Below are 72,089 nucleotides of genomic sequence, written 5' to 3'. Positions count from 1 at the left end.
AGAAACCACTATACTGTTTTCCACAGCAGCTACACCCATTTATGTTCCCACTATGTACAAGTGTTCCCTTTTCTCCACATCCTCACCTGTTATTTGTGTTCTCCTTGAGCCTGGTGGTTCTGACAGGTGTGAGGTGATAGCTCATTGTGCTTTTGATTGCATTTCCCTGTTAGCAATGTTGAGCATCTTTTAGTGTATCTGTTGGCCACCTGAGGAGGTGCATTTGGTAATTAGGAGGCCATTGGTGACGTTGGTGAGTTCAGCTACAGGGAAATGATCAGGGCAGGTCATGTTTCAGAGGCTTATGAAGCATGTGGGAAGTGAGAACTTGACAAAGGTGAGTTTAGAATAATGTTTCCAGAAGCTTCGTGTAATAGTGAGGGGGAAAAAGGGGTAATTGATTGGGAAGTAGGGTTGGGGAAGATTGCATTTTTTAAGATGTGAAAGACTTGCCCATATTTATATGAAGAATGGAAAGATAACATTTAAAGATCCTTCAACTCGATGTTGTAAACTAATCTGTTAAAAAGGTAAGATGTTGAGTGGAAAGAGCAAAGTCCTGGGATCACGAGCCTGGGGCCCTTATTCCAGTGTTTCTAGTCTTGAGGGCCAGTTTGGCCACTTCATAACAAATCTTTCTTTGTAAACAGTGGTTCTCATCTTGATTGCACAGTAGGATGACCTGTGGGAGCTTTGAAAATGCTCCACGCCCAAATCTCACACAGACAGTTACATCAGAATCTATGGGAGGTACCCAGGCTTCAGTATGTTTTAAAGTTCCTAGGTTATTCCATGTATGTTCGAGATTGAGAACCACCACTGCTTTAGAATGTTAGTTATTTATCTCCTATTCCCTCAGCTTTGGTGTTTTAGTCAACAAAGTCCCGCTCAACATTTATCACCCTCAGTACCAGCGGTTCCCATGACAATAGAGGCCATTGCAGACCTTCCCTCAGCACAGTGATTCTCAGTCCAAGCTGCATGGTAGAATCTCCTAGGCTACTCACAATATAGTGGCGCCTGGGCCTCACTCCAGAGACTTTGATGTAATTGATCTGGGTTGGTTTATGGGTTGAGTTTTGTCTCCCCAAACAGATATGTTCAAGTCCTAATCCATAGTACCTCTGAAGGTGACCTTATTTGGAAATGGCATCTTTAAAGAGATAATCAAGTTAAACTAAGGTCTTCAGGGTGGGCCCTAATTTAATATGATTAGTGTCTTTATAAAAAGGAGAAATTTGAATACAGAGGAGACATGCAGGAGGGAAGATTACGTAAAGAGACATAAAGAGATCACCATGGTAAGATTTGATTGGAGTTATGCAGCCACGAGGAACATCTGGGGCTACCAGAAGCTGGGAGAGGTAAGGAGGGATCCTTTCCCTACAGGTTTCAGAGAGGGAACCTAGATTTCAGACTTCTAGTCTCTGGAACTGTAAGACAATAAATTTCTGTTATTCTCAGCCAACCAGTTTGTGATATTTTTATAGCAGCCCTAGGAAATTAATACAAACAGGCTTGGATATCGATAGTTTTTAAAGTGGCCCAGGTGATTCTCATGTGCCAGGATGGATTTATTGATTTTTGTAACTATTAAACAACTTAAATGTATAGCAGGTATAACCCAAGTAGAAAACAAAGTCAAAATGAGTTTAGGAGCCATGCAAACCTAATTATCACAAGTCTAATATTTAAAACTTAGTCACATGCTGAGTAATTTTAATACCTAGTAATATATTTCTTCTTAACTTAGGGCTCTGTATTGTAAGAGAGGCATTTGCCGTCTTGCTCCTCTGCAATTCCTTGCCTGGATACTTATTTTTAGTGTAATTTTTCGCCTTGAGTGATGAGATTCTGGATTTCCACTTCACATGTGCCTTACAGGTCGCCTCCTGGTGTATTCTTTATTTTTCATGCCTAAGGGCACCGTCTAGCACCTTTCCCTGTTGGACTTTATCCTGTTCATTTATAATGTAACGTTTCTCCAATTTGTCAAAGTTACTTAGAATTCTGATCCTGCACTCCAACATTCTAATTCCTAGTACTAAAGGAGAGTCCCCAGGACAATTGAATTAAGAATTATACGAACTCCAGGAAGAATCAATTTGGAGAAGATCAGATAATGGAAGGGTTATTATGGGCTGCATTAAAGTGAAAAGATGTATGAAAGATAAATGGTCAGTGCATGAATTATACAAAGAGTTCCTTAAGCGAGATGGTAGGATCCTTGTCCTTGTCCAGACATCATGTGAGATTTGGAATCTTGCCACTGTCCCTCAAAGTGTGCTCCACAGACCAGCAGCATTGACATCACCTGGGAGCTGGTTAGAAATGGAGCATCTCTGACTCCATCCCAGATCTAGTGAATCTGAATCTACATTTTCGCAGGGTCTGTAGGTGAAGCGCATGCATCTTAAGTTTTGAGACACATGATGTAGACACGGCCACTACCTTGAAGAGCTCACCGAGTAATCTGGTTGGACTTGGTAGATCAGTGTTTCTCCAAGTGTGGTCTGGAGGCCCAGCTGTATTTGAGTGGCCTTCAACACTTGGGAAAAGACAGGATACATTTGGCCCCTTCACAGACCTCCTTAATTGGAATCTTTGGGGGTGGGACTCAGGAATTTACATTTTTTGATAAATCACCCAGGGGACACTGATGCACATTAATGCTGGAGAATCTCTTCCCTAGAACAATAAACATTTATTTTGCTTGAACACACCTGAGGAATGTGACACCTGCCCCCCCCCCCCACCTTCCCTTAGTAACAGTGGTTCGTAAGAGCAGTGTTATGGGGGTGGCAGCTGCAATCTCCTAGACCAGGATCATTCAAAGGACGGTCCATTGGTCAATCAATAGCACGGCCGTCTCCTGGGAGCTTGTTAGAAATGCAGAACTTCAGACTTCACCCGTATCTCCTGTTATGGGATGAATTGACTTCCCCCATAATTCATATGTTGAAGTTCTAATCTCCAGAACTTCAGCGTATAATCATATTTGAAGGTAAGGAATTTAAAGAAGTAATTAAGTCTGGTTGTCTGAGATCTGCAGACATCTTCAGACCAACATTTAGTAGCAGCTAGTAGATTCGACAGGACATTATTCCCTTAATGAGTTGTAGATCAGGGAAAAAAGTATTTATTTATTCAGGAGCCTCTGTTTGGCTTATATCAGTAATCTTTAGTAAATGAAGCTCATTTAGCACTTCATAAGTATGTTTGAACTTGACTCTGTCTTTCTGGCTCACAGCAGGCCTCTAAGTTTAGTCAACACCTTCCTGTAGACGCTCCTTTGATCTGTTCATAAACTGTTCTCGCCTGCTGGGTCCTGACACACGTGTCCATATAAGCACACATATGCACATGTAACCATCAGCAAGGAAAAAAATTAAACAAAGGTGAGTCACAGAAAGACTCCAAAATGGCACGTGTATCTTAAAATACCTTTACAGATGTGCTCATTGTTGAGAAACTGCTTTGCGCAAACCTAAATCCAGCCTGATTTTTTTTTTTTTTTGGTTACAATATAATTAGGCTCTGAGTCAGCTTTGAATCTTATGTTAATGAGACCCCCTACAGTCTTGCCTCATACCTTCAAATTAGAGATTGATCCATAATTAATATGGCTTATAATGCCAGTGTCTGAGACAAAAGAGATCATTGGGCGGCTGGGGAGGGAGAGGAGAGAGGTGTACCACATACCAAGCTGGCTCCTGGTGACAGAAGCAGGTGTCTCTGGGTAGTATTTCTGCTAGCTCAAGCTCTTCTGATGAGGAAAGCAGCTAAACTGCCCCTCTGAGGTCTTAGGAAGGGACATGGGTGCTGCAACTAGCTTCCACCCTTAGCAAAACATTCCTGCTCAGAGAGACCCTGGTCGGCCCCTGCATGAGTTTTCCAATCTCACACTGAACTGCCTTTGAATTCTGAAAAAAACCACCAGGACGAGGAGTCATTGTTTTTGGTTTTTTCCAGCTATTTTGGGAGCCAATGTGACCTCCCTACACTGTAGTTTTACAGCCTTGAAATTCCCAGTGATTGGAAGAGAAGAGCACTTGCTGATTAATTAAAATCCAATTTTCTCTTCTATCCTAATTGCAGCAGTAGAGGGAGAAAAAAGGAAGAGTTACTATTCCAAAAATGAAAATGATCCCTAGACTGTTTGGGCTTATTATGAGCTCCATGTTACAATTTGTTTTAAATTGAATCAATAGAATAAACATGGAAATAAGCTCTGTGAAATCATTTATTTTTAAAAGGTTTAAATGAGAGCCTGCATCATTTTGTTTAAAATTTTTTAGACTCTGCCTGGGTAGACTTCTTGATAAAGACAAAGGAAAAAAGAGAGCCTCAGGTTTGGGGGTAGGGCTGGGACCATCCTGTAGGTCTGCCCGTGTGTAGCTTTATGACCATGATTTTGAACCCTGTTTAGGACCCTGCAGTGGATCAATCCCTGTTAGCACAAGAGATGATCTGGAATCCTACCCCCCAACACACAGATCTCAAAACATAATTACTTTCAGTTCACTTTGAATTTTTAGACTCTGTGTGATACTGAAGAGTTGGGGTGGCTGAACTGAAACACAGGGAATCATCAGAGGGGCTGGGATGGCTCTGTCCCCTGATTTGGTGCTGAGCATGTGGGCTGCGGTGGGAAGGGCATCAGTGTGGGAGGTGGTGACCCAGCACCTTGGGATGGCGGCTGGCTGTCCCAGGAATTACCTGGTTCACTGGTTCTCATGGGAAGGGAGAGGTGATTTTTACCTCTTCTCTTTCCATGAAGTCTTCATGTAATCTGTAAAGTTTTATAGCCTCTAGTTGGAGGCTGGGGGTTTGGGGGAAGGGAGGAGTGGTCAGTGGTGGATACCTGGGTAATTTAAAATTTGTACTTTGTAACTGTCCTGTTTAAATGAGTGAAGTACAATATATTGCTAAGTGTAAAAAAGTAGGTTACAAAGTTGTGTATGTATATTTACATTTACAGAAAAATTATATTATCTATAGTATGTATTTATATGCCTAATATTTATATATTTATGTATATATTTATACATATGCATATTTCACGTAAAATACGTTATATATAACATATACACATATTAATGTTATATATGTACATATTTGTATATCTATAGTTTTTAAAGTTTTTAAATATATGTATATATATTACATGTGTGAGTGTCATATATAGTATCTGTATATATGCATATATAATACATACCATAAATATGTAGGCATATTTACATTTCTATATATAAAATATGTATAAATATGTATATAAATGTGTATTTACATTTTAAAAATGTTTCTTACATATACAGCAGTATGTATGTGTATATAGCTGGATAGGATATAGAATATACATCAAAATATCAAATGGATAAAGTGGCTCTATCTGGAGAGCAGGATTGTTGATCACTTTTATTTTCTTTGTATCTTTCTATATTTTCTCAATATTCTATGATGATAAAGTATTGCTTTTGCAATCATAGAAAAGTCATTAAAAGGGAAAATAGAGAGGCCTTTCTGCATGTCTTGGGCATCTCCAGGACAATTCTTTTCCTTCTGTGATGAGTGAGGGCTCCTGGTTCCCCAATCATGAGTTCCTTTCTTCATCTCAGATTGTCATCGGTATCCTCTGGGCCCAGGGAGCACAGTCTGCAGGCTACAAGGGTTTGAAAGGCTCTAGGATGGGTCCCTGTCTTCCTCCCCTTCCCCCTGGCATGCAAAAACTCACGCATCTGATATGATCACAGAGAATCCCCAGGGTCCCTTAAATGGTCCTGTTCTTTGTGTTCACTGATGCTGATCTGATTTATCATATAGTATCTTCCATCCCTCAATCTTTCATAACAGACAAGGGGGAAACAAAGCTGTATCTAATATACACACATGAAGCTCAAGTTCTGGACCAGTATTCTCATGCGCTTAGGGACTGGGAGGGCCTTCAAACAAGATCACAGGCTCCCACCCCACAGAGATTCTGATTCAGTGAGTCCGACGGAAGCCTGAGGTACTGCATTTCCAACAAGTCCCCAGGTGATGCCCAGGCTGCTGGACCACCCTTCTCCAAGTGTGGACCCCACTCCAGCAGCACCAGCAACTAAAAGTCTGGGATTTCCACCAGTGGACCCTGGTTCTCAGGCCTTCAGACTTGGACTGAATTGTACCACCAGCTTTCTTTGTCCTCCAGCTTGCAGACGTCAGATTGTGGGACTTGGCCTTCAGAACTCTGTGAGCCAATTCCTATAATAAATCTCCTCTTATATATATCTCTATATTTGTTCTGTTTCTCTGGAGAACTCTGACTAATACACTATTTCCAGAACACTTTCATCACCTCAGGTAGAAACTCTGTAACCATTAAGGTGTAACTCTTCAGCCTCAGCTTCCCCAACACTTGGTCACCTCTAATCTACTTTCTGTCTCTGAATTTGCCTGATTTAGGTAACACATATAAGTGCAATCATGCAATATTTTTCCTTTTGTGTCTGGCTTATTTAACTTAGCAAAATGTTTTCAAGGTTCATCCATGTTGAAGCTTGTATCTGAATGTCATTCGTTATAAAGGCTGAATATCATTCCATTGTATGTTTAGACCTCATTTTGTTTATCCATTCATTTGTAGATGGACACTTGGGTTGCTTCTACCTTTTGACTATTGTGAATAGCCTGCTATGGACATTGGTGTATATGTACCTGTTCAAGTCCCTGTTTTCCATTCTCTTGGGTATATATCTAGGAATGGAATTGCTGGATCACATGGAAATTCTATCAGTATATTTTACTGCTTAAGGAACTGCCAAACTATAAACCATTTTACTTTCTGGGGGCCCTTTTAAAGTCAAGAATTTTTAAAAAGCCTTACGTTTACACATACAAAAAAATATTCTGCTACCTTCAGGATGAGGTGATGTCTTCCCTCTTAGACATAAGTGGGTGACGCTGTCATCCTGCGAGCGTATTGCCAAAGCTTCTTTCAGAACTAGTGCAAGGGAGGGGCTTGGAGCTTCAGTTTCATTAGCTTTGTGATAAGTCCATCTCTGTATATTTCCATCCAAGGACAACTACTTTTCATCTGCTGAAAATCACTGAAGTTCTGATCTGCAAATAAAATAAACTGAAAAATTGAAGAGTTATTTTTGGTGTTCCTGGGGACTAGCATCTTGATTGGGCCTTGGCATTCCAGCCCATCTCTTTGTCACATTTGGGTTAACATCATCCCTTAACTGGCCAATCCTCAGCCCACTTTAGACCCAGCCAGGAGGGGCCCCTGCTCTAAGCCATGCGCTTTGGAGGGCCCGATGCTGGCTGTGTTCCAGAGACCAAGGCTTTTTGTCTAGATTATTCTTCAGGTACCCAGGGCCCTAATATTTCTTGCCAAAGTGCCATTATTTGTTTTCAGTAAGTTTGTTTTGCAGTGAGCTGGTATAAGAGGTGCCCTGAGCAGCGAGAGGGGCACCACCAAGCTCTTTCCCCAGGACCTACACTCAGCGTCTCAGCGTCAGGCTGCCATAGCTTTGAACTGTGTCTGTGAGCATCTGTGCTTTATCTTGATTTACCTTTTGCATCCATTAACAAGATGTATCCTAAGGTCATTGCTTCTTCACTTTATGCCATTTTGGCTTAAGAAGGGTGTCATAGGAACACTCTACTCTCAGGTAGCAGGGAAAAACTGGTACAGTGGTCCCTAAGTATATGCAGAGGATTGGTTCCAGGACTCCCCTCAGATACCAAAATCCACAGACACTCAAGTCCTTTATATAAAGTGGGGTAATACTTGCATATAACCTAGGCATATCCTCCTGTATACTTTAAATCATCTCTAGATTACTTATAGTACCTAGTACAATATAAATGCTGTGTAAATATTTGCTGGCAGGTGGAAAATTCAAGGTTTGCTTTTTGGAATATTCTGGAATTTTTTTTCTAATAATTTTCATTCGAGGTTGGTTGAATCCATGGATGCGGAACCCATGGATATGTAGGGCTGACTATATCTATTTCTAGACAAATGACAGCAAAACAGAATGGTTTCTTTGATTGGCTTAGACCAATTAGGATTTGTCCTCTGGGGGCTGGGCACAGCTGCCTGAAAAAATAAATCAGGTTACTCTCAGCAAAAAGGAAGAGAGAACTTGGTTTAGGCTGGGAAGCCATAGCAACAGATAGAACAGTTACTTTCCTTAGAATTGTAAAGGACGATTAGTAATTAGGAAGGAAAGAAGGAAAGAGGATTTGTCACAGAGTAGAAAAGGCAGCCACAGCTGAGCTTGTAACAAGCAGATTGTGAGAGGAGATTGTTCAAATGAAGTTCTATGGGCCTTCATTATAAATAGTGAATGATTAATGACAGAGCATTTCCTTAAATTTACGAGTCCTATTTGTTACATAACACATCACTAATAAATAACGTCTGATGAATTAATATTGCTGTTCTCCCTCAATATTTTCATGATGTCATTTCACCAGAATTAACTGTGGCCAGAAATCAACCCTAAATCCTTCATTGCTCATGAAGTAAAATGACTTAATCAGCTCATCCTAGAATAGCTGAAAAGGAATCTGGAGTCACCATTTAAAATCCTGATGAAGCATTCAACTTCTGACATTCCAAGGAGAGGCAAGTGGGCTTGACTTCTTGTTGTCTTATCCCAGGGACGAGCATAGATGTATTGTAGGAAAAGGCACAGATGCCAACAAGGTACCATACATCTGAAGGCTGCTCAGATGCTTGTCTGACCCCAAGGTATTTCTTACACTGATCTGTCACCTGCCTGCCACTCAGCATTTACATCCCAGTGGTGGCAGCTTTATGGCATCCTTTTCTATGCAAAGAATAATGCATTTATATGGACCATAAATATTTTGACCTATAGGTACCACATATATAACAAGTGGCCTGGAGGTCAGAATGACATCTCAGTAGCTACATTTCTACATTGTCCTGCTAAGTGGCACTTTGGGTTAGGAAGGGGCTATATAGATCAATAGAGGTGATCTCCACTTTTGGAAGTGAAGTGGTAGGAGGTCACAATGTAGATCTACATCTCCAAGGTAGAACATTCACTTCTTCCAAGAGCAAGCATTCCCTCCAGAGACAGGAAGTGGAAGCTGTCAGTTTCTTAAGACCTTGGCCCTGGAATTGGCATGGCGTCACTTCTGCTTTTCTCTCTTTGTCAGTAGTCAGAGAGCCTGATTCAAGGGACAAGGGGCAGGGACATAGAATCCACCTCTTGGTGGGAGGAATATCCAAGAATTTGGGTGCCCCATTACAAGACTGCCACATCATCTTGAATGTCATCTCTTCAGAGAGGTCTTGCCTGGTCATCTCCTCTTAAGCAGCCCTGGCCACTGCCCAAATCACTATCACGATACTTCTTTGATTTTCTTCATATCACCATTACCTGTGAATGCAGGTAATGAATGCATTCACAGGTAATGAATGGACTTTTTTTTTTTTCTGTGAATGCATTTATTTAACTGCATAATTTTAATCTCACTCCCTGCCCAGTATGTGATTTCCAGGAGAGCAGGAACTTTAGGGATCACGTTAACAGCTCTACACCCCCCCACCCACGTAGCTTAGCAGGAGTTCCGTACAGAGTTGGTGCACCATAAACAAGGGTTGAGTGAATGAAATTTTTATCACCTAACTTGTTCAATAGCTCAAAACACAGAGATGCCTAATACTCACCGTCTTGGTCCCTCAGCTTTCTTCTATAATCTGGGGTTCTCATTAATATGACTACTTTTGGACCTGAGAAATCCAGCTAATTATCACAGACTTACCCTGTGGAGCTCTTAGTCGAAGCTGCCTAGAATCATTGTGGATGTGGCTGATTCTTGCCTTATGGAAATGTACCAAATACCCTGTCACACAAATTCCTAGCTCTGACATGAAAAAATTGGATTAGGAAATAGCTAAGGAAGAGATATGCATGAAGAGACAGCTTTCTGAGGTGCAGAGAAGAAAATGTCTCTGTGTATTTGTTACTGTCCGTGGTTATGCAGTTATTGGGAAAGCGAACAGTAACATTGCAGCGGTATCCTAAGAAAATGCGCTGAGTGACTCATTCCCTGTTGGTTCAGAGCCTGCAAATCTGTCTTCCAAAGTGCAGCTGGAATAAAGCTGCAGAATAATGTATGGCTTTTTACCTGCTCCCGAGTCCTTTATTGGGTCCCAGGAGGGGGAAGTTGAGAGGGAAGAGGAATAGAGAAGCTTGTGTACCAGATTCTGTGTATGCTGCAGGCTGGTGAGCTGCTAGATGGATATTTACCAGCCTTCAACTTGCATCTTAAATTAGTGATGCATCTCCATTAATGAGGGCAGATCTCACCATGATGGTGCATCTCTGTTTCCTCTTGGAAGAAAATAAGTCAATTAAAATCATTGCATTTTGGAGGAGAAGCAATTCATACAGTTTTTTATTAGTAGCACAATGGTGGTGTTTCCCTTTGTTACCCAGACAGCAATTAACAGGTTTGTAATGGCTCAAAGGTGGGTGACAAGTAAAACAGGCTATTAGGAAGGTGGCTGCTGTCAGGCCTCTAAACAGAGTAGGAGGTTTGAAGGATTTTAAAATGAAATAAAATCCATACTCTGTGCCATTGGTATCTTCAGATGAATCTTTACACCTGCTGCCAGTCACAGGCCTTACACTGTCTGGTTGAAACCTACAAAGAATGGTATTTTCCTGGTGCATCTCAAGTAGTAAAAGAATATAAAGCAAACTTTTAAGTCATTTTTGAAAAGTAAAGAGTGATTGTATCAGATTTGATTGCTGTAAGGTTCCAGATGGGAGTTTTGGTGGTTATTTTTACATGTTGTATATTTTAATATTTATTATTTTTATTTTTGATTCTATTTATGTATTATAATATATTTATTTTTTTCTATTTTGTTCACAAGTTTGGCTTCAAGAGAGAATTAAAAGAAATGCTTTGTTGGAAGTTGTTGACATTTTCCTCAAGAAGTCCCTGTGAGGCTGAAGAAAGTCGAAATCAAGGAGATAACGTGTGACCAAGATCAGTGAGAAAAATAGGAAAGGACCCCAGGTCTATGGATATATTTAAAACTGAACAGGGAAAATACTCAGTACAGAAACCTAATACGATCAAAACAGAACTCTTCATCTTTCCTTTCATCCTAAAATTGCTTTTTCCTCAACTTCTCTAACCCTCTCCAAAAATGTCACCATTCTTCCGATTTACCAGGCTGGAATATTCTACTTATGATTCTTTCTATCTCCTTGTCTTTTATCTTCTTGTCTTCCTCTAAGATTTGACCTTTAGATGTGCCATTTCTTTCTTTTTTCTTATATCTATCCTTTTTTGTTGTTTTTAATTGTTGCATTTCCAGTTTGGAATGAATTTTTGGTTTAGTTATGGACATACTGAGCTTGTACATAACATTCAGGGTGGAATTTTCACCAGACTGGTATGAATACAGGGTTGGAATTCAGAGGAAGTCTCAGGGTTTCCAGGAAAATCTAAATTTGAAACCCATTCAGAAAAAGTCACAGTGCTGGTTTTGACATTGAACTGGTTGGAGATGGTCAGAGAGAGATTAGGTTCAAGCCTATTCTTCAGGTTAATGGGAGCAGGAAGTGAGTCAGAGGAGGCAGGTTCAGAAAGGGAGGAAAGAACACAGTATATGCAGCCCTTGGAAAGCAAAGGAGACCTGAGCTTCAAGGAGTTAACAAGTCATCACTGTCCAATATTCAGGAAGGATGGAAAATGAGAGTAGCTGGTTGAGTTCAATGTCCAGGAGGGGACATTCCAGATTTAGCAGAGTCTTAGGACATTAACTGGAATAGAAACAGAAAATGACTTGTGGTAAAGGAGTCTAAATGGGAATAAAAGTCTTCAAAATGGATCTGAAAGCTTCTCAAGTCCTACTCACCTCTGCTGTTGTCTTGGTCGGGGTTTCCCCACTCCCCTCCCTAAACAGAGCTCAAGGAAAGGGTGTGAGTGCAGGTGGATCACTGTGGAAAGTGATTCCCAAACAGAAGTGGGGTCTGGGGTGCAGTGAAACGGGGAAGATGAAAAGGCACACGAGGATGTGTGCCCATCAGCTGAAGCTGTTTGCACCTCAAGGCCAAAAGGTGGTGTAAATTTTAGGCTAGTCCCCCATTTCTTCTCCCAATTTCTTCCAAAATGCAACTTTTTTGAAGCTCTTGCTTCGATGCTTTTGAAGAAACATCTGGCTAGAATACCCTTTACTCACCTTGATAACCTCCTAGGCCCCTCCCCAAATCTAATGAAGGTTTCAGCCCCCCAAGCCTCCTGTACCCACTCACCTCTCTCTGCCCCCCTCCAGAGCACAGGGACTATCTTCTATTGCCTCACCTGGAAAGGAACCTTCTCTGCTTCTTCAGATCACTCCAGGTGTTTCTTTTATTCCCATCCCTGTCATTGGATCTAAGTCTTTGGAGACAAAAGCCAGGATGTTGTTCAGACAACATATGTGGATTTGTCATCTAAGATAGCCAGCCCCTCCACCAACACACACACACACACACACACACACACACACACACACACACACACACACACACACACACACACAGAGCCAATGAAGCTGATGGGTAAAAGCTCCCCTCTCTCCTCCCTACCAGGAACAGGTCCCTGACAGGATGGAACCTGTCCACTTGATAACATGCCCTTGGAACTGGTCTTCCCTCCTTCTTCTGAACCTGAATGAGAGAAACTAAAGTGGAGAAAACCGTAAATGAGTATCTCCAAGTGAAACTGCTAGGTCGTGTGCTGGGGGCCTACAAGGAGCTCTGGTCCTTTCTGTCTCAATGCAGAAAGAATTCAGTAAGAGTCAAAGTGATAGGTAAGGAGTGATTTATTAGAATAGGATGCTTGTGAGGCTTACTAGCAGGCAGGCAAAAGGGTGCCACACCCTGAGAACTTAGTGGGCTACATTTTTATAATCAAAGGAAAAGAGGGGAGGTGGAAAAGACCACCTTCTTTCTCATTCTTGAGTAGACGTCACGCTTCCATTATCAGCACCTCCTCCATGTCCGGTGGGGGAGTTTTTTTTGTCCCTGCGTGGTCAAGCCGGGACTGTCATGGGGAAATGAAAATGGGCAAAAAGGTGGTAACACAAGTATTATATTCAACTATTAATATCTTCAAATGAATACCTGAATGGGAGAAAGTTAGGGCAATAAAGTGAGAGAAAGCCATAAGTTAATAGTTTCAAATATCACCCAGTCACAGAAGTTTTATTGTTTTTCTCCTTAGCTTGACTGTAATAGGCTATAAATTCATTGAGATTAGGCATACACTACCTATATTTTATCCTCTTCTATTACCTAATATGGTGCTGCACATATGGTCACCACTGCAGTATTTGTACCTTGGTTATATCCTTGACTCTGACAGGTTTTTAAATAGGAGGGCTATAGAGGACTTCTTTTTTTCAAATAGCCACTAAAACAGGTGAGTACCTCTATTCTAGTTGGAGAGCAATGCTGCCTGTGGGTGGGTTCATTAGGTAATCAACAGCCTCAAGAAAGACAAGGAGCAGCTAATGGCCTGTGTGGGCGAAATTGCCTGCCCTCCCTCTGGGCTTAAACGCCGTTCTCTTCAGCACCTCGGAGAGGGAAGAAGTAAGCATCACACATCAGTGTTTTTGCTGGGAGGTTCCTTTTTGTTTCCCAGCTCCCTAAATGGGTCTTCCAACTTTCATGGCCCAGAATTCTCATCTCAGCCTAATCTCCCTGCTTCTTTACTAGAGTAAAACCCTTGACCTCATCTTCCTTCACAGCCTTACCTTGGTAAATACTCCTAGTATGATCAGTTCTAGCTGTTTATGCTGTAAATCAATTCTTTCCTCTTGTCTTCTTCAGAAAGCTCCTGGTTCATTTAGTGTGTAAGAAATGCCAGGACACACACACACACACACACACACACACACACACTCGATTCTCAATGCCTTCTTTTTCTTCTCCCCCAATTAAGATCACTTGTTGATATTCTCAGAGAGATTACTTTACCCAACCAGGCTTGTTTTGCCTGACATGCAGCAATCCGAATGCTGAGATGCTGAGGTTGGCAACAGAGAAAAGGTTTATTCAAGGCAGCCAAGCGAGGAGATGGGAGAACAGGTCTCAAATCCCCCTCCCCAAAGGCGAGGGGCTTGGGGTATTTATGGGTAAAGAGTACAAGAAGGTCAGAGATGCAGGTAAGGAGGCAGGGAAAGGCAAGGTGATGGCTGCTCTGCACGGGAGCTACTGAGCTTCATTCTTCTCCCTAGGATGTCTGTCAAAAACCCGATGGTATTGGAATGATCCAAGGGTGGAGTTTTCAGCCCGTTGATGTCAAAAGTTCGCCCATGAGACACTCACTCACACTCAGCTGAAGAGTTGGTGATCCTGACTGTTTCGAAGTAGATGGAGAGCTGATTCCGAGTTCCTTAAAAACAACTTGGGCAAATGTTTTAAGGTTAATATGTCAGAGAAGCTATCTATAGGGGCAGTGCAGGGCATCTTGTGACTTACTGTCTAGGCTACGTGATTCTGGGAAGGCAGTTTTGCAAGAACAAAGGCAGATTACAATTTACTACTTACTAGGCAAGCAGGTTATAGTTGAATGGATCTAACTAATGGCAACCCTGGATTTGACCTATCTATTTTAAACTGCGTCATTGTTCACCATTGCATAGATTGTGTGAAGTGAACAATTCTCTGCTACATTATAACTGGGTCAGACTGAGCACCCTCGGTTGTTTCCACTTTGTCTTTATTTCCAGAGACTAATATCACTGGGGTGGACATTGAGGGATGATTTATTCCAACACTGTTTCCATTCGGACAGCAAGTAAAGTACCCACACTTACTTACGCAGAATCCGTTTCTAATAGCAAGGAAATAGTTTAGTGATTTTGTTAGTATGTAGCACACTTTAAAAAGATGTTCCCAACTAACCTAAACTCTGCATAGACCTTGAAAGAAGATTCTATATGAAGGGGATCTTTCGTATCATATTTTTGACAGAACCGAACGAATAGCCCTGGATAAAGATTCTACGGGCTGTTCTTGGGACCAGGAAGGGGAGGAACAGAAGGGAGCCTATTTTCTTCTGTGTCTGCCAAAGATGAAGGAGAGAATTAGGACCAACTGGACATTTTTATTCCTAAGAAAGGTCACTGGCACTTCCCGATGCATTATGTAGGAGCTTATATCAAGGTGTGATATTAATGAAAAGTTGTTAAACTCCTGTTCTCTTGGTTCTGTTGCTAACAAATTCCCAGGCTCAAGGTATTAGACCTTTTGTCTACCTTTTGCCCAGTTTTCCCCAAGGGCAAGGGGATCTTCTTTCCAGCCAGACTCCTGGGTATCTTACTGGGAACCAGTTTCTAGTAAGATGATACTCATCCTTGTTAAGGTGATAGGAATGGTTTTGGCAAAAATACCTTTCTCCTGAAAATCTCTAATGTTCCCAAAGAGTATTCTCACATAATACATATAAGAAATAACATCTTCTGATATAACCTTGGCAGTGGTCTCCCCATCTTCATAAGCAAACATTAAAAATACATCTTTGGGAGATGGTTATGTATTTCCTTCTCAGACTTCCAAGAGTAGGCTAGATCATGCTGTGAAAGTTAGGTGAAGGGAAGGACAAGCAGGTGCTGGGATTCTCCAGTGTGGCCACTGAGAGAGACTTTCTCCTGGATAATATTATCAACAGATTCTAGAATTGGAGGAAAATAAGACCTTTAAAAAAGTGTGTTCCTTAATAGTTCCTGGAATGGTATTTTCCGCGGAGATACCCAACATTATCCCTGGGAAAGACAGAGTGAATGCAGAGAAAGAATAAAGTACACAGGGGACACTCTAATTAGAAACTTCTTAATGTAAAAAGTTAATAAACAGAAACCTCAACTAAATGGAGTCAGGAGACCAGAGGGGGGAGCTCTTGCACCCTGTGACAATAGCAGAGCCCAACAGAAAGAAGAGTCTGCTTCTTTGCTGGCAAGGACTCAGCCAGTGAAAAAGCATGGACCCTTTGTGTCCTATGTCTTTGTAACTTCCTTTTCCCCACTACAAAAGAGTGCCCCTTCACTTCCCGTGGGGGACTTGTACATGGCTGGCCATGGTTGCAGATCCCAAATTGCAATTCTCTGTTGAACCCAAATAGACCCATCTTTGCCAGAGAAATATCTGGCAGTCTGTTTGTTTCAGGTCAACATTAGTCAAGACTTTCTCGGCTGTAAGTGATAGAAACTGAACTGATTTTAGTGTTAAATAATCACAAGAAGATAGAATTCCAGGCAGTGTTTGGAGTTTCCACATCTGCATCTTATGTTTTTAAAAATGTGATGCCTTTCTTATTCTGAAAATTAGCTAAAAGTTTGTTTGTCTGGCCTTCCCTTTTTTATCCTTGAAGTAATGAAGGCTGTGCCCCTGGTAACTGCAAGGTTGACTGAAGTGCAGCAGCTAAGCTCAAAGATTCATCTTCCTCAGCCTTCACTTCACTTCATTAGTTTTTCTCTCCTGTTACTCTCTGTGATTGGACTAAACAGGTCCCAGAGTGAAATCTCAGCCTTTTTGACCCTTAATTCCAATTTCTGAGCTACCGAGGAAGTGCTTGTTCCTAGTACATTGCAATTTTGTGGCGACACTTTAAACACACCCAGGAGCTGCCTTTGTGTGGGAAACGGAGCCTTAGTCTCAGAGCATTTTCCTGGGATTGGAGTTGAGGCACATCTCCTGCAACACACGCTAGGCTAGCAGTTGCTTGATTCATTGAAAAAAAAAATCATTGAAAGCAGGAGGTCATAAAAAATGATTCACACACACCTTAAACATTTTTATTCTAACATAAAACATATAAATTGACATTCATTTGCCAATCTTTGATGTAAAGCTGAAGTCTTTTCTCTTAATTGGCGCTATATGTGGTCTCTCTTAATAAATCACATCCTTAATGCATCCCCTAAGATTTTCAACTTCAGTTCTTTACATTGGAGCAAGAACTAAAGTGACTTGCAAAGCAATCAGATTGAATAATATCCCTTGATTGTTACAATTTTTCCCCAAGCCCCTCACAGTTTTCTAAGCCACACGAATTCAACGGTTTGTATGAACTCTTACTGGCTCGCTTTGATGAAGCCATTCTGAAGAATTTGACTTATTTTTCACTGACATATCTCTCTTTGTGCACTCATATTTCATCGATTTCACACATTTAATTTACATAAGATTCATTTGCTTACATAATAACAATAACAATTATAACTTTAACACATTTGGGAATAAACACAGCTGATTCTTGGTGAACAGTACTAAGTTATCAAGTCAGAGTTGAAGTGCCCTTGTTTACTAGAGAGAAGCCTTTTTTTTTTTTTACATCTTTATTGGAGTATAATTGCTTTACAATGGTGTGTTAGTTTCTGCTGAATAACAAAGTGAATCAGTTATACATATACATATGTTCCCATATCTCTTCCTTCTTGCGTCTCCCTCCCTCCCACCCTCCCTATCCACCCCTCTAGGTGGTCACAAAGCACTGAGCTGATCTCCCTGTGCTATGCGGCTGCTTCCCACTAGCTATCTACCTTACGTTTGGTAGTGTATATATGTCCATGCGACTCTCTCACTTTGTCACAGCTTACCCTTCCGCCTCCCAATATCCTCAAGTCCTTCTCGAGTAGCTGTGTCTTTATTCCTGACTTGCCCCTAGGTTCTTCATGACTTTTTTTTTTTTAATTCTTAGATTCCATATATATGTGTTAGCATACGGTATTTGTCTTTCTCTTTCTGACTTACTTCACTCTGTATGACAGACTCTAGGTCCATCCACCTCACTACAAATAACTCAATTTCGTTTCTTTTTATGGCTGAGTAATATTCCATTGTATATATGTGCCACATCTTCTTTATCCATTCATCTGATGATGGACACTTAGGTTGTTTCCATCTCCTGGCTATTGTAAATAGAGCTGCAATGAACATTTTGGTCCATGATTCTTTTTGAATTATGGTTTTCTCAGGTTATATGCCCAGTAGTGGGATTGCTGGGTCATATGGTAGTTCTATTTGTAGTTTTTTAAGGAACCTCCATACTGTTCTCCATAGTGGCTGTACCAATTCACGTTCCCACCAGCAGTGCAAGAGTGTTCCCTTTTCTCCACACCCTATCCAGCGTTTATTGTTTCTAGATTTTTTGATGATGGCCATTCTGACTGGTGTGAGATGATCTCATTGTAGTTTTGATTTGCATTTCTCTAATGATTAATGATGTTGAACATTCTTTCATGTGTTTGTTGGCAGTCTATATATCTTCCTTGGAGAAATGTCTATTTAGGTCTTCTGACCATTTTTGGATTGGGTTGTTTGTTTTTTTTTAAATTGAGCTGCTTGTAAATTTTGGAGATTAATCCTTTGTCAGTTGCTTCCTTTGCAAATATTTTCTCCCATTCTGAGGGTTGTCTTTTGGTCTTATTTATGGTTTCCTTTGCTGCACAAAAGCTTTTAAGTTTCATTAGGTCCCATTTGTTTATTTTTGTTTTTATTTCCATTTCTCTAGGAGGTGGGTCAAAAAGGACCTTGCTGTGATTTATGTCATAGAGTGTTCTGCCTATGTTTTCCTCTAAGAGTTTGATAGTGTCTGGACTTACATTTAGGTCTTTAATCCATTTTGAGCTTATTTTTGTGTATGGTGTTAGGGATTGTTCTAATCTCATACTTTTACATGTACCTGTCCAGTTTTCCCAGCACCACTTACTGAAGAGGCTGTCCTTTCTCCACTGTACATTCCTGCCTCCTTTATCAAAGATAAGGTGACCATATGTATGTGGGTTTATCTCTGGGCTTTCTATCCTTTTCCATTGATCTATATTTCTGTTTTTGTGCCAGTACCATACTGTCTTGATTACTGTAGCTTTGTAGTATAGTCTGAAGTCAGGGAGCCTGATTCCTCCAGCTCCATTTTTCATTCTCGAGATTGCTTTGGCTATTCGGGGTCTTTTGTGTTTCCATGCAAATTGTGAATTTTTTTGTTCCATTTCTGTGAAAAATGCCAGTGGTAGTTTGATAGGGATTGCATTGAATCTGTAGATTGCTTTGGGTAGTAGAGTCATTTTCACAATGTTGATTCTTCTGATCCAAGAACATGGTATATCTCTCCATCTATTTGTATCCTCTTTAATTTCTTTCATCGGTGTCTTATAATTTTCTGCATACAGGTCTTTTTTCTCCTTAGGTAGGTTTATTCCTAGATATTTTAGTCTTTTTGCTGCAATGGTAAATGGGAGTGTTTTCTTGATTTCACTTTCATATTTTTCATCCTTAGTGTATAGGAATGCCAGAGATTTCTGTGCATTAATTTTGTATCCTGCTACTTTACCAAATTCATTGATTAGCTCTAGTAGTTTTCTGGTAGCATCTTTAGGATTCTCTATGTATAGTATCATGTCATCTGCAAACAGTGACAGCTTTACTTCTTCTTTTCTGATTTGGATTCCTTTTCTTCTCTGATTGCTGTGGCTAAAACTTCCAAAACTATGTTGAATAATAGTGGTGAGAGTGGGCAACCTTGTCTTGTTCCTGATCTTAGTGGAAATGCTTTCAGTTTTTCACCATTGAGGATGATGTTGGCTGTGGGTTTGTCATATATGGGCTTTATTATGTTGAGGAAAGTTCCCTCTATGCTCTATGCCTACTTTCTGCAGGGTTTTTATCATAAATGGGTGTTGAATTTTGTCAAAAGCTTTCTCTGCATCTATTGAGAGGCCCATATGGTTTTTCTCCTTCAATTTGTTAATATTGTGTATCACATTGATTGATTTGCATATATTGAAGAATCCTTGCATTCCTGGAATAAACCCCACTTGATCATGGTGTATGATCCTTTTAATGTGCTTTTGGATTCTGTTTTCTAGTATTTTGATGAGGATTTTTGCATCTATGTTCATCAGTGACATTGGCCTGTAGTATTCTTTCTTTGTGATATCCTTATCTGGTTTTGGTATCAGGGTGATGGTGGCCCCATAGAATGAGTTTGGGAGTGTTCCTCCCTCTGCTATATTTTGGAAGAGTTTGAGAAGGATAGGTGTTAGCTCTTCTCTAAATGTTTGATAGAATTCACCTTTGAAGCCATCTGTTCCTGGGCTTTTGTTTGTTGGAAGATTTTTAATCACAGTTTCAATCTCACTGTTTGTGATTGGTCTGTTCATATTTTCTATTTCTTCCTGATTCAGTCTTGGCAGGTTGTGCATTTCTAAGAATTTGTCCTTTTCTTCCAGATTGTCCACTTTATTGGCATAGAGTTGCTTGTAGTAATCCCTCATGCTCCTTTGTATTTCTGCAGTGTGAATTGTTACTTCTCCTTTTTCATTTCTAATTCTATTGATTGGAGTCTTCTCCCTCTTTTTCTTGATGAGTCTGGCTAATGGTTTATCTATTTTATTTATCTTCTCAAAAACCAGCTTTTAGTTTTATTTATCTTTGTTATCATTTCCTTCATTTCTTTTTCATTTATTTCTGATCTGATCTTTATGATTTCTTTTCTTCTGCTAACTTTGGTTTTTTTTTTGTTCTTCTTTCTCTAATTGCTTTAGGTTCAATGTTAGGTTGTTTATTTGAGATGTTTCTTGTTTCTTAAGGTAGGATTTCATTGCTATAACCTTCCGTCTTAAAACTGCTTTTGCTGCATCCCATAGGTTTTGGGTCATCGTGTCTCCATGTCATTTTTTTCTAGGTATTTTTTGATTTCCTCTTTGATTTCTTCGGTGATCTCTTGGATATTAAGTAGAGTATTGTTTAGCCTCTATGTGTTTGTATTTTTTACAGATCTTTTCCTGCAATTGATATCTACTCTCATAGCATTGTGGTCAGAAAAGATACTTGATACAATTTCAATTTTCTTAAATTTACCAAGGCTTGATTTGTGACCCAAGATATGATTTAACCTGGAGAATGTTCCATGAGCACTTGAGAAAAATGTGTATTCTGTTGTTTTTGGATGGAGTGTCCTATAAATATCAATTAAGTCCACCTTGTTTAATGTGTCATTTAAAACTTGTGTTTCCTTATTTATTTTCATTTTGGGTGATCTGTCCATTTATGAAAGTGGGGTGTTAAAGTTCCCTACTATGAATGTATTACTGTTGATTTCCTCTTTTATGACGTTAGTATTTGCCTTATGTATTGAAGTGCTCCTATGTTGGGTGCATAAATATTCACAAATGTTATATCTTCTTCTTGGATCGATCCCTTGATCATTATGTAGTGTCCTTCTTTGTCTCTTGTAACAGTCTTTATTTTAAAGTCTATTTTGTCTGATATGAGAATTGCTACTCCATCTCTTTTGGTTTCCATTTGCATGGAATATCTTTTTCCATCCCCTCACTTTCAGTCTGTATGTGTCCCTAGGTCTGAAGTGGGTCTCTTGTAGACAGCATATATATGGGTCTTGTTTTTGTATCCATTCAGCCAGTCTGTGCCTTTTGGTGGGAGCATTTAATCCATTTACATTTAAGGTAATTATTGATATGTATGTTCCTATTACCATTTTCTTAATTGGTTTGGGTTTGTTATTGTAGGTCTTTTCCTTCTCTTGTGTTTCTTGCCTAGAGAAGTTCCTTTAGCATTTGTTGTAAAGCTGGTTTGGTGATGCTGAACTCTCTCAGCTTTTGTTTGTCTGTAAAGGTTTTAATTCCTCCATCAAATCTGAATCAGATCCTTGCTGGGTAGAGTAATCTTGGTTGTAGGTTTTTCTCCTTCATCACTTTAAATATGTCCTGCCACTCCCTTCTGGCTTGCAGAGTTTCTGCTGAAAGATCAGCTGTTAACCTTATGGGGATTCCCTTGTATGTTATTTGTTGCTTTTCCTTTGCTGCTTTTAATATGTTTTCTTTATATTTAATTTTTGACAGTTTGATGAATATGTGTCTTGGCGTGTTTCTCCTTGGATTTATCCTGTATGGGACTCTCTGTGCTTCCTGGACTTGATTAACTATTTCCTTTCCCATATTAGGGAGGTTTTCAACAATAATCTCTTCAAATATTTTCTCCGTCTCTTTCTTTTTCTCTTTTTCTTCTGGGACGCTTAAAATTCGAATGTTGGTGTGTTTAATGTTGTGCCAGAGGTCTCTGAGACTGTCCTCAGTTCTTTTCATTCTTTTTTCTTTATTCTGCTCTGCAGTAGTTATTTCCACTATTTTATCTTCCAGGTCACTTATCCGTTCTTCTGCCTCAGTTATTCTGCTATTGATCCCTTCTAGGGTATTTTAAATTTCATTTATTGTGTTGTTCATCATTGCTTGTTTCTTCTCTCATTCTTCTAGGTCCTTGTTAAATGTTTCTTGCATTTTGTCTATTCTATTTCCAAGATTTCGGATCATCTTTATCATTATTCTGAATTCTTTTTCAGGTACACTGCGTATTTCTTCTTCATTTGTTTGGTCTGGTGGGTTTTTATCTTGCTCCTTCATGTGCTGTGTGTTTTTCTGTCTTCTCATTTTGCTTATCTTACTGCGTTTGGGGTCTCCTTTTCGCAGGCTGCAGGTTTGTTGTTCCCGTTGTTTTTGGTGTCTGTCCCCAGTGGCTAAGTTTGGTTCAGTGGGTTGTGTAGGCTTCCTGGTGGAGGGTACTAGTGCCTGTGTTCTGGTGGATGAGGCTGGATCTTGTCTTTCTGGTGGGCAGGTCTTTGTCTGGTGGTGTGTTTTGGGGTGTCTGTGGCCTTATTATGATTTTAGGGAGCCTCTCTGCTAATGGGTGGGGTTGTGTTCCTGTCTTGCTATTTGTTTGGCATAGGGTGTCCAGCACTGTAGCTTGCTGGTCGTTGAGTGAAGCTGGGTGTTGGTGTTGAGATGGAGATCTCTGGGAGATTTTCGCTGTTTGATATTATGTGCAGCTGGGAGGTCTCTTGTGGACCAGTGTCCTGAAGTTGGCTCTCCCACCTCAGAGGCACAGCACTGACTCCTGGCTGCAGCACCAAGAGCCTTTCAGCCACATGGCTCAGAATAAAAGGGAGAGAAAGAAGAAAGAAAGAAAGAAAGAACAAAAGAAAGAACGAAAGAAAGAAAGAAAGAAAGAAAGAGAAAGAAAGAAAGAAAGAAAGGGAGAAAGAAAGAGGATAAAATAAAATAATGTAAGATAAAATAAAGTTATTAAAATAAAAAATAATTATTAAGAAAAAATAATTTTTTTTAATTAAAAAAAAATGGATGGACAGCACCCTAGGAAAAATGGTGAAAGCAAAGCTATACAGACAATATCTCACACAGAAGAATACACATACACACTCAAAAAAGTGGAAAAGGGGAAAAAATAATAAATGTTGTTCTCAAAGTCCACCTCCTCAATTTGGGATGATTTGTTTTCTATTCATGTATTCCACCGATGCAGGGTACATCAAGTTGATTGTGGAGATTTAATCCGCTGCTCCTGAGGCTGCTGTGAGAGATTTCCCTTTCTCTTCTTTGCTCGCACAGCTCCTGGGGCTCAGCTTTGGATTTGGCCCCGCTTCTGCGTGTAGGTCGCCGGAGGGTGTCTTTTCTTCTCTCAGACAGGACGGGGTTAAAGGAGCAGCTGATTCGGGGGCTCTGGCTCACTCAGGCCGGGGGAGGGAGGGGTGTGGATGCGGGGCTAGCCTGCGGCGGCAGAGGCTGGTGTGATGTTGCACCAGCCTGAGGCATGCCGTGCGTTCTCCCGGGGAAGTTGTCCCTGGATCCCGGGACCCTGGCAGTGGCGGGCTGCACAGGTTCCCCAGAAGGGAGGTGTGGAGAGTGACCTGTGCTCACACACAGGCTTCTTGGTGGTGGCAGCAGTGGCCTTAGCGTCTCATGCCTGTCTCTGGGGTCCGCGCTTTTAGCCGCGGCTCACGCCCGTCTCTGGAGCTCCTTTAAGCAGCATTCTTAATCCCCTCTCCTCACGCACCGGGAAACAAAGAGGGAAGAAAATGTCTCTTGCCTCTTCGGCAGCTCCAGACTTTTTCCCAGACTCCCTCCTGGCTAGCCGTGGTGCACTAACCCCCTTCAGGCTCTGTTCACGCCGCCAGTCCTCTCCCTGCCATCCCACCGAAGCCGGAGCCTCAGCTCCCAGCCCCGCCCGCCCCAGCGGGTGAGCAGACAAGCCTCTCGGGCTGGTGAGTGCCGGTCTGCACCGATCCTCTGTGCGGGAATCTCTCCGCTTTGCCCTCCGCACCCCTGTTGCTGTGCTCTCTTCCACGGCTCCGAAGCTTACCCCCTCCGCCACCCACAGTCTGTCTGCGAAGGGGCTTCTAGTGTGTGGAAACCTTTCCTCCTTCACAGCTCTCTCCCACTGGTGCAGGTCCCATCCCTATCCTTTTGTCTCTGTTTATTCTTTTTTCTTTTGCCCTACCCAGGTACGTGGGGGAGTCTCTTGCCTTTTGGGAGGTGTCAGGTCTTCTGCCAGTGTTCAGTAGGTGTTCTGTAGGAGTTGTTCCACGTGTAGATGTATTTCTGATGTATCTGCGGGGAGGAAGGTGATCGCGTCTTACTCTTCCGCCATCTTCCCCCTCTCTCGAGAGAAGACTTTGAATGAGGGTTTGCAGATGTTTGGGGCTTTGTGGCAGGTGCTGGCTGTGCCCTGCCCTTGGCTCCTTGGTTCACTGGGATGTCACCTGCAGCTTTGGCGTCTTCCTCCTTCTAGTGACATGTTTCTTTAACTAAGGAGAGTCTGGACATGCCAGGGAGCCACTCGTAATGCATGAGATTCATTAGGGTGGGAGTTGATGGAGAAACAGTCCAGCTTTTTGTGCTTCAGTGGGATTTTACTCAGTCTGTAGGAGCCCATGGAGATCACTGGCTCACTAATAGCCTCTTTATTAGGTCCTTCTCCTTCCAGCTTCCTTCCCCATTCCTCATGGGTCCTCCTAGTGTCACCTCCCCAGTCAACAAATTGCACCCACATTCTTGACTCTAGGTCTATCCTTGGAGGGAACTGAACCTGAAACAAGTCCCGCTCAGGATGCTGTGTAGAGAGGATGGAGAGTCACCATCAGGTGAGTGTATTCAATGCAAGCCATGTGAGAAATGTCCATCCTTCTGGGAAATCTAATTTGGTTTTTCCCTCCTCAGACCATGAAGCAATTTCTGCCCTTGTTTTCTACGCACATGGTGCTTCCTTGCAACCAGCTTTGCCTTCCTTGTTGTAAGCCCGAGGAGGACACGTCTCAGGGAATCTGTTACAAGCTTCTGGCTGGAACAAGAGTTTGATGGAATTTATCTCAGTCCTCCAAACCCTAGTCTATCTCTTTAACTCTTCATTTGCCTTGAACTTCACAAACTGGCCATCCTGGGCCTTTGGCATCATGTGTGTCCCGGTTTCTGTTTTCCATCCTGATTCTTAGGTCTGCTTCACCTAGACCTCAATTTACCTATGGTTCTGAGCTTCTAACTATAGGAATTTACCACTTAGCCAAGACCCTGTCTTGGACTTCTGCCCTGAAACTTCGAGGCCCACTTCCAACTCTCTTTTCCTCCCCACCCTTCCTCTTACTTCTACTGTGGTCCTGGACTTGGACCCCTCCCTCACCTGTGGAATCTAGGCAGTATTTCTAATGCACATCTTGATGAGTATTTTCCTATAAAACTTACCTTCCTACCACTTAACGCCATTTAAATGTTTTTCTTCAAAGATACACAATATTGAATTAATGCTCTTTCAGCAACAACAAAACTATTGTACTCTCTCTCCCCCATTCTTAAGTACAAGTGTTTGGATTGTAAAGTGATTAAACCACACTCCATTCTCTCTTATTAATGGAAAATTGGTGATAAATTGCTGAGGCGTGACTAGCTCATTTCCCAACACAGCTGCAGATGCTTTATGCTGGGCTCACATTCGATTCCTCAGAATGAACGGAGAAAACTCTGTAGAGCTGACACCTTTCCAAAGGGTACCCAGCATCACTCCCTAGAGATGATGGATTGAAGGTAGTGCCACCTTTAGCCAAGGCTGTTTTCTTGTTTGTCTTTATCATGTTATGGTTTGGTGGATTCAGCTGCAAACCTTGACAAGGCAGGTATTAAACATTTTCTTTTTTAAACAAAATCATTCTAAAAACCAATGTAGTAGAGGACCTTCAAGATGGCAGAAGAATAAGACATGGAGATAAACTTCCTCCCCACAAATACCTCAAAAATACATATACATGTGGAATAACTCCTACAGAACACCTACTGAATGCTGGCAGAAGACCTCAGACCTCCCCAAAGGCAAGAAACCCCCCACATACCTGACCATGTGGCTGACATGGTCTTGGTGCTCTGGCCGGGTGTCAGGCCTGAGCATCTGAGGTGGGAGAGCTGAGTTCAGGACATTGGTCCACCAGAGACCTCCTGGCCCCTCATAATATCAATCGGTGAGAACTCTCCCAGAGATCTTGGTCTCAAAGCTAAGACCCAGCTCCACTCAATAACCAGCAAGCTACAGTGCTGGACACACCATGCCAAACAACTAGCAAGACAGGAACACAACCCCACCCATTAGCAGAGAGGCTGCCTAAAATCATAATAAATTCACAGACACCCCAAAACACACCACCGGATGCAGTCCTGCCCACCAGAAAGACAAGATCCAGCCTCATCCACCAGAACACAGGCACCAGTCCCCTCCAACAGAAAGCCTACAGAACCCACTGAACCAACCTTACTCATTGGGGGAAGACACCAAAAACAACGAGAATTACGAACCTGCAGCCTGTGAAAAGGAGACCCCCAAACACAGTAAGTTAAGCAAAATGAGAAGACAGAGATATACAGAGCAGATGAAAGAGCAAGGTAAAAACCCACCAGACCAAACAAATGAAGAGGAAATAGGCAGTCTACCTGAAAAAGAATTCAGAGTAATGATAGTAAAGATAATCTAAAATCTTGGAAATAGAATGGACAAAATACAAGAAACATTTAACAAGGACCTTGAAGAACTAAAGAGCAAAGAAACAATGATGAACAATGCAATAAAGGAAATTAAAAATTCTCTGCAAGGAATCAATAGCTGAATAACTGACACAGAAGAACAGTTAAGTGACCTGGAAGATAAAATAGTGGAAATAATTACTGCAGAGCAGAATAAAGAAAAAAGTATGAAAAGAATTGAGGACAGTCTCAGAGACCACTGAGACAACATTAAACACACCAACATTCTAATCATAGGGGTCCCAGAAGAAGAAAAGAAAAGGAAAGGGACTGAGAAAATATTTGAAGAGATTATAGTTGAAAACTTCCATAATATGGGAAAAGAAATAGTTAATCAAGTCCAGGAAGTGCAGAGAGTCTCATACAGGATAAATCCATGGAGAAACACTCCAAGACACATAATAATCAAACCATAAAAAATTAAATACAAAGAAAAAGTATTAAAAGCGGCAAGGGAAAAATAACAAATGATATACAAGGGAATCCCCATAAGGTTAACAGCTGATCTTTCAGCAGAAACTCTGCAAGCCAGAAGGGAGTGGCAGGACATATTTAAAGTGATGAAAGGGAAAAACCCACAATGAAGATTACTCTACCCATCAAGGATCTCATTCAGATTTTACAGAGAAATTAAAACCTTTACAGACAAGCAAATCTAAGAGAATTCAGCACCACCAAACCAGCCTTACAACACATGGTAAAGGAATTTCTCTAGTCAGGAAACACAAGGGAAGGAAAAGACCTACAATAACAAACCCAAAACAATTAAGAAAATGGTAATAGGAACATACATATTGATAACTACCTTAAATGTAAATGGATTAAATGCTCCACCAAAGGACATAGACTGGCTGAATGGATACAAAAACAAGACCCATATATATGTTGTCTACAAGAGACCCACTTCAGACCTAGGGACAGATACAGACTGAAAGTGAGGGGATGGAAAAAGATATTCCATGCAAATGGAAATCAAAAGAAAGGTGGAGTAGCAATTCTCATATCAGACAAAATAGACTTTAAAATAAAGACTTACAAGAGACAAAGAAGGACAGGACATACTGATCAAGGGATCAGTCCAAGAAGAAGATATAACAATTGTGAATATTTATGCACCCAACATAGGAGCACCTCAGTACATAAGGCTAATGCTAACAGCCATGAAAGGGGAAATCGACAGTAACACAATCATAGTAGGGGACTTTAACACCCCACTTTCACCAATGGACAGATCATCCAAAATGAAAACAAATAAGGAAACACAAGCTTTAAATGATACATTAAACAAGGTGGACTTAATTGATATTTCTAGGACATTCCATCCAAAAACAACAGAATACACTTTCTTCTCAAGTGCTCATGGAACATTCTCCAGGATAGATTGTATCTTGTGTCACAAATCAAGCCTTGGTAAATTTAAGAGTATTGAAATCATATCAAGTATCTTTTCCGATCCCAACACTATTAGACTAGATATCAATTACAGGAAAAAATCTGTAAAAAATACAAACACATGGACCCTAAACAATACACTACTTAATAACCAAGAGATCATTGAAGAAATCAAACAGGAAATCAAAATATACCTACAAACAAATGACAATGAAAACATGACAACCCAAAACCTATGGGATGCAGCAAAAGCAGTTCTGTATGCAGGAAACTCTAAGACACTGATGAAAAATTAAATATAATACAAACAGATGGAGAGATATACCATGTTCTTGGATTGGAAGAATCAACATTGTGAAAATGACTATAATACCCAAAACAATCTACAGATTCAATGCAATCCCTATCAAACTACCAATGGCATTTTTCACAGAACTAGAACAAAAAATTTCACAATTTGTATGGAAACACAAAAGACCCCGCATAGTCAAAGCAATATTGAGAACGAAAAACGGAGCTGGCGGAATCAGGCTCCCTGACTTCAGACTATACTGCAAAGCTACAGTAATCAAGACAGTATGGTACTGGCACAAAAACAAATATAGATCAATGGAAAAGGATAGAAAGCTCAGAGAGAAACCCATGCACATATGGTCACCTTATCTTTGATAAAGGAGGCAAGAATATACAATGGAGAAAAGACAGCCTCTTCAATAAGGGGTGCTGGGAAAACTGAACAGCTACATGTAAAAGAATGAAATTAGAACACTTCTTAACACCTTACACAAAAATAAACTCAAAATGGGTTAAAGACTTAAATGTAAGGCCAGACATTATAAAACTCTTAGAGGAAAACATAGGCAGAACTCTCTATGACATAAATCACAGCAAGATCCTTTTTGACCCACCTCCTAGAGAAATGGAAATAAAAACAAAAATAAACAAATGGGACCTAATGAAACTTAAAAGGTTTTGCACAACAAAGGAAACCATAAACAAGACAAAAAGACAACCCTCAGAATGGGAGAAAATATTTGCAAACAAAGCTACTGACAAAGGGTTAATCTCCAAATTATACAAGCAGCTCATGCAGCTCAATATCAAAAAACAAACAACTGAATCCAAAAATGGGCAGAAGACCTAAATAGACATTTCTCCAAAGAAGATAGACAGATTGCCATCAAACACATGAAAGGATGCTTAACATCACTAATCATTAGAGAATGCAAATCAAAACTACAATGAGGTATCACCACACACAGGTCAGAATGGCCATCATCAAAAAATCTACAAACAATAAATGGTGGAGAGGGTGTGGAGAAAATGGAACCCTTTTGCACTGTTGGTGGGAATGTAAATTGATAGAGCCACTATGGAGAGCAGTATGGAGGTTCCTTAAAGAACTAAAAATAGAACTACCATAAGACCCAAGAATCCCACTCCTGGCATATACCCTGAGAGAACCATAATTCAAAAAGAGTCATGTACCACAATGTTCATTGCAGCTCTATTTACCAAAACCAGGACATGGAAGCAACCTAAGTGTCCATTATCAGATGAATAGATAAAGAATATGTGGCACATATATACAATGGAATATTACTCAGCCATAAAAAGAAACGAAACTGAGTTATTTGTGTTGAGGTGGATGGACCTAGAGTCTGTCATACAGAGTGAAGTAAGTCAGAAAGAGAAAAACAAATATTGTATGCTGACACATATATATGGAATCTAAAAAAAAATAATGGTTCTGAAGAACCTAAGGACAGGAGAGGAATAAAGACACAGATGTAGAGATGGACTTGAGGACATGGGAAGGGAGAAGGGTAACCTGTGATGAAGGGAGAGAGTGGCATGGACATATATACACTACCAAATGTAAAATAGATAGCTAGCGGGAAGCAGCTGCATAGCACAGGGAGATCAGCTGGGTGCTTTGTGACCACCTAGAGGGGTGGGATAGGGAGGGTGGGAGGGAGATGCAAGAGGGAGGGGATATGGGGATATACGTATGCGTATAGCTGACTCACTTTCTTATACAGCAGGAACTAACACACCAATATAAAGCAATGATAGTCCAATAAAGCTGTTAAAAAAATAACTACTGGCACTGATTTTCAAAATATATTTCTGGTATAATATTTTTCAGGCTAGGGATCAAACTTTAGAGTTTTTCCAGCTCCATGATAACCTTATGTGTTGGTAAGAGTATTTATAATGGGGCAAGGTACCATAAAAAAAATAAAAATAGAAAAAACTGATCTAAAACTCATCCATGCCTTGGAAGTGCTCTGTATTTAGTGCACAATAATTCATAATAATACCTTATTCTCATTTTTGAAAGCACATTACATCTTACAAAACATCTTCACCCATAAATTCTCTATTTTAATCCTCAACCATCCTGGTGAAATATTTCTCAATGTTGCCATTTGGTACATGAAGAAGATATTCTGATAGATTTATCGATGTCCCCAAGGACACAATATATTACAAACGACACTTGAGCTCCCAACTTCTGACACCACACCTGGCATCTCAGTGGATATCCGTCTTTGATCCTTCCCAAGGCTTCCAGTTCACTCCATCTCCAATAAACTGCTATTTAGTTTAAGCACTGATCACCTACAACTGAGTATCTATCTCACCAAAGGACCAACATTAGTGCTGGAGATTTTAATACATGTATAAGATCTAATCCTTGAACTTAAAGATTCTATGGCTTTTTAGAAATTGCTCTGATGTTTCTGTTATTTTTGCCACCAGCGTTGGCGCCCATCCTTGACTTGTATGGGGCCCCTTCTCCCAGCTGCTGGGAGTGTTGGCTGTTATTAGCTCCCAGCAGCCCCTCCTCTCCTTAGAGAATTGCCTGTGGCTTCCAGGAGCTGCACCAGCTATAAATATCTGTAGGGTGTGACCTTCTCTCTTTCTTTTTCAATTTTAATATTTTTTAATTGAAATATAGTTGATTTACAATGTATTCATTTCTGCTGTATAGCAAAGTGATTCAGTTACACACACACACACACACACACACACACACACACACACCACACACATATATACATTCTTTTTTATATTCTTTTCCATTATGGAAAAGAATTCATAGGATATTGAATATAGTTCCCTGTGCTATACAGTAGGACCTTGTTGTTTATCCATTCTATATATAAAAGCTTACATCTGCTGACCCCAACCTTCCACTCCATCCCTCCCCCAACCCCTTCCCCCTTGGCAACTACCAGTCTGTTCTCTATGTCCGTGATTCTGTTTCTGTTTCATAGATAGGTTCATTTGTCTCTTGAGGCAGCTTTCAGCCAATGACAGACTGATCGGGGTGCCACGCACATGTTAGAACTCCCCGTGGGGGTCAAGCTGAGACTAGACTTCACTTGAAATGACTTCCTTGCTTACCTTTTTCCCCTGTTCTCTCCTGCATTTCTCCCTCCCTGACTGGGTCCTCCTGAGACTCTGCTCCTAGGGACCCTGACCTAAGACATCATCTTTCTGGGGTTTTTACTGTTTTACAGCTTCACGTCCATATCATGTTGATCCTTTCTACTGGCTTCTGCACCTACCTAATCACACAGTTGCTAACCATTTTAGTAAATGGAGGAGAACTAGTAGACTGGTGGCTTTAGGGTTTTGTGCTTAATCTACACCCTCCATGTTGCATAAGGCACCTCAACTGGTTAAGCTGATAGGTCTGAAGGGTGAGGGTTGTCCTGCATTTCCTAAAATAGCAGAGCAGTAACTGTACTAATTTTAGATAAGGACACAAAATGCCTGGGGATGTAAAGATGTGATTTTTTTTTCCCTTACAAGATCAAATTATATGAAATAGCTTGCAGTAAGCACAGGAGAAGTTAAGTATGTCATGATTTTCACTTGAAGTGAAAAGGCAGCGGCTGGGGACCTGATGTTAGGTACCCCTCTCCAGTGTCCTGAGGCTACAGACTGGCACTGTGTGTGGGGTCTCCTATCCACGGCCACTGTATGTTGAGTGGGAGTGAATGCCAGAGTCTATGCTCTGAGGAAAAGTGCAAAGAGTAAACTGGAAAACCAAGCCTCAAATTGGTAGTTTATCAAGGAGGCAGCGGTCACCAGGTGAGGAGTGAGGACAGAGCCAGCCACGAGATAAAAAGAGAGGAGGCATCGTAATGGGGAAGGAGCTCAGTCAGGGCCGGATGGGGTGCTTGTTGACATCTTTTATGTATTTCAGAAAAAAGTTTGCTTGGCAGACATGACCAAAGGGAATGATTTACACTGAGCATGTATATTATGAGATGGACAGAATTGCCTAACATTTAATAATTCTGTGAAGTATGCACAATTATAGTCTCATATTCCAGTAAAGGAAACCAGACTCGAAGTTAGATGACTAGCGTGAGGTCACACAGCAGCAAAGGGTAGGGAACTAGGGCTCAAAAAAAAGACTGATTCTGAACCATTTACTACAGGCTCTGCTTCCTCCCCCAGCCCCTCCTCACCCCATACTAACTATTCTTCTGCTCTGTAATCTCACTATATCCCTCTGAAGTGCAGATAACTTCTCCATTTTACAGAGTTGGAAGTCTGAGACTCAGTAATGTCACTCATACCACACAGCTAATTTTAGATCTATTTTTTCCTATCCATAATGGTTGTTACAGAAATGTTCAAACAGAAGTTCTGAACACCTGTTATATGAAGAGTTGTTTCCTTTGCCTAGTGTCAAGTTGAGCTTCTTTTTTGCTTGTTCTCAGTCTTTCCCTTTTTGCAAGCTTTGAAAGACACTTTCGAGCCAGGGCATAGCAGGAATTAGTGGGTGTGTCCTGGCCCAGTGACTCAGTAGTGATCATGATTTGGCTGCTTTTGTTCTGGTTGCTCTCAGCTTCCACTTTTCCCATCCAGAGAACAGATGTTTCTTAAGTGTGTTCTCCTTTGGCTCCTCCATCTTTCCCTTCATTGATTGTGTTGCCTTCATTGATTGTCTTCCAGTCTTACTCAGGTCTAAGGTAGAACCATCATGATTGTACCACAACCCTCCTGACTCCGAAATAACCTCCCTTGATCATCCCCTTGGGCTTAACCAGCTGCTTTTCATCACTGCTCACAGCAGTAGACAACTTACTGGAACAATCATCACTCACTAATCCCTCCATGTCCCATTTGGTATAATACCATTACCTCTCTAGATGCATGCAACATATGTGATTGTGTATCAATACATCATTCCTACCAACACATATATGTAGCATATTATTTTGTACTAGGAAGTTTCCTGGAGCTTACCATGGGTTCAACCTCCCCATTATATAGATGAGGAACTGAAGCCCAGAGTTGTGACTTTGCCTAGGGTCACACAATTACACAATTAGTAGAAAAGCTGGGACCAGAACCCATCCTCTTTCTCCCCCTCCCCTTCCCTCCCTTCCCCCTTCCCCTCCCCCCTCCTCCCATCCCCCTCTTCCTCCTCCCCTCCCTCTCCTCCCCCTCCCTTCCCTGTCCTCCCCTCCCCTCCCTCTCCTCCCCCTCCCCTCCCTCTCCTCTCCCCCTCTTCCCTGTCCTCCCCCTCCCCTCCTTCTCCCCCCTCCTCCCCTCCCCCTCCTCCTCCTCATCATCATCAGTGTTTTTTCCCACAACTCCATGGCCACTCAAACATACCAGGAATTCACAACATGTGCCATAATGTATTTTCAGGAGTTCATGTTAGCATGAAGAATGTATTAGGGCTGCTTCCCCAGAAGTAGACCCTACAGTAAGGATTTGGGTGAAAGTGATTCACTGAAAATGTGCTCCCAGGAGAAACCAGAGAGGATAGAGTAGAAGCAGGTCAGGAAAGAGGAAGGAGCCAAGCAAGCGTGTGACTCCAGGCACAGCTGCACCTCACCTGGTCCTGTAGGGATCTCAGAAGTGCAGAAATTACACTCCAGAGTAAATTACACCTCCCTGCTCAAGACCACGGAGCTGGGCTTTCATACCTCTTTATCAGTCAGTCCTCTCGGAAGACATGAACTTCTGATGTTTTTGTGCATACGGTGGCTCCAGGAGCCCATGAGAAGACCTCTGAAGGAAGCTGCAGGCCCAAGGTGTTAGAAGTAAAGACGCAGGAGGCTGGTGTCAGGCCCTTGGCTGACCGCCAACAGTGTGTGCTATAGAGAATTAGGTCATGGAAGTGATGCAGGATCCCAAACCTTTCCCAGCCACCTGGGCCTTCTGTGTCTTTGTGCCAGACACTCCTTACCCGTATCTCTACTGGCTGCCTCTTGTATCCTCCATGTCTCAGTTCCCCTTCAAAGAGGCCTTCTGTGACAACCCTATCTAACATAGGTCCCATGTACACTCATCACTCTCTATCTGATGGCCTGACTCTATTGTCTTTGGTGCACTTCTTTCTCCCTAAATTTATTTGTTTCCAAGTTTAATAGCTCTCTGCTCAATATAAGCTCCACAAGGCCTGAGATTTCATCCTTCTTTTTACCATTTTCTCTTCAATCCTAAGAAGAATGCTTGGCACAGAGTAGGTATTTCATGTATATTTGTTGAATAGTAATGGATGCATGAAAAAAAACACCAATTGTGAAGTGTCTGTAGAGAACTGTGGAGCTATTCTGAGGTTCTGGCAGTAGGTATTCCAGCTCACAGAATTCATTGTTATTCTCCTCTTATCAATATGCAAGGGAATAGATATGAAGGATTGCATCAAAGTTCAATCTATAGTCTTCCAAATTATTGTAGATAATATTAGCCTTAATGGGTATATTTTACAGTGGTGAAATGCTTCCAGAAAGTTTTTGAAGAAAATTACGGCATTGAAGGGAGCCTTTTAGTTCTTTGATACATTATGCTACTCAATGGAATATAATAGCTTCTCTTTTTCCCCCAGAAGACATGTGCATTTCATTATATGTCATTATCTGATATATGTTTGGCATAAAAGGCACTTTTCCCTTTTTCTTTCTTTTTTAAAAAATTTTTGCATGGGATGCATATGGTAGAAAATTTCCATGAGTTGGTATCATATTCTGCTCTACAATATATCTCAGTTGGGAATAGCCCAGCCACCCCCACCTTTTTTTTCTACTGTGGTGTGGGGAATATATTGATTTATTACATAATTTTTATTCTTTTCTTTAGATCAGAAAGTGGCCTAGGATTCGGACAGCACAAATCTCTCCCCCTGCACCAATATTTTTTCTCTTTAGCCAAATACCATTTCCCTGAGCAGCAATTTAGTCATTACCCCATGATATAAAAGAAATGTAAAATCTGTCACAAGGAAGATGATGTTGTGACACAGACAGGGATCCTCTGGGAGGTTTAACCAGGTTTTCCACAAGATTGAAATGACTGTGACACTATGTTCAGATTCATAATTAAATTTATTCTTTTTTATGTGCGTGTGTTCTTCTTTACTATGGAGAGAATGAGAATGAGAAAATGTGGCTCTGGCTACAGACTAAGGACAGGAATCAATATTAACCTTAAAAATAGCAGCTCAAACATATGGGTTGTGCTTTAATTTAAGTTCCAAGGCACTCAATGTAAAGCATCAAACTAGAGCTGTGACTTCAGGTTTGGGCTAATAATAGAGGGCTAATATAATCCCTGGGAGAATTGTAATTACCTTTTAAATGTCTCTCTTCTGTGCTAGGCAAGAGTTGCAGCTGTGTCTGGTCTCTTCACTGCAGTGTTGGCACATGTAGGCACCTAATAAATATTTGTTGAAATTAGAAGTAGAAATAGATATGAGAGGAGAGTGGGGGGGGAGGGGAGGAGAGTGGGGGGGAAGGGGAAGAGAGTGAGGGGAGAGGGAGAGACTTCTGAAACAGGTACACCAGAGGTTTGGTACTGTGAGAATAACCCTACACCCACTACATAGTGAAGAAGTGCAAAAAGCAAGGGAAGCAACTTGGAGAAGCAAAAGTCAGAAGGTGCTGGGTAATCAGGAAGAAAGCAAATAGACTGGGAATGTATAAGATGTACAACACTGCAATAATTATCCCCATTCTTCACCCCTCCCTGTATCCATTCATTCTGCCATGTGACTGCAGTGTTCTGTCCATTGTGGGGTTCCCATGGACTAAGCCACGTGCTTTTCTTTGGTCAATAAAATGATGGTTCAGAGATGTGCTGAGGGTATGTGGGGTTCCCAATAATTTTTTTATGGGTTCCCTGTCTATACAGACAGTTTGATTTTAAAATGTGTTACAAAATTAATAGGCCCATCTGACATGTATAGTGATATATTGATGAAGATTTATAATAATAGGTAGAGAGGAGGTACTTATGTATTTGGTTGTTGTCCAATCAGTGCTTAGGAAGATTCTGCATAATCTAGGTTATCACCGCTTTCTCTTCAGGTCCAGGAATCATCTCTTCATGTTTTTTATTGTTATATGCACCATTCTGGGATAATTTTGTATTTCTCCCTGCAAAAAAAAAAAAAAAAAAAAAGTAAAAACTCTGTTATTACTCAGAGAAACACGAAGAACCAGATTCTTCAGAATCTGTTTGTATAATAACATTTTGAAGCAATATAGACACTTTTTGACTCTGCAGTTCCCTAATGTATTTCCTGGTGGTGACTTCATCACTAATGACGTTGCATCATCCATTGTACCACTGTAAGCATTGGATTCCGGTGAGTCTTTCAAAGGTCATTGCTGTGCTTCATTGAAGATGACCACAATTGTAAGTCTTACTTAGACTATACAGGTAAATATGCACGATAATTGTTTTCTGATCATGTTAAATTTATGATTTGGAATTTGATAGATTAAAACTTGAACAACACCTCTTCCAACCATTTCTTGTCTTAAGCTCTTGAGGCCATAATCATTATTTCTAGAATGTGATCTCCTACCAGCAGGAAGGCTAGGTGATGGACCCATAGGTGGAGCACATAGCATGGTCCCAAGAGCAAAAAATGTCCATCCCTGTGAGGCATGGCTTAACACTCAGGAAAGCATCACTCCACCACATGGATTGAAAAGTCCATTACATTGGACACCAACGGTCAGCAAACCCTTTGGAGAATATAGGTGTGGACAACTCCAGAGACCTTCTTCACACAAGGCATGGAGCCCGAGGAGGGAGCAGGGGAACCACGCTGGGGACTAGCGACAGAGAGCTCACTGGGTAGAGGATGGCTCTGCCACACCCATCGCTTTCAGGTGCTTCAGCCGCCAGAGGCCCCAGGATCAGAACTCAAATGGATGAGCACTGATCAAGCCCAAGGGTAGCTGTTGATTGTTAGCAGCCAGGAGCCCTGATCTTGTCCTGTGTCTGAGGTGAGTGAGAGTCACCCAAATTTAGCAATTCAGCCCTGCTCTAGTGGCCCAAATTCATGTAGTCTCACAAAAGAAACGTTCTGGTGGCCAATCAGAGCAATTTGTTCATCACACCACCCTCCTAAAACCCCCAGGACAACTCCGTGGTCAGGAGTCCTAGGGATCTTAGGAACATCTGGTCAACACCATGGACTAAAGGATTAGAACGTGCTGTGAAGGGAGAAACAATGACTAGGGTCCAAATGGGTCCTGCCCTTCACGAACTTGGCAGGTTTCCTAACACCTCTGTGTCTCCATTTCCCTGTCTATAAAATGGAGGTAATAGCAGCTCCTATTTTGATTATTTATTTTGGTGAGGACTAAATGAGTTATTTCATGCAAAGCTCTTAGAAAATTGCCTACCACAAAATTTAAGAATTTGCTGTTTGTCTTGAGCTATTTACCATAACCCATATCATGCTACACCTCCTGGCATTTCCCTTTTGTGTTTGCCTCATTGAAATGCACAACCTCTCCATTTCACTGCACGACAAACTTCTTGAATTCTTAGCCAGCACTAGGGTAGGAAATGTGAAGACTTCAGAACAAAGAGATATCCTAAAACACATGTGTGTTTTGCTACCAGAAAGATGGAGACACACCAAAGCCTTTCCTGACAAGGCGTAGATGATAGAAAATAGAAGTGACAGCTATTGTTCTAGGGGGAAAAAAAGATTGTAAAATGAGATTACAAGTGATATTATGTTTCCCTTCATCTACCTCTGGTAGTATTACTTCTAATGCTATTAGGACTTTTATTGACATTTGTTTTACCATCCAACAAATGTCAGGCACTGTACAAGATGTGTGTCATAGAAAGAAAATGAAGGAACAATGCTTTATGGTTCCAGCAAGGGAACAAAATTTATAATACTTTCAGAGTCTATGAAGGAATCTCAGTGTAATTTTCATTGAGAAAAGGGTCCCTGGGTTATCTGGAAAATATGATTTAAAAAATTATATATCCCCAAAGCACTGATGTATGTATAATTTAAAAATATTTTCTTTAATATAGCAAATGCAAACCAGAAATTGATGTTTAACTGGGTGACCGATGTATACCTGGACAATTCTTTTACATGGAATTATTACAATTAGCCAGTTAAGGAGCAGATGAAGATAACCAGTGAAAAGGCCTCTGGTCCTTGAGTCAGAAGATTCGGCTCTTTTTTACACTAGCTGGGCATATTACCTCAATTCTTGCAACTGCAAAATAAGAATGTTGAAATAAGCAGAATCAGCCTGTGATTGTCTTCTTTCAGTAAACACTAGGAATATTATTGTTGGCATGTTTGTGGCAAATCCAACAATGTTACTCCATTCTTAGATATCATAATGGTGTCTGTCTTACATACACACACACACACACACACACACACACACACACATAATTCCTATTACTACTAGTCAGAATAATTGATTATGATCCAGTGGGTCTTTGGGAGAATGATTCCCATTGATCATATTCTCATTCTTTTAACAGAAAGCCTAATTTTTAAAGATCTTAGAGCAGTTTTGACTCTTGTTAATTCATGCTGAGGCAAAGAAAAGTACAAAATGCAAGGAATGTTTGACCAAAAAGCGTGTGAAAACATGCTAATACTAGTAATTATGGGGATAAAATTAAAACTGTAGTATAGTATATGGTATGGTATTGTATAGTAAGGAATAGTTTCACAACCATCTTATTGGCAAAGTCATTAAATCTAATAATATCAAGTGTTAGGGGAATGTGGGAAACCATTATGGATGGGAATGTAAATTGATTCAACTACGTTGGGGAAATATCTAGCAATATCAAGTGTATCGTTATCTCTTCCTACAATAATACTGTGTAACAAACCACCCCCCAAATTTAGTGTTTTAAACTAAGAGCCATTTATTGCTTCTGATGGGCTCACTCAGGCATCTGTGGTCAGTTATAGGTCAGCTAGAAAAGTCTAGCAAGTCTTGACAAGTCACATGGTTGGTTTGGGGCTGGCTAAAGGCTGGTCTAGGATGGCTGATGAGATGCCTGGGTTCTCCTCCACATGTTTCTTATGTCTGTCTGTTCTACCCTCCAGCAGACTAGGCACATTCTCTTGGAAATCTCAGAGAAGCAAGAATGAGCAAGTTTAATCATGCAAGGATGCAAGCAGAAATGCACACTTTTCAAGCCTACGCTTGCATCACATTCATTGCCATCCAACTAGCCAAAGCAAATCACATAGCCAAGTTCAGGGTTACACTATTATAAGAAAAAGTGTGTGGACTATCTGACTCATCAAGTTGCATGGAAGACTCCTATTCTATGACCTAACAATTCCATTCATAAATCTCTGACCTATATGTTCAAGGAGACATGAATAGGTCTATTGATTATGATATAGTTTGTAATTATAAAAAGAAATTGGAAAGGCCCTACATGTCCACCAAGAGAAATGTTAAAAATTTGATAGAGTCATACAACAGATACCATAACAGAGCAAAAATGAGTAAACTAGATCTATAGCTTGCACAAGATATGAATCTTCAAAACCAAATATTAAGTAAAGAAAGCAAGTCGAGGAAGGATATGTAGAAAATACTATTATTTATGAAAATTAAAGTAACAGAAACACAGCATGAAAGTGATTCTTTGTTTATGGAAACATATGCAGTAAAATACCAACTTATGTGGTTCCCTCTGGGAGGGTGGAAGAGAGGAAGAGAAGCAGCAAGAGAGGGAGGGGAAATGGAAAAGGGCTGGATTCTGCTGTGCCTGAATTATGTCTTTAAGGAATTGGTAATAGAAATATAGGTCTGGTATACTCTTCTTAATTGTGAAATAATTCATAATATTAAGAATATTCTATACACATGAAACATACAGAGTTCTATCTAGCAAAGCATGAAGAACTCTTTTACCCATGTAAGAAAGAAGTCTATATATGACTGAATGGACCAATGCAAATAAACTGACATTTTCTTGGGATGACATGACAGCAGGGTTGGTGATGTAAGAAAGAAACCCAGTTAACAAAACCCAAGCAGGCTTCTGTTCAGTATTCAAGCAAATTGTCAGAGCAGACCAGCCTCTATTAATCAAAACCAAGAGAGGGTCCACTTACAGATAAAGTGAGTATAAGAAAATATCTGTGTGGAGGTATTGTCACCCACACAACAATGGCAATAAAAACTTTTCATGTGCATATCCCTAACTCAGTCTTGTTTGGTGGCTCCATTTCATGGAGTGGTCCTGAAATAGACTAGGGATAGAAGGAGAAAATGGAACCCTCAGAACCCATTGGCCAGTGTTACTCCAAGGGTGGTCCATGAACCAGCAACACAGGCATCATCTTGGAGCTTGAGAGAAATGCAGATTCTCGGGCCCTGCTCCAGACCTTCTGAATCAAGATACCTGGGGGTGGAGCCCAGCAATCTCTGTTTTAACCAGCCCTCCAGCTGATTCCAATGCATACCCAACTTTGAAAAACACGGTCACGACCTCTTTTTTTTTTTTTTTTTTTTTTTTTTTTTTGCGGTACGCGGGCCTCTCACTGTTGTGGCCTCTCCCGTTGCAGAGCACAGGCTCCGGACGCGCAGGCTCAGCGGCCATGGCTCAAGAGCCCAGCCGCTCCACGGAATGTGGGATCCTCCCAGACCGGGGCACGAACCCGCGTCCCCCACATCGGCAGGTGGACTCCCTGCCACTGCGCCACCAGGGAAGCCCCACAACCTCTTTTAAAATAATTAACAGTTACTGGCAGCTAAGCAATGACTTGTAATTACTCCAGTCTCACTGCGAAATGTTTACAGGAGGTTTCCATGAGACTATGATGAGAAATGGGGCAGCTAAAGCAGGAATTTCAGCTCTTATTGTACTGAAATATATTTATTATTACACTAGTCATCTTAGTACAATACCAAAGTTGGGAACTGAAGAACTAAGAAGGCAACTGAAAAATATATCTATTCACACTTTTTATTTTCCACACTTTATACCTTGTATATTGCTTTTTGATTTAAAAAAATTACATAGCTCTCTTTTGATATATATCAAACACATCACTATCTATTCCACAGAGATTTCTAACAGAAGGATGAACTGTTCAGATTCAAATCGTATTTTTATTTGCCTTGATGAAATAAAATGCCATGGAATTTAATGGAATGCTATAGAAAACTACTTTAACTTTTATTCTAGTGGTCACATCTATAAAAGTGGTCACTAAAAAAAGTGCTGAAACACTTTTTTGTTCTATTACTATTGATATTCATATATTAGTATATTCCAGCCACCATTCTGTGTTTTAAGAATAAATTAGTAATAAACCAATGCAGCTGCTGACCTCATGGGGCTTACAAGCTGAATTGGAGTTGGGGACACAGACAAAAAATCAACAATGGTATAATATGTTGTAGAGAGTGCAAAGGTCTTGAGGCAGGAGCAATGCTGGGGTTTTAGAGAAATAGCCATTAGGCCAACTTGGCTGAAGCTAAGTAAGAGAAGAGAGTAGCCGAGGTAAGTTACATAAACCTATTTGATTTGGCAGTGTGAGAGCAATCATCTCTTTCCATGCCAAAAAAGATTTTGGAGCATTTTCCCAAATCAATCAACTTCATTTCCTATGCTCTATGCAAATTATGCAGCTGAAACCAAAATGCAATTAAGAGGACAGTTTGCTCTCCTGTCAGTAATGATGAACTCTTTATATGCTGTCTGGGATGTAATGTTGCCTGCACAGTTGGGCAAGCCAGGAAGAGAATGCCAGTGCTGTTAAATGGTGCCTTCTTCCTCTGTGTTAGGAGAGCTGTCTTGCTCCTCTGCCATCATTTTGTTGCAGTTTAGAAACATGTTTCTATCTGGGCCAAGGCTCCGGGCAAGGTGAGAGCAGGGGGTTGTAAAAATGAGTTATAAGCCCCTTTATTTTTTAACCTGGGATGATCCTTTGAATTTTGGTGAAATCCCTCTTACTCCATATATTGAATTCCTAGAGTACTTTTCAACACAAGGTAAAATGTTTAGAAATTCTTTGGACAATAGTAACTAGGAGAGGGCAAGCTTGTGTCACAATGTGTCTGCAGCTATTGAGAATCTTGGGAAGGGCCATGACTTCTTTCAGCTGAGCCTTCTTTCAGCTTCTAGAATCTATCAGGTCCCCTGCTGCCACAGGGCCTTTGCATGCGATGTTTTTTTCTGCTTGGATGTACATTGGGATGACCTGGAGATGCCCAGACCACACCACAGACACATTAAATCAGGATCTCTGAGGTGGGATCCAGGCATCAGTACCTTTTAATGTTCCCCAGGAGATTCTAGTGTTCACCCCAGCTTAAAAACCCCTGTCCCAGTACTTTGTTTCTCAGTCTGCCTCACAATCCCACTTCACACCTACTCCTCTTTGCCTTCCTTTGCTTAATAATCCTTCCTCAGAGACACAATTCCTGACGTTTCCCTGCCCCGACCCCAAGTCAAATCACCTTCTGGTGCATGTACCTCTTCTCTGGAAACTCTTTTCATGGTAGTTATTTTACAGTTCTTTGTGACATTATTTGTTTAATATTTTTCTTCTCCCTCTTTTTATTTTATTATTATTATTATTGGTGCGCCATGGAGCGGCTTGCAGGATCTTAGTTTCTTGACCAGGGATTGAAGCCCCTTCCTCAGCAGTGAAAGCACAGAGTCCTAACCACTGGACCACCAGGGAATCCCCTCTTCTCCCTCTTTTTAAAATACTCTTTAAAAGACTTATCTACTAAGACACTCAATACTTGCAAGCCTGGTATCTTCATGATGGACAAGACTGATGACTGGGTCTGACTTAAATTCTTAACCTACTTTTTTTTTTTACTGAATTAATCAAATGACCTTTGTAAGCAAACCAAACCTGTGCTGATCAAGGTCATTTCCAGCAAATTTATCTTCCCCAAACAGAATTTTATGGTTCAAACTAAAGCCATTGAGAGGGTGCCCTGAAATATGAGAGGCAGCCCAAGGATCTAAGAGTTAAGAAAGTGCTTATTTCCTGCCAGACAGTTTTTGTGAAAATGAACCTTGCCTTATGTGCAGGAAAACATTTGGTGTTTAGAAGATGTATCTCCTTCTCTTGACTATGAGCTCCATGAAGGAAGTGACTATGTCTGATTTTGTTTACCATTAAATAAATCCTCAGGACCGAGCACCTGGCACCCAGTAAACATTCACTAACTGTGTTGAATGGGTGAACAGGAAAGAAGAAAACTATTCGAGGAGTTTATTTTTCAGCTGATTTTTCCAATTCAGTTGGAGGGGGGGCAGGCGGAAAAAAAACAGTGATCCTCATTCCTGAGTGAATATTAGCATCACCTAGGATAGGAGGTGTTGAAAAATACTGATGCCTAGATCCCAACCCAGACCAACCAAAAAACCCAGACTCTTGGAAGTTGGGGCGTTGGTGTATTAGTTTTCTATTACACTTAATATATTACATGCTTAATTGCTAGATTAATTTAGCAGCTTAAAACAACAAATTTACTATCTCACAGTTTCTGTAGGTCAGAAGTTCAGATGCATAGTGGCTGGATTCTCGTTCATGTTATCAGCTGAAGTCAGTTTGTTGGCCGGGGCTGGAGTTCTCCCTGAGGCTCTTGATCTCTTGCAAGCTCACTGGTTATTGGCAGAATTCATTTCCTTGTGGTGATAGGACCAGGGTTCCTGTTGTTTTCTAGCTTTTGGCCTGGGATCACTCTCAGCTTCTGGAGGCCAATCTGAGGTCCTTGTCACCTGAACCCCTCCATCTCAGCAAAAGAGAACCTCCTTGGTGTCAACGCCCTTCATGCTTCAAATCCCTCTGACTTCTCTCCTGTGACCAGCTGGACAAAACTCTGCTTTTAAAGGGTCTAGCCAGATAATCTCGCTTTCTTCTTTTCTTTTGGTGTTTTTTTTTCTTTTTTCGCTTCTGATTTTAAAAAATTGAAATACAGTTGACATACAACATCATGTAAGTTTAAGGTGTACAACATATTGTTTTGATACCTTTACATTGCAACATGACTGGCATTGTAGCATAACTAACAGCTCATTTCCCTTTCTTAAAGCCAACTGTGGTATATATTATAAAACTAATCACAAAAATGAAAGCCATCAAACTCAGTCCTAGAGATTATGCAGGGTGTGTAAACTAGGGATGGGGGTCCAGGAAAACTTGGGGCCACCTTAGAGTTTTGCCTACCACAATTGGTATTAAACAACTCCCCAGATGAAAGTGAGAAACACTGGATTAAATCTGTCATATATTTCAAAGGTCAATGTAAATTGTCCTTTATTTTTTAAAAATTTTTATTGAAGTATAGTTGTTTCCCAGTGTTGTGTTTCTGGTATACAGCAAAGTGATTCAGATATATGTGTATATATATATATATATATATATATATATATTCTTTTCCAGTATGGCTTACTAAAGGATATTGAAAATAGTTCCCTGTGCTATACAGTAGGACCATGTTGTTTATCTATTTTATGTATAGTAGTTTGTATCTACTAATCCCATACTCCTAATTTATCTCTCCTCCACCCCCTTTCCCCTTTGGTAACCATAAGTTTATTTTCTATGTCTGTGAGTCTGTTTCTATTTTATAAATAAGTTCATTTGTATCATATTTTAGATTCCATATATGTTATATCATATGGTATTTTTCTGTCTGACTTATTTAGTATGATAATCTCTAGGTCCATCCGTGTTGCTGGCATTATTTCATTCTTTTTAAGGCTGACTAATATTCCTTTGTGTGTGTGTGTGTGTGTGTGTGTGTGTGTGTGTGTGTGTACATATCACATCTTCTTTATCCATTTATCTGTTGATGGACATTTAGGTTCTTCCATGTCTTGGCTATTGTGAATAGCGCTATGAACCCTGGGGTGCATGAATCTTTGAATTAGAGTTTTCTCTGGATGTGTGCCCAGGAGTGGGATTGCTGGATCATATGGCAATTCTACTTTTAGTTTTTTAAAGAACCCCCATACTGTTTTCTATAGTGGCTGAGCCAATTTACGTTCCCACCAACAGTGTAGGAGGGTTCTCTTTTCTCCACACCCTCTCCAGCATTTATTATTTGTAGACCAAAAGTGACCTTTAAACACAGTAATTTTTTAAAGAAATACATCTTCTACTCATCAAAAATACCTCACCAATCAAGACATCAATAGACTAACTATGGGGTAGTAGAGATTTACTAAAAGCCCAGTGTAACTCACAGTAGATATACCATCTGAGAGAAGCACTGCCTGTGGGATTTAAATTACACCATTTCTGAAACCTAGTGTATCTGTCAGGGTTCCACCCAGTAACAGCTCACCCATATAGTTCAACTGAAGAGCCATTGGTGGAAAGATTAATTGCAGAGATGTGGGTGGGGCTCAGGGAACAATGGAGGGACAGAGATGTACACTGAGACCAGAAGTAGTGGGAGGTCATTACCACCTGTGGGGGGAATTGGTGTCTCTGGAATCCATGGAGAGCTGGAAGGACTCTGTAGTTGGAAGGAGACCAGATATAGAAGCAGGAAGAGAACAGGGAGAAATCCTCTGACTTTTCTCACCTCCCATTCTCTGATCTCCTGCCAGTACTTCCTAATGACCCAACCCAAGGGGAAGCCAGCTGCCCAGTGGGTCTGGGAAGAGCTGTCCAGAGGGAAGAGACCTCCTGGGGTACAAAGCAGGGCAGAGAATGGGAGAAGGTAACTGGCATAGGCAAATGGAGAATAACCATCACACCTTGAAATTGATGTATTATTTTTCAGATTGAGAAAATATATTTTGAAGATTAAAAAGAGGCATAACATGGAAATACTTTATGCCTTATAATTTACCAGAGTGGCTTCCTATATAGGTGGAGACTGACAGTTAAATCACTTATGCATCAATCCTGGGCCCGGGGTTGCCTCCTTATTTCAGTTTTAACTTTTCCAATTCCATGTAGATTAGCTAGCTGTAGGGAAATGAGGCTGGCACTGGAGGGGAGGCAGGGAAAGGGAAGTTGAAGATGTATGTTTTTATTTTCAAGACCAATAATATCCATGCCTTTAAAATTGTATAAGCACAAAGTTATCATGTTAATAGAATTAGTAATTCTACTGATAAATTAGGACATTCCTAGGTCAGATATCTTACACAAAATATGCATAATCTGTTTTGATATATATGAGTAAAATGAAGATAAAACAGTATTTTTAGCATACAAGGACTTTGAAAGTGTTTGTTCAAAGATTTATAGCATATGCAAATTTGAAACCTCCTTTCAGTGTTTTTGTGATTCTTTTTCATTAAAATAAGAAAACCACCGAAGCAGCTGCCTGGATATTGCCCTAAATTTTATACTTTCTCTCTTTCTTGTTTTCACTTTCCCTTCTCCACACCTACATGTGTGTTTGTATCGCTCAAGTGTTATAAAAGTAATCTTGAACATTCTCTGCTATCATCTTAAATTACCTAGTTGCATGTTATTGATAAAACATTAATAAGCAATAAACAATATTTAAATTTAAAACTTGTTATTAATATTTAAATTCAAGAATCCTGCCTCAGTAAACCTTTTAGTCTTGTCTCTTCCTAAAAAAAAATCATAAAACAAAATTTAAAAACAAAGCAAAACAAAAAGTAAGACATTGAAATGATAGGAAAGAATTATAACAGAAGGGAGCATCAGCAGCATTAAGGTGCTGCCAGGTTTCTGAAGGCAGAAGGTGGCTGTAATCATGCCAACAGGTGATTTGAATGAGCTTGGAAGTTGGTAGTTGAATGTGGGGTTTTCATTCGGTGGCCTGTGAAATCAGCTGATACAGAGAACAGAACTGGGAGAAGGGACAGAATGTATTGCGTAGCTGATTTCTCTGCTAAATGCTTACAGAATAGCTTCTCCAGCCCTCTTTCATCCCTTGAGTGCAGTTGCAGAACTCATTCCCAGAATAAAGCCAGAGATTCTCTCTAAAGAAACAGAAGTTCTGGGCAGAGCTTGGGCATCCAGAACAGGGGTTAGTGCTCTAGATTAGGACCCATTTTATTATGCCATTTGGAGGAGAGGCAGGGCCTCTTGAATGCTCTCTTCTCAGGGAATGAAAGAGAAGCCAGCCAGATGACATCCTCTCATCACATACACAGATTCACAGTGAGTCCTCTCCTTTAGTATTGAAGCTGGTAAAGGCTGAGCACAGCTGCTGACGCTATTAACCTAGTCCTTCAACAATAAATCACTGGATAACCAAGCAGCATGTCCAAGCATTTGAAAAAAACTGGCAATGAAAAGGAGAAAGAACAAGATGAGCCAAAAGACAAATAGACTCAAGGAGTTACATAAAAAAATTAGGGAGGGCTTCCCTGGTGGTGCAGTGGTTGAGAGTCCGCCTGCCGATGCAGGAGACACGGGTTCATGCCCCGGTCCGGGAAGATCCCACATGCCGCGGAGCGGCTGGGCCCGTAAGCCATGGCTGCTGAGCCTGCGCATCCGGAACCTGTGCTCCACAACGGGAGAGGCCACAATAGTGAGAGGCCCGCGTACCGCAAAAAACAAAAAACAAAACAAAACAAAAAAAATTAGGGAAAGAGATGCAAACTTAACTTTAAGACCCAGAGGTATTTGAAGTGTTATTGCACCCATAAAGAGAGAAACATTGTAAATTGAATTCATAATTGAAGAAATTAAATCTGCCAGTTTTATTTTTATTAATTAAATCTGTATTTAATTATTTAAATTAATTTTTTAATTTAAAATTTATTTATTTTTATTTGTATTTAAATTAAAGTTATTTGTATTTAAATTTATTTGTATTTAAATTAAATTTATTTTATTAATTAAATCTGTATTACTCTTCCAAAAGTAATACAAACAACATTTTTCAGCTCATTTATTAGGCCAGAATAACTTTGATACCCAAGACTGGCAATTATATTCCAAGAAAATAAAAATAACAAGAATATATTACATGGAAATAGATGAAAAAATCCTTTAAAACTTAGCAAACAATATATGTCAATATATGAAAAGGACCATGAGCAAGTTAAGTTTATTCCAGGAATGCAAGGCTGGTTAAATACTAAAAAAAAAAATCAATAAAAATATTTTATATTATTAACAGGATATAGGAGAAAATTAAAATCACCTCAATAGATCCAGAAAAAGCAGTTTATAAAATTCATTCATTTTATCACTTATGATTTGAAAAAATCCTTAGGGGACTTCCCTGGTGGCGCAGTGGTTAAGAGTCCACCTGCCAATGCAGGGGATATGGGTTCGATCCCTGGTCCGGGAAGATCCCACATGCTGCGGAGCAACTAAGCCCGTGTGCCACAACTACTGAGCCTGTGCTCTAGAGCCCGCAAGCTACAACTACTGGGCCCACGTGCCACAACTACTACTGAAGCCCTCATGCCTAGAGCCCGTGCCCCACAAGAAAGAGAAGACCCCAGGCACCGCAACGAAGTGTAACCCCCACTCACCGCAACTAGAGAAAGCCTGCACGCAGCAATGAAGACCCAATGCAGCCAAAAAGAAAAATAAATTGATTAATTAAAAAATATATAAAGTGCATAGAATAAGTCTAATTAAAATGTATGGGACCTCTACATAGAAAATTATAAGATATTATTGCTAGAAAATATGAAACTCAAAATGTATAACGATACTATTTTCATGAACAGTAAGAATTAATATTGTTAAGGCATCAATTCTTCTCAAATGTATATATTCAATAAAATTTCAATCAAAGTCATAGCAGGTTATCTTGTAGAAATTGGCAAATTGATTCTAAAATGTATATGGAAAAGTGGGAGGTCAAGAATAACGAAAACAATCTTTAAAATATAGAGTTGGAAGACCTATACTACCAAATCTACCCGTGCCATCAGTTTAAAGATACCATAAATTAAGAATGGGTAGCATGATGCCAGGGCTCACTGATAGAACAATGGAACAAAATAGAGTCCAGAAACAGACCCATGTATTAATGGTTTCTTGATTAATGACAAAGGAGGCATTGAACCCAGAACAAAAGACATCTTTCCTTTGAATAAATAGTACAGGGTCAATTGGATATCAACATGGAAAAGTTGAATCTTGACCCCTACTTTTCATAAAAATCAATTTCAGGTGACTGTAAATCAGAATGTAAATAGTAGAAGTGCAAAACTTTGAGAAGACAACAAAAAAAAGTATCTTCATGGCATAAGTGTAAAGAACTTAAAGAGCACACAAAAAGCACTAACGATAAAAGATTGATGAAATCAATTATTTCTGTTCATTAAAACATATCAAAGAATGGGAGAAGGTAATTACTACACATTTGGCCAAGTGAAGGCTCCTATCTAGATATGCAAAGAGCTCCTACAAATCAAGTAAAAATGTATCAGTCCAATAGGAAAACTGGCAAAAGACCTGACCAGTCGTACAACAAATGACCAACACAGATATTAAAAAGATACTCAATTAAAATTTGCAAAACAAAATACCATTACACAACAGTCAGAATAGCTACAGTTAAATAGACTGCCAATACCAATATTGGTGAAGATTTAGAGGAACTAGAACCTTCCTATGTTGCTGGTAGGAGTGATATTGGTGCAACTGCTTTGGAAATGGTTTGGTAATATCTTCTAAAACAATGTAACCACACTCTATGCCCTAGATGTAACAAAATAGAACACACTAGAAATGTGAATATGTATGCACCAAACAAAAATGTTCTTAACAACTTCATTTATGATGGCCAAAGACTGGGGAAAAAACCTCAAACGTGTAAACATTAGAAAGGATAAGTTTTTATATATTCATAAAATCAAATACTATTTGGAAATTGAGATAAATAAGCCACTTCTATAAGCAACAATGTGGATAAATCTCACGAACCTAATTTTGAGTGACAGGAGTCAGTCGTGCAAGAATTTTTAGTATTTTGTTTCTACATATATAAATTTCTAAAACAGGCAGAACTATTAAGGTATTAGAAATCAGGAAAATGATGCTTTATGAGAAGAAGGGGGTAGTAATTGAGAATGGGGCACAAAGGGCGCTTCTGAGGCAGAGATAGTGTTTTCTTTCTTGCCTAGTGTTGTGATTATACTTATGTGATCATTTTTGAGATGATTCATCAAGCTATAATTTGACTACTTTTCTATATGCATATTATACCTAATTAAAAAGTTTTAAAATAAACACAACGGAATTACATGCTAAAGATTAAGAATTGGATTGGCATTAAAATTCTCACATCAGCAGCCTTGTATCTTAAAAGATGGTGTAATTATGCCTTCAAAACTTTGAGGGAAAAAATAGGGGCCCAGATATATTCATTCATGTGAGGACTCATTAAATTCACCTCTTATATACCATTTCTAAAAGAATCCAGGAGAAATTCAAAGTCCTTAGGAAACAATAGAGCTAACCCAGGAGAACAATAAAAAGAAATAATGACAACTGTGCTTATGGCCTAGAAGCATTTTATATCATCCAACAAGTAGCATGATAAGGAAAGTGGATGTTTTAAGCAATGTGATAAAATACAAATTCTTTCTGACAAGAAAAAAGAAAAGAAATGCACAAAATTCTCCAAGAGATTTATAAAGTTGTATAAAAAATTATGTTACAAATTTGAAGCAAACTGAAATGTGTCATTATATTGAACAAATGATGGAATGTAATAGAATATATTTAACCTTGATTGAAATATTCCCCTTCAAGTGACTCAGGTAAGGGACCTAGGATTACTTCTTTGTGAATTCAGTCACATCACTGATTTCTGTTAATCATCATATTTTTAACATTGCTTATTGGTTCATGATTTTCAGAACCAAACTATGGATGAAAAACCTTATTATGAATAGAGGTCAGAATGTAAATGCTACACAATACTGTCAAAGCAATGCAATGCTTGGCAGATTCTGACAAGTGGTAGAGATGGGGGCTGTGAAAGCCAAGTGCAAAGCACATTAATACCTCATCTTATATGGTGAGAAATTGAGAGTTACAGCTTAAAGCTGATGTGTCTAAAATAGAGATCTTGGCATATGATTTAAATTTTTTTTAAATGTAATTAACAAACATAGAAGGAGGAAGAGAAAGTAGATGGAGGACATATAGAGAGAATAAATATTTCTTGTGTCAATATAAAGCCTGAACAGACACTGCTTAATGTTGATAAATCCAGACACAAAGGCACAATCAATTTTACTTAATATTACCTCCAACGGCCTAAAGGTAGAATAGACAATAATTGTTGTCTCTGAAGAGAGGGTGCGGAGGGCGAGGGAATGAGAAAGATATAAGGGAGAGCCTTTCTTTTCATTTTGTGCCTCTTTCTTTTTTCCTTATGCTTTCTGTCTATATGCTTGCATTACATCTATTAAAATAATAACTAATACAAATTCTCAATTAAGACAAAAATAATTGTTAAGGAAATTATAGAAGCAGAAAAGTTTAAGTAGTAGTTCGTATACAAAACCCATAGTTGGAAGTCTTATGCTAAAGACCTTATTTTGGTACCCCTGTGAAATGATCTTGTTTTGCTTTCTGTGGTAGACTGCAAAGTTGGCCTCATACTTCACAGCTCTTTTCTCTTAGAGGTGGGTTTTTCCCATCCCCTGGAATCTGGCTGGCCCTGTGACTTGCTTTGGCTAGTGGAATAGTAGCAAATGTGATAACAAGAGGCTTGAAAAGTGTTGATAAATTGGGGCTTACACTTGCTACTCTTGGAACCTGAGATTTCTATGTGAAGAAATCTGAGTAGGCTGCTGAATGATGAGAAGCATGTGGTCCCCAAGAGATGACCAACATCTAGGATATGAATGAAGTTTTGCTAGATTATCCAGCCATCAGCTAGCTCACCAAAGACTCCTGAGTGAGCCTGGCCAAGACCAGCTGAACAATCCAAGATCAGATGAACTGTCCGGCCAAATCACAGAACTGTGAGCTAAGAAAGTGGTCATTGTTTTATGTTTTGAACTGTCTGTTATGTCGTCAAAGCCAACTGATAACACTTCCTATGAATATGGGCATTTTGCTTACTACCATCTCATAGGAATTTTGTGAATACTAACAAGATCAGAATGGATAAGATTCTTGAGATATTACTGGAAAAGCAAATTTAGTGTATCTTTTGATTAATAGTATATATTTAATAAATATATCTTTAAATACATGATGAGTTTTTCGGTTCACAAAATTTATGTGACTCTCTCTTCATTGTTCCATGTCTGTGGTACAAACGTTCTTGCTAAAAATACTTGTACCTATTTATGATCACATAAATCTGCCCAGATACTGCTTTGCAATGCTTTGTACATCAAACCTGCCTTGAGATACCACCAGCACAAAAAGGACTAGGTAAAAGATTGAACTGAGATTAAATGTTAGGCTTTGTCACCTGTAAAATTCACAAGGGAGCATTAGTTAGGATTTTCAGCTCTCCAACTAACAAAGACAAGGATTTGCTCAGCACTATTCAAGAAAGTCAGTGGATATTTCCAAGAACTTTCACTTTTTCAGAGATAGTGAAAACTAGATTTCTTTAGGAAATAATTCAAAAGCCCAGTTAAAGTTTAGGATTGAGGAATTATCTTTGTTTTTTAAAGGGCTATCAAATTAAAGAAAACTCTAAAGGAAAAAATTAACAATCTAGATTCACCACAGTTGAAAATATCTAGATTAGGTTATTTAGATTTTTCACAACTAGTTCAAACTTGAACTACATCAAGGTGTCAAGACCATTCCTTTGGAAATGATAGTCTTTTCAAATAAATGGAGCCTAGACAACTGGATATCCACATTGCAATAGAATGGGCTTGGACCCCTTCTTTACACCAAACACAAAAATTTAATTAAAACTGGATTCTAGACCTAAATGTAAGAGCTAAAATTGTTAAACTCTTGGAAAAAAATATAGTAGTAAAATCTTTGAGACCTTGAATTATACAAAGTCTTCTCAGATATGATACCAAAAGCACAAGTGCTAAAAGAAAAGAAAAATAAATTAGACTTCATCACAATTAAAAACTTCTTTAATTTTTTAAAATAAATTATTTATTTGTTTATTTTTGGCTGCGTTGGGTCTACATTGCTGTGTGTGGGCTTTCTCTAGTTGCTGCAGGAGGGGGCTACTCTTTGTTGTGGTGCGTGGGCTTCTCATTGCAGTGGCTTCTCTTATGGTGGAGCATGGGCTCTAGGCACGTGGGCTTCAGTAGTTGTGGCACGCAGGCTCAGTAGTTGTGGCTTGCGGACTCTAGAGCACAGGCTCAGTAGTTGTGGTGCACGGGCTTAGTTGATCCATGGCATGAGGGATCTTCCCAGACCAGGGCTCGAACCTGTCTCTCCTGCACTGGCAGGAGGATTCTTAACCACTGTGCCACCAGGGAAGTCCTAAAACCTTTTTTTAATATTTTCATTTTTAATTGAAGTATAGTCAATTTACAATATTATATTAGTTTCAGGTGTACAATATAATGATTCAATATTTTTATAGATTATACTCCATTTAAAGTTATTATAAAATATTGACTATATTCCCTGCACTGAACAATATATTCTTGTAGCTTATTTAATTTACACTTAGTAGTTTGTACCTCTTAATCCGTTACTCCTATCTTGACCTGCTCCCCTTCACCGTCCCCACTGGTAACCACTAGTTTGGTCTCTATATCTGTGAGTCTGCTTCTGTTTTGTTATATTCATTTATTTGTTTTATTTTTTAGATTTCACATATAAGTGATTTTGTACAATGTTTGTCTTTCTCTGTCTGACTTAATTCAATATTAAGAATTTAATATTGAATTAAATATTAAATTTAATATTAAATGAAATGCATAATTTCATTCTTTTTTATGGTTAAGTAATATTCTATTATATATATAATATATATTATATATATATAATATATAATATATAATATATATATTATATACATATTATATATATATATAATATATATATGCATGGCACATTTTCTTTATCCATTCATCTGTTGATAGGCACTTAGGATGCTTCCATATCTTGGCTATTCTAAATACTGCTACTATGAATATTGGGGTGCATGTATCTTTTCAAATTAGTGTTTTTGTTTTCTTTGGGTATATGCCTAGCAGTGGAATTGCTGGATCATATGGTAGTTTGGGTTTTAGTTTTTTGAGAAACCTCCATACTATTTTCCATATTGGCTGCACCAATTTATAGTCCCACTAACAGTGTAATAGGATTGCCTTTTCTCCACATCCTTGCCAACATTTGCTATTTATAGACTTTTTGACAATAGTCATTTTGACAGGTGTGAGGTGATATCTCATTGTGGTTTTGATTTGCATTTCTCTGATGATTAGTGATGTTGAACATTTTTTTCATGTGCCTGTTGGCCATTTGTATATCTTCTTTGGAAAAATGTCTATTCAGGTCTTCTATCCATTTTTAAATTGGGTTGTTTTTTGTTTTATGTTTTTGATATTGAGTTGTATGAGCTGTTTATTTTTGGATATTAACCCCTTATCATCATGTCATTTGCAAGTATTTTCCTACCACTCAGTAGGTTGTCTTTTTATTTTGTAGATGGTTTCCTTTGCTGTGAAAAAAAAAAAAACTTTTAAGTTTATTTACGTCCCATTTGTTTATTATTGATTTTGCTTCCTGTGCCTTAGGAGACAGATACCCCAAAATATTGCTATGACTTATGTCAAAGAGTGTTCTGCCTATATTTTCTTCTAGGAATTTTATGGTTTCCTGTCTTACATTTAGGTCTTAAATCCATTTTGAGTTTATTTTTGTATATGATGTTCTAAATTCATTCTTTTACATGTAAATATCCAGTTTTCCCATCCCCACTTGTTGAAAATACAGTATTTTCTCCATTGTATATTCTTGCCTCCTTTGTCATAGATTAGTTGATCATAGGTGCATAGGTTTATTTCTGGGCTTTCTATTCTGTCCCACTGATCCATGTGTCTGTTTCTGTGCCAGTACCATACTGTTTTTATTACTGTATCTTTGTTAGTATAGTCTTCAGCCAGGGAGCATAATTCCTCCAGCTCTGTTCTTCTTTCTCAATATTGTTTTGGCCATTCAGGGTCTTTGTGTTTTCATACAAATTTTAGAATTATTTGCTCTAGTTCCATGAAAAATGCCATTGGTATTTTGATAGGGATTGCATTGAATCTGTAGATTACTTTGGGTAGTATGGACATTCTAACATCGTGCTCAATGGTGAAAAGCTGAAAGCTTTTCCTTTAAAATCAGGAAAAAGACAAGGTTGCCCGTTCTCACCACTTCTATTTAACATAGTATTGGACGTTCTAGCCATAGCAATCAGATAAGAAAAAGAAATAAAAGGTATTAAGATTGGAAGGGAAGAAGTAAAACTGTTACTATTTGCAGATAACATGATACTATATACAGAAAATACTGAAGTCTACACCAAAAAAACTATTAGAATTAATAAATGAATTCAGTAAAGTTGCAGGATACAAGATCAATACACATAAATCTGTTGCTTTTCTATATGCTAATAATGAACTATCAGAATGAGAAAATAAGAAAACAGTTCCATTTAAAATCATATCAAGAAAGAATAAAATACCTAGGAATAAACTTAACCAAAGAGGCAAAAGAGCTATCTTCTGAAAACTATAAAACATTGATGAAGAAAATTGAAGTTGATACAAAGTAATGGAAAGATATCTTATGTTCATGGATTGGCAAAATTTAAAAATATTTTGAGCTTCAAAGGACACCATAAAAAATGTGAACAGACAACCTACAGAATGGGATGAACTATTTGCAAATCATACATCTGATGAATGTCTAGTATCTAGAATATATAAACAATTATTACAATTCAACAACCAAAGACAAAGAACCCAATTAAAAAATGGGCAAAGACTCTCAATAGACATTTCCACAATTAAGATACCAATGGTCAATAAGCACATGAAAAGATGCTGAACATCACTTGCCATTAAAGAAATGCAAATCAAAACCACAGGATAACACTTCACATCCACTAGGATGGCTAGAATCAGAAAGACAGATAATGACAAGTGTTGGTGAGGTTGTGGAGAAATTGGAAGCCTTGTGTATTGCTGCTAGGAATGTAAAATGGCACAGCTGCTTTGGAAAACCATCTGGAAGTTTTCAAATGGTTAAACAAAGAGCTACTGTAGGATCCAACAATTCCACTCCTAGGTATACACCCAAAGAAATAAATATGTGTGTGCACACAAATACTTGTATATAAATATTTGTAATAGCATTATTCATAATAGCCAAAAATTAGAAACAAATGTCCCTCAGCTGATGAATGGATAAATAAAATGTGACATATATATATATATATACAATGTAATACTATTTGGCCATAAAAATAAATAAAGTACTGATACATTATACAATGTGGATGAACCTTGAAGACATCCTAAGTGAAAGAAACCAGTCACAGAAGGCCATATTATATAATTTCATTTATATGCAATGTCCAGAAGAGGCAAATCCATAGAGACAGAAAATAGATTAGTGGATTTTTGGGGGCTCATGGGAGGAGGGAATGGGGACTGACTACTAATGGGAATGAGGTTTCTTTTGGGGGTGATGAAAATATTCTAATTGTGGTGATGGTTGCACAACTTAGTGAATATACTTAAATCCACTGAATTGTTTAATTTTGTGAATTGTATGGTATGTGAATTATATTTCAATGAAACTATTATGTTTTAAAAATTATATCAGATGACTTACTTAACCTCACATGAATAAATTACCTAAACCTTAAAGTCCTTCACCAAATAAAAATAAATTTGACAGGTTTCAGTATTTAAGAGATATTAGAGGAATCTTTTATTTTGAGTCCATGTTTTTTAAAAAGCTAGATATATAAAACTCAAATTTGTTAACTTAGGACAAACTTCCTGAACGCTAGGAGAAAAAGATATTTGGTACTCTGTCCTTGGTCAAAAACAATGTTAGGCTGTTGTTGTCCTAGCTATTATTCTATACCAGGTTGTCCAAGCTATTTTTTAGGAGAAGCATCAAGATAAATTCTGAGGATTTAAAAAATATCAGATGTAAGTGAAAACAAAATTAAAAATGTTTTTTAAGTTCTTTTTTTCCCAGCATATTCATGTGAAAAACACATGGTAATATTTCATCTTTGTTTCTTTATTCAGCTTGCCAAAGAAACAGGCAAGGTGTGATATTTTAATCATCTGTGTTGCTTTAATATTCTAGTGACATATATATATATATATTTTTTGCTGTAAACTCTGCAAGAGTCATTTCCCAAGCAGACTCTATGAGAAGAAATGAGAAAAACTTTTTATGTTATTTTGCATGAGAAACTCATCAGACAAACTGATACTTAATAAAAAGAGTTTATGGGAAGAGGGTAAGGAGTGGGTGTTGAGGAGAGAGAACTGAAATCAAATTAGTCATTATTTTTAGAGTAAAATAAGATTGATTTAAAAATATAATTAATTACCAGATTGGGTTCAGATTACTATTATGTATTTAGGTTAACTCCTAATTTATGTTTGCTGATCTTCTCCCCTCCTACACTGTAAAATTTTCAAAGTCAAGTAAGAAATAACAAGTTTCTTATCCAAATTATCAGCAAAAGACAGAGTGCTTAATAATAGCTATAATGGCCACTTTAATTCTGCATTAGGTAAAGCACCCTTGTTTGTTCTTTAAAGCATTGTCAGGTGTAGGGATGTATTATTATTTTTCATTACAGGTGAGGAAATGGAGCCTCATACAGATAAAATTATTCAATAGTTTATTTATGTAAAGTTAAGTGTATAGTGAGGACTAAAGTCCAAGTCATTTGCTAAATCCCTTATTTAACAATTATGTAGTAGACTTATGCTATAGATTGGCCTATAACTAATGACTGATCTATATAAGGAGGGACATGGATGTGCTTTCCAGCTAACTCAAAACCCTGGAAATTGGTGTATAAACAGGTAAAAGTAAGTTTCCTGGAACAACTGAATGTGTCCAGTGCATTCTAAACATACCCAGTCAGGTGTACCAGTGCCAGCTGAAACCCTATTCAAGACCCCAGAGCCTTGTTAGAGCTGAATGTTTCTCCTAACTCATTCTCGTGGATTCTGCTCCATCCACACTCTCTACCTATGGCCAGCCTGTCCTATGTTTTGAAGAAAACACAGATAGCTCCTGTTACTTCTACTCATTAGCCCTACACACAACCTCCAGAGCTGCAAAGACCAGTTATTCCCTCTTTTTCATGAGTAAGTGTTCAAAGATAGCTTTTATGAATGCTCCTTTAGATAACTTCTTTCTCTACAACAAAAAGAAACAACCTAAGTGCCCATTATTGGATGAATGGATAAAGAAGATGTGGCACATATATACAATGGAATAATACTCAGCCATAAAAAGATACGAAATTGAGCTATTTGTAATGAGGTGGATAGACCTAGAGTCTGTCATACGGAGTGAGGTAAATCAGAAAGAAAAAGACAAATACTGTATGCTAACACATATGTATGGAATTTAAGAAAAGAAAATGTCATGAAGAACCTAGGGGTAAGACAGGAATATAGACACAGACCTACTGGAGAACGGACTTGAGGATATGGGTAGGGGGAAAGGTGAGCTGTGACAGGGCGAGAGACAGGCATGAACATATATACACTAACAAACGTAAGGTAAATAGCTAGTGGGAAGCAGCTGCATGGCACAGGGATATTGGCTCGGTGCTTTGTGACCGCCTGGAGGGGTGGGGTAGGGAGGGTGGGAGGGAGGGAGACGCAAGAGGGAAGAGATATGGGAACATATGTATATGTATAACTGATTCACTTTGTTATAAAGCAGAAACTAACACACCATTGTAAAACAATTATACCCCATTAAAGACGTTAAAAAAAAAGGAATGTTATTTCAAAAACTTCTGATAAATTGTACAATAGTTGAATGTTGTCCACGTGTGTCTTGCATTCATTTCTCTTTCTGATGTGACACCATATTTGGGTAACTATCCTTGTCCCCGATTTATTCTACATGTTCCAGTTGTTGACTCTACCACCAGATCAATTTTCCTCAGCCTGGCTAAGCAGTGAATTCCTTCCCCCTAGTTGTAGGAATGGAATTGCAACCCAAGCCAGGCCAATAGAAATCAATTCCAGGACTTCTGTTGCAACTATTAGGTAAAAAAGCTTACTATTGGTGTTGCCAAGCAAAAATGGTGAGATGTAATCCCAGAGCTTCTCAGAATCAATACTTGGCAAGAGACTGCCTGAGAGTGAAGCCCACACAGAGGAAGGCTGTACCAAGAGTTGGAGAGATGGAGAGAGATTGAGGACATCACATGAATCCTTATACCACACCCTACCTAAAGCAAGATATGTCTCAGCTTTTCATACACATGGCCAATGAAGTCCCTTTTAAAGAATAAGATCATTTGATTTGCATTCTGTGAATTGCCTCCAAAATAATCCTTTCTAAATCCAAAATTTCTGGATTCTTCACCATCCTCCTCTCTGTTATGAACACCCTTGGCTAAGGTAATGTGAATGAATGGTGCCTCCAACTAATACCCACATTATCAACATAGCAAATATATTATGTGAATAGAAGATGGGGGTTTTAATAGGGGATGAGATTGGGTAAGTGTTTTGGGAGTAACCTTTGAAGACCTTGATTGCCATGCTAAGATTTTAGACTTTATTTTTTTACATAAAGAATCCCGTTAAAGTTTTTTGAAGAGAAGAATGGCATGATGTAGTCTGTGTTCTTGTGCTTAAAATAAAAGCCTCTGGAGGCAGAGGGAGAGCTGTTTTGAAGAACAAGAGGCTTGAAGTCAGAAGGAAGTTACCCAATTAATGAAGGAGAGGAGCTGAGAAAATCTGGTCTGTCTGTAGCACTTTAAAGGAAGAAATAATGGAAATACTGGTAAAAGTTGCAGAATTTCACAATGCTTGGTCGTGGAAATAATCAAATAAAATATGTGGTTCTGAGCCAGAGGCTTTTTCAAAATTTCCTTTTCTTCTCTGTATTCCGTTATTCCACTCATTGGTACTCTCTAAAACTTCAATTTATTTGTATTTAAGGAAACTGTGTAGCGTAGTCTCATGCTCTTCACTGGATTACTTTTCAAGGCACTGTTGTTAAAGTAAATTTAGATTTTGTATTATATCTGTGCTTTAATTTCTAGTTATTTTTATGAGTAATCTAAAATTTTTCTTTGATTTTATTGAATTATATCGTAATTTTCGTTTTGGCCTGATACCGTGATTAATTTTTTTCTAGGAACTATTGCTAAATAAAAAACCACCCGAAATGAGGAGTCAGTCAACAACTACCATTTTATTATGTTTGTGGATTTCTGTGGCCAGGAATTCAGTCAGAGCACAGCAAGAATGGCTTGTCTATGCTTTCTGATGTCTGGGGCCTCAGCCAGGGAAATTATAGCTGGGATGGTCTGAGGGGTTGTCATAACCTGGGGGCTTCTGGAGCTTAGGTTGGAATAAATTGAAGACTCAGCTCGAGTGGGACTGTCAGCTTGAACTCTTACACATAACCTCTCCAAATGGCTTGGGCTTCTTCACAACATGGCGACTGGATTCTGAGGTGTGGTATCCAAAGGGAAACATTTAGAGAGTGAGCATTTAGGAGACATGGGGGAAAATGCATGGTTTTAATGGCCTAGTCTCAGAAGTCACATAGCATCACTTCTGTTTACTCTATTAGTTAAAGAAAGCCACCCAGATTCAAATTGAGAGGACATAGCCTCTACTTTAATGTGAAGAATGCCAACAAATGTGCACCCATTTAAAAAAACTGACACAATTTCATAGACTTTCTTTGAGTACTTGCAAAGTTGTGCTTTCCAATTGTAGTATGTAAAATCAGCATATGCCTATAACCTCTATTGTACAATTTCTTGCACTGATGCACTCTATATTTTCATATGTCAGATTAATAATGATAAAATTTTAAATCTATTATGGTATTTTATAGATTATTTACTTTCAATCAATTCTCATTTAATGTAATTCATTATTCATCTTTGTTATTAAATGTTCAGTTATAAACATTGCTTCTATCTTCACATTCACTCATTCAATGAAAATTTTCTTTATACCTACCATACGCCGGGTATTCTCTGATAGCAGTGGTCTGTAAACTCTGACCTATGGGCCAAATCTGGCTTGCTGTCAGCTTCTGCATGGCTTGTGAACTAAGAATACTTTTAATATTTTTAAGTATTTGAAAAAAAATCAAAAGAAGAATAATATTCATGACACTTGAAAATTATATGAAACTTAAATTTTGGTGTCCATAAATATGTGTTGGAATCCAGCCATACTCACTTATTCATTTATGTACTGTATGACTACTTTTGTACCACAAAAGCAGAATTGATTAGTTTTAACAGACCATATGGCCCATCAAGCCTAAAATATTTACTATTTGGCCCATTACAGAACACATTCACCAACACTCCTAGAGTATACAGTGTTCATAAAACATATAGAAATCCTCACTTTCTGGAGCTTATATTTTGGTAAGAACAATACAAGCACCATATATAGATAAAACATGTAGTGCGCTAAGTAGTGCTAAGGAGGAAAAGAGAGCAGGAGAGGGAAATATGCAACCTCAAGACAGGGGAGTGAAGTTTTGGCTAGTGTGGGCAGGGACGGTCCCATTGTGATCGTGAGTTTTCCATGAAGACCTGAAGGAGGTACCTTGGGAAAGAGCCTTCCAGGCAGATGAAACAGCCAGTGCAAAGGATTCCAGTGTGGCTGGGAGTGAAAGGAAAGGTAATTCATAGGAGATAAAGCCAGACAGATGAAGTCAGGTAAAGATGAGTCAGGAGATTTAGGCTCCTGTAGGTCACTGAAAACAACCATGCTTTTATTTGGGAGGTTTGGTGTTTGAGGTGCAGGCAGGTGGGGAGTCAGTGTGAGAAATACAGTGTGTGTGGCAGAGAAAGGAAAGACGGTGGGGCAGCACCGAGACATTCTAGTTCCTGGAGGGACTTGGTATTGGGGCCGACACCTTAACTTGGGTGCCAGACCCAGACTTAAAGGAAAATAGAACATAACACAGCAAAACAAACTAAAGCAATTCATTTGGCTGGTAGTCAGTGGTAGGGCAAGAAGGTGAAGAATACAATGACATTACTGCTAATAAGGTTCAATCGAGGTACGTGTTTGTAGATGAATAAGAACTACATTTCTGTAGGAAGTGCATTAGTTTCCTATGGCTGCATTAACAATGTAAAACCAACTGGTTGGGCTTCCCTGGTGGCGCAGTGGTTGAGAGTCCGCCTGCCGATGCAGGGGGCGCGGGTTCGTGCCCTGGTCCGGGGGGATCCCGCGTGCCGCGGAGCGGCTGGGCCCGTGGGCCATGGCCGTTGGGCCTGCATGTCCAGAGCCTGTGCTCCGCAGTGGGAGGGCCGCAGCAGTGAGGGGCTCGCGTACCGCAAAAAAAAAAAAAAAAAAAATTAAAACCAACTGGTTGCCTCAAACAACAAATGTTGATTATCTCATGCTTCTGGAAACTGGAAGCCCAAAATAAAGGTATCTACAGAGTTGATTCCTTTTTGGAAGCTCTGAAGGAGATCACTTCCATGCCTCTCTCTTGTCTTCCGGTGGTTGCTGGCAATCCTCTGCATTCCTTGGCTTGTAGATGACGTAGCACACCAGTCTCTGCCCATGTCCTCACATGGCATTCTTCTCTCTACAAATGCCTGTGTCCAAATCTTACAGGGATTCCAGTTATTGGATCAGGCTCACCCTAATCCACTATGACCTCATTTTAACCTGATTACATCTGCAAAGACCATAATTCCAAATAAGGTCACATTCACAGATAACAAGGTTTAGAACGTGAACGCACGTTTTGGGGGGGCACAATTCAAACCACAGTGCCAAAGTACGAGTTTTCTCAAATTCTTTCAAATCTCCCATGTGGAATAATTTTTTTATGTATATATACTGTATTTCCTTTATTTAAAAAAAATTTTAAGTTAAAGTATAGTTGATGTACAATATTATGTAAGTTACAGGTATACAATATAGTGATTCACAATTTTTAAAGGTTATGTTCCATTTATATAAAATTTAATAAATTTAAATAAAATAAATTTATATAAAATCCCATTTTATTATAAAATATTGGCTCTATTCCCCAATCTGTGTTGTACACCGTATCCCAAATCTCCCATATAGAATCTTGACTGACCCCAATATGTGGACCCAAAAAGAACCTACGCATGGGGTTTGGCTTTAACAGTCAGGGGCCAAGAAGGGAAAGGAAGCCCAGCAAATGGTGAGAAAGCCCACAGAGAGGACCAGAAACTCTTGGAATGAACAGAAGATAAAGTGAAGAATGGAGAAATGAAAACACAAAGCTGTGGTAACTTGTGTTTCAGTGGTGATACATTGCACGGTTGTCCTCCATTCTGTCCCCTTCCTGCATCCACACTCTGGCATGGCTTCATAAGCAGAGTATATTTCCCAGCCCTTTGACTTGGGGCTGTCCTATGCTGTCTTGTTTCAGCCAGTGGAATGGGGATGAAATGACCTCATGTGAATTCTAAGTCATAAGAGGCCTAATGTGTTTCTAATTCCCTCTTGAGCCTCTTGAACCATGGAAAGAAGAAGTCTGCTGATACAAGAATGAAAAACACATCAAGCAGAGCTGCATCTGCTTCTCCATAGACATAGAAAAGGCACAGCCACCCTGATCCCATAGCCTGAAGCAGAGTTGTCCACCAGCTGAAGCTGGTCCACCATCACCTGAACGTCAATGGCATAAAAAACTATTGTTTTAAGACACTAAGTTTGGGAATGGTTTATTATGTAGCATTATCATGGCAACAACTAACTGTTGACAACAGCCATGGCGTAAAAGCTCAGAAGTATGTTTTCTCAGTTTCTGAAATGCTTACTAATACAAATAAATTATACAAGAGAGTACTGATGTGGTGACTCAAGGGTTAATACTTCACACAGCTGCAGTAGAATGTCAATATTAGGTATAAAATTCTGGGAAAAAAGGAAAATTAGTAGAGCATGTCCATTTAGAAAAAGTGCTAAAAATTAAAACAAGAAGAAAGGCTGAATTTTTTTTTAAAGGTACTGGTCTTAGTCATTTTGAGCTGTTATAACAAAATACCATAGACTGGGTGGTTTAAACAACAAAAATGTATTCCTCACTTTTCCGGAGGCTGGAAAGTCCAAGATCAAGGTTTAGGCAGTGTTTAGCTTCTGGCGAGGGTTCTCTTCCTGGCTTACAGACAGACGGCTGACTTCTTGCTATGTCCTCACATGGTGGAGGAAGATACATTTCTGGTATCTCTTCCTCTTTTATAAGGAGACAAGTTTTATGGGATTAGAACTCCACCGTTAGGACCCCCTTTTAGCTTTGATGACCTCCTTAAAGGTCCTATTTCCAATATAGTCTCAAGACGGTTAGAGCTTCACTATATGAATTTGGAGGGGCACAATTAAGTTCATAGCAAGACCTTGATTAGGGTTCAGTCGTTCTGAATTTTTGTCAAGTATAGAGTGTAGAAGAGAAATAACAAATAGCAGTAATGATACTTACATTGACATGATATTTTATATTTTTCAGTAATTTATTTCCATAGTAATTAATGTTTTATACTACTGTGGCAAATAGTTACTGCCCTTAACGTATAAACGAGGAAGCTAAAATATTTTACAAATGAGGGAAATAAGTGATTTACTTGACGTATAAGAATTATGAGGGCTAAAGGGCAGAAGCCTAGAAAGCCTGAGTAATCCCCAATATTTTTTTATAATGATTAAGATCAGAGAAGGGAAATTTGGGACTTAAAATTATGTAAACCACTCCCATTTGGACATTAGATTTGAGAGGTCCCTGATTTTCCAGATCATCTATTAAATTTGTCATTGTAGAGATAAAGATACCGAGGTCCAAAATGTCGGGTTGGCTTCTTCTAAGTCACAAGTATGTGGAACTCAGCTCCATCTTCCAAACAAAGAAACTCCAGCTCAGACATCTTGAGCAGATATAAAAGTAGTGATAACAACTGCTAAACTATCAATTTTTACTTGTAAATTAGACGTGATGAAATAGCATCAACTGAAGATTAGTAATGAGTTCACATTTTAATGGAAACTGGCAGATGAATGAATGCTGAAATAAATACATAGAGAAGTACTGTGGGCATACAGAAGAATAACAAAAGTTATTAGACTAATTAAAATAGGCTCATATCCACATTTCTGAAGTTAAAAATTTATTTATTATAATGCATTAATTGTATATTGTCCATTCATTTCTTTGTACATTGGAAATAACTTCTGACTGAGAAAAAACTAAAGTGTAAAGAAAAATAGGAAGACAAATAGGAAGAAGCAAATTTTAAGAATTAAAAAAAAAATCTTCACATGGAATTCCTGTTCTAATTTATAATCTTAGAGAAATTAAATATTTTTATATATCTAAATTCATATAATTTTCAGCCATGCAACCATACTTTGAAAGTTATTATATAATGTTCCCCTGTAAAAGAGGAAATGACACACAAACAAGGGACATAAGATCCAAGCAGGAGGGGTCATGACACACAAAAGTAGTGAACAAAAGCCCCAGAATGAAGGAAAGACATGTCCCAGGATGACAGTCCTAGAGAAAGGATATCTGGTTTGGAGCAAGAAGACAATAGCTCTGGGAGAAAGGTCTCCATGTGGGAAAAATAAGTGACTGTTAGATGATCTATTGTGATATGCCACTTTGAGAAAAGAAAACTTCTGAAAGGTATATGGTAGATCTGATGGAATATTTGGAAAGGTAATGAGGATAAATACATAGATCACTGGCTGATAGAATAATGGCAATTATTAATTCCAGGAAAAACAAAATTTGTAAAAGGAAGGACATATAATTACAATACAATAATTGGCTTAGTGAATAATGTTTACTTAGGAATAATGAAATAAACAGATGTCATTGATTAACTGTAAATGTCAGATAACTATATTAAGAGCATGGGAAAATGGTTTTAAAGTACTTTATTAGTTATCTTTTGCTGCAATAACAAATTACCCCCAAACTTTATATCTTAAAACAATAAATATTTATTCTCCTTACACTTCCTGTGGATCAAGAATTTGAGAGCAGCTTAGCTGGGTGGCTCTGGCTCAGGGTCTCTCATGAGGTTATAATCCAGATGTTGGCTGGGTCTGCAGTCATCTGAAGACCTGGCTGGCCTGGAGGAACCACTTCAAGCTCAATCACTCGGTGGCTGTCAGGAAGCCTCGGTTCCTGAGTGGATGTGGAATGGGGGCCTCAGTTCCTCACCATGTGGGACTCTTCTCACCACATGGCGGCCAGCTTCTCCTAGTACCAGTGACCTGAGAGACAGCCAGCCAGAGAGAGACAGAGGCAGATGAGAGAGAGAGAGAGAGGGAGACCATGATGGAGGCCACAGTGCCTTTTTACATCCTGATCTCTAAAGCTGAACACTGTCACTTCTGCTTTATTTCATTTGTCAGAAGTGAGTTACAGATTCCATCCCACACTTAAGAGGAGGAGGATTAAGGCAAGCAAAGAGTATCAGAGACCGTGTGGACATATTTTTGAAATCCATATAGGAATTTTTATCAATTATAAATCGTGTCAAAAGATAAACTCTAAATTTAACCAAAAAAGTAGTATAAACCTTTTATTTTATTTTATTTTATTTGCGGTATGCGGGCCTATCACTGTTGTGGCCTCTCCTGCTGCAGAGCACAGGCTCCGGACGCACAGGCTCAGCGGCCATGGCTCACGGGCCCAGCCGCTCCACGGCATGGGATCTTCCAGGACCGGGGCACGAACCCGTGTCCCCTGTATTGGCAGGCGGACTCTCAACCACTGCGCCACCAGGGAAGCCCTAAATCTTTTATTTTAACATATGAAAGTCAGTACTATTAAAAATAGTTAAACAAGGAGAAAGTGGTTGTCTATGAGGAGGAGAACTGGGGAGATCAGGAGGGGGAAGTAGGGGACAGTTTTTTATTATTATTTTTGCAGCCCTCTCACGACTATTTTATTAAAACTTTTTAAAATTAAAGGCAAAGAAATAAAGAAAGAAAATGGGAAATAGAAAAACCTTCTCACCATGTATCTCAGCATTATTTAATGCCATGTCTGTTTACATCTGAAGCTTCCTTATATAACATTGGCATCACTTGTTCTATTGTTTGAGAATCCCAGACCTAAAGAAAGAAAAGGAATTTTAATGAGATTCTTTTCTCCAACTTATTTTCCTGAAAGGAAGGGAAGGGAAGGAAGGAAAGGAAAAGTAAGTGAAGAGAAGGGGTGGATATTGAGAGGGGAGAGGGAAGAGGGGAGAGGGGAGAGGGGAGGAGGGAGAGGGGAGAGGGGAGAGGGAAGAGAGGGGAAGGGGGAGGGGGAGAGGACAGAGGGGAGGAGGGAGAGGGAAAGGGGGGGAAGGAAAAAAGGAAGACAGTACTTGTGTTCTCCTTCAAGGTCACCATATCTGACAGCCCTTCAGTATACTGTGAAGTAAGGGAGCATTCATTAAATTTAAAAAGAATCATTATGAATCAAGGAACTTAATTAATATTTGTTGAATGAATTAATGAATTTCCAAAGACCTTAACACACAAATCCTGTCAGTTCTCCTATATTATGGACTTTTCCCTATATTTGTAGGAAAAATCTATCTGCAGGCTTTCTTGTTTTAATTTCTATATTGTGTATATTTTTATCTTGTCTCCATGGCACCAAGTATTGCTCCAGGTATATAACTTTTGAAAAGGCATCTGTCCCATGCTGGCCTGTGCTCTAGAGTGGGCAACCATCCACTTACTCTAAGGAGGATCCAGGTGAGCTTGTCTCTCTCCTAGCCTCTCATCCGTGTTCTATTTAACGCTCTCTCTTCCTTCAGACACTGTGGTGACTCCTGGAAACACTTTCTTTTTTCTCCTATATGGCCACACCATTGTAAATGTGTTGAGTTTCCCACATCAAGACATGCCGTATTTTTTTTTGTTTGTTTTGTATCAGTGAGGATGTATATTCAGCCCTGAGTGACAGAAATGATCCAGTATGGGTTAAACGAGTAGAGAATTATACTTTTCTCACATACAAAGTTGTCAGGAAATAGGCTGTATCTGTCTGCTTTTTCTTTTCCATGCAGCCATCTTGGGATGTAGCTTCCATGCTCATCATTGTTGCCTTAAGGTTTCAGGATGGCTGCTCCACCCCTGCATTGCTTCCACATTCCAGAAAGAAGTGGAAGATTAAAGGCAAAATATGTAAGCCGGTTAAGTCTCTCCACCATTGAGTAGCTTTCTCAGAAGCCCCGACTCGTGACTTTCACTTCTCTCTCTTGACCAGAACTGTGTTATCTGAACACCCCTCAATGTAAGGAAGGCTGGGAAATATGCAGTGGGATTTTTGGTGTGTGTCAGGGATTTACTGCCGTTTGCTTGTTCATTTTTAACCTGGACTTAACTGCTGCCATGGCAACGTTATGCCGAGACCTAAAGAACCACCCCCTGAACCAAGCCCATGATGCTGACTCAGAATCAGGAATGGTGGTTGTTTAAAGCCACTAGGTTTGGGGATGTATTATAATGCATCAAAGGCTAACTGATACACCTTCCCTAAATAAAATTAGGGCTATATATTAGTAATGGAGAAAGTAAGAAAGGATATTAGTTAGGCAGCTAGGCTGTTTCTATCATAGGGTTAGCCAATATTTCCCAACTCTGTGGTATTCTGGGGCTCAAAGGAACTGATGTCTTTCTTAATTGATTTTTTTAAAAAATATTGATACCATGATAATTATTTAACTATTATTTTAAATTAAGCTGAGAGATTCAGGTTGCATATTGAGCGGACATGTACTACAGTTAATGGAGAGCAGAGGAGCATGCAGGGCCCTGTGCCCCCAGTTTCTTATTCAGAGGAACCCCACCCGCCATCATGGTGGTTTGGGCCATTATCAGGTATAGGTATTTTCATTTTTAGTCATATATTTTTTATTTCATGCCCAGGTGAGACTGGTATTTAGATGGGAGGACAAAGAAATGCTGATTGGAAAAAAGTCGAGATACCTAAAAATCACATTAAGGTCGTCTTTGCCAGATCTGTGGGCTACAATCACATTGTCTATTCCTCATATAGCAGGGAAACTTTCCATGGCCCTTCAGGAGCCAGTGCCAAAAAGCAAAACATATAGCAGTGATTATTATATCCAAGTTGGCATATGGCGTATTATTTATTGAAAGAAAGACTAACCATACTTCCACAGTGTATTTTGGAAAGAAATACATCTAAATATGAGTCAGAAATCTTCTCTCATATTTACTCATTTGGAAACACAACACAAAAATTATAAACATAAGCTATTAAATTTGTGTGCAAAATGCAAGAATCCCAAGTATCGAGTCACACAAATTAGTATTTTGTGGTGTCTATATTGAACTCTGTGATATGAAATTATATTTCAAACTACGGTTTTAGATATAGTCATTACCAAAACCAATCAAGATATTTGATATTAATTTGATATTAATTTAGTGTATGTCAGTGTGTCTCTTAGTAAATGAGGAAATTTAAAAATAATACTTTATATATAATCAACTAATACTTCAAATGCAATATATATGAATGTAGGTGTACATGTATATATACATATATTAAGAGATCTATTTCTATATTTCATAGTTAGTTAATTTGTATTTTACTTAATGTTGCCTCTTTCACACAAATGCATGAGGGTAAATGATGCCTCCATGGGTGGCAGAGGGTATGAACAATAGGCCGCCAAAAATGTATTGGCTTGGCCAAAAAGTTCGTTCGGGTTTTTCGTAATGTCTTATGGAAAAATCCAAATGAATTTTTTGGCCAACCCAATAACTAATCTAAAGAATTCTGCATGGAGACATGTGGCTTCAGGGGTGCTGGTATCTTCTCAGACTTCTCACTGTTTATCTCATTCATAAGTTTGATTCTGCATCAGTTTCTTGCCATTGACTGAGGATGAGGCACTTGCTGACTTAACCACTGAGGCACTGGGATCCCAACTGCTTGCCCCCCACCCCCCGACCAGGGTTCAGTTTTCTCAGTCTTGGGAGATCACTTATTCCCCAAGTTTTGCAGCAAGGTGTTTCTTCTTTGTTTCCAAAATGACCTTTCCTTAGCAAATCCTTTTTGTATTGTAGGCTCTTTGGGAGTTGAGGGTAAAACTAATTTGGCAGGCATGATTCTTATTAGAATTTATTTCCAATAAGCCAGCATCTGATAAAGAGGAATTAATCCAATGGAGAAATGCTGACATTTTCAGAGGTTAAACAGGACAAAAAGTAATGAAGGCTGTCTTCTCAGTCTTGACCAGAGGGATGATGGGAGTCTGGAATTCCAGACTTCGATGTTCTCAGCCAACAGCCCATTTAAAATTAATTAGTATAAAACAACGATGCTCTGTACAGGTGCAGGAGAGCCTTCAAATAAGGAACTCCACATGCTTCGTAGCTAAGTACTGACCTGATTCATGATGGCTATGCTCTGTGAACATCCCTGTCTGTGGGCCTGGTTTCCTTTTTTAGTACCTGGCACCAGGGCAGAGAGGAGTCACGTGGCTTCCCCAGCTTCCCACAAAATTGTAAAGAGTAATGAATGAAGGGCCAACACTGGAACCTCTTTTCAACCCACTTGATATATTTGCTTTTTCTAGATGTACAGCTGAGATTTCCCAAATAAAAATAAAGGTACATTCTTTAGCTAATTGTCTGTTGCTTTAACTATTATTACTAATGGTTAATAATAATACTGCATACTACCAATACTCCACATTACTATTGTGTACCGCCTCCAAAGGCACACTATTGTTATTAATAGCAGAGTATAACTGTGATTTCACTGTTTTTAAGGGTCTAGATCCTGGAATTCAGGCTGCTAGTGTTCAGATGTTTTTCTTCTTTCATTTCCTAACTCTGAGTTTAGGCCGGATACTAAGCCTTTCTCAACTGGTCATCTCATCTGGAAAATGGGTATCATACTTGTTTTGTGATCATTAAGGAATATTACAGACAACTTTTAAAAAATTATTTCCTTTTAGGCATATGATAGTATTGCATTTCCCCCATCTCATCTGAAGGTGGGTGTGGTCATGTGACTTGCACCCATGAGTGAAAGTGATTGGTATATATCTTCTAGACAGACATTTTAAGAGCCAGTGAACAACTTGCCATGTCCCCTGTCCCACATTCATTCTCCATCACAGTGAAGGGTTTTCACCTGAGTCCCTGAGTGACCACGTTAAGCAGACTTCTCAGACAGCCCATGATGGGCATGTAGCATGAGTGACAAGTAAATCTTAGTTGATTTAAGCACTTGAGATTTTGAATTATTTGTTTATATAGCATAATCTATCCTATCCTGATCTAGCTGCAGAATAATCCAGTTAGTCAGCGTAGGTTAAGTTATGCTACTCTAACACACAGCCCCATAATGACACTATGTAGTTTCTTCTATGTGTACATCATG

Source organism: Leucopleurus acutus, assembly GCF_964270905.1.
Source record: "Leucopleurus acutus genome assembly, chromosome: 16".
Taxonomy (NCBI): Eukaryota; Metazoa; Chordata; class Mammalia; order Artiodactyla; family Delphinidae; genus Leucopleurus; species Leucopleurus acutus.
Note: the sequence above shows the minus strand (reverse complement) of the source record.